Here is a 52,209-nt window from a genome sequence, read left to right as displayed (position 1 = left end):
TGGACCTAGTTGTAAAAGTCATAAAAACACAAAAATTTCAAGAAATAATCAAGAATTGAACTTACTTGAAGTAAGAATATGAAAAACCAGCTTAAGGGAACTCTTCCATGGCATTTTTGCTGATGAGAATGCAGAAAAATAAAGAGAAATCTAGATAATTCCACTTTAGTCCTAGCTTTATTAAGTAAATTTTGCAATTTTCTAATTTTGCCCTTAATTCTCCTTATTTTCTTGCTGATTTCATGCTCTTGCCGTCCAGCCCAAATAGACCTTGGGTCTATTTTCCTTTTAAACCCTCTTTCTTTTATCATTTAAGCTATGTAATCATTTCCCATAATTTTGCATTTGATACAATTTAGTCCTTTTTGTTCAATTAATTATCAGAACTTTAAAATTTCTTGACGAAACTTTAGTACTAACTTATTAACACTCCATAAATATTTATAAAAATATTTATGGCTCGATTTGAAATTCTCGAGGTCTCGATACCTCGTTTTCGATTCTAAGTATTTTAGTATTTATTTTTAGTACACTATTCACAATTTCAAAATTTTTCCTAACTTCACATTTAACTTATACTCACTAAATTAATAATATTTCCTACTCATTTGTCGGATTTATTGATCTCGAATCACTGTTCCGACACCACTGAAAATTAGGCTGTTACAAATTGAATAATGTATAATTAAGTTTCCGGTAAAATGAGAAAATGATATAAAGCAGATAAAAGAGAATATTCAGGAGTATTAAGATAATAATAACAATAATGATGATTAAGAAGTAGGTTTTAGTATATTGATTTAAAAGTAAAGGCTAAATTGTAAATATGTGGAAAGTTTTTTTCTCAAGTGTAAATATTAAAAATTTAGGGGATCAAAGTGTAAAAATGATAAATTTGAAGGACCAAAAGTGAAAATAATCCAATTTACTAATATATGGAATTGGCATGCAATGACCAAATTGAATAGGTGAAGAATTGTGAGGGATTAAATCGTAATTTTACCAAATTAAGCGATGATTTAAGGATGGAATTTTGAAATATCATGAAGGGCACAATGGTCAATTAGAAAGAGAGAAAATTCTATAATGTAATGATGATGTTGATGACATTTTGGTGATTTTTTTAATTAATTAGTTAAATATTATTTTATTAATATTTTACTTAGATATTTATTATTATTTTATTTAGAAAATAGTATTATAAAAGAAAAGAAGGATGAAAAAATTTATCATCCTTCCAACGTGAGTGAAAATATGAGAAATAAAGTTTTCTTTTTTTTACAATTTAGTCCTTTGCGAAAACCTATCTTTTTACCAAAATTTTTGAAAATTTCCTTAGTTATTAAAGAAAGAAGATGAAGTAGAGATTCTAGAGAATATGTTCATCAATTTAGAAGCAATAAAATAGTAGAAGAAAGTGGAGAAAATGAGAAGAAAAATGAAGGAAAGTGGTGAAGATGAGAAATGCATGGAAATGAAGAAGAAATGAAGAAATTCTTGACAGAGGAGGTAAGTTTCATATTAAACCTACTTGTATTTCAATAGATTGAGTTAAAGAAGTTTTGAGTGAGATGTATGAAACATATATTTAGTCTAAATACTAGAAACAAAATTATTTAATGAATAATAGATACTTAAAACACTAAATTGGTAAGAGATAATATGATTTGTATGGCGAAAAGTACTAAGATTAAGAAATGAATATGTAATCTACACATAACATAAGTGACTAAATTGTATAGTAATAAAAAGTATGACAATTATGTGTGATTGAATGAAAGATAGTGCAAAAATCCTTGGAAAATAAAATATTTTATTAAAACAATTTGGACAGCAGTAGTTATTTAACTTTGAAAATTCACCAAAAATTATAAAAACTTAGTTAGACATTGATTAAATATGTAATTAAATCTTATTTAGTCTAGTTTCATATGGAAGAAACGGTGAAAGAAACGGAACTTTATAGTTTGAAATATATTAATTTTCATGAAACAAGGTCAATGTGAATTCGGGTTCCCCTATTTTGACTTTGAAAAATCATAAAAAATTGTAAAAAAAATGACTAGGGTTTTAAATGTATATGTTTAAACTCTTAATGAGTTTATTTTTGAGAGAAACAAACGGAAACATCATCCAAATCTCGTACTAAGGGATAATTATTTTTTAGTAAAGAAAAGTCGAAGCTGTCAAACAGCAGAACATGGCCAAATTTGAACAATTTACTGTACTTATTGACTAAGTCATAAATTTTGAAATTTTTATGGTAAAAGATATTTGAGTTTAGTTTCAAAAACATCAAGTGGATCTTAATTTCAAATTCTTTAGCTCAAGATATAAATAATTTAGTGACTATGACTCAAGTGGACAGCTTTGATATGAACAAACAAGTAAATAGTGGAATTATAGATAATGTTACATATAAGCATATTATATGTTAAAATTTAAAGATTTTAACAAATATATACTTAAAGGGCATGGAATGGAGAGGAGGAGGAGGAAGAAAAATATGAATATATATATATATATATATATATATATATATAGTAGATGAATTTGAAATGTTTGAAATAGTTGTAAGTGATGGAATGATTAATACATGTGAGTATGTTTAAACAAATTGATAAAATAATGAATATTGTTAATTCATGTGATATTGAATTCTTTGTTAAAATTTTATGAAGAATTAAATTGATTGGTACAATTTAGAAATAAATATGAAATATACATAAAGTGGGTAAACTACTTTGAAAGTGCAAGTCCTCCAATGGTATTATTGGTAAAATTTTAATATTTGTGTTAATTTTATAAACATTGTTATCTTTGATTAAATATCATGTTTTTATGAGCTCATTTTAACTCATAATTAGTTCTATCGTAAATTCAATTATTACTAAAATGAGTTAATGATCTATATTAATTAAATAATATGATACATTGATCTGAAATTTTTAATAGTTGCCTCGACAACGAATGACACACTGATGCATTGACTCAATGACCAAGTCGAGTATGAGATTGTTACAAGCATATTAAAATTTTTCCACAAACAAAATTAGAATTTTTAAATATAAGTTAAGAAACATATCTTAATATTTAACCTTGATCGTAATTTTTTTATTTCCACACACAATATTCGAAATAATAGTCCATATTTACATATAAAATTTATGCATAAATACCTGGTTAAAAATAATTTAAAACAAACACACAGATGAATTTATAGATTGATAATAATTAATATAAACAACCCAATATTATTAAATATCTAGATCGACGTGTGTCATGTTCTTATTCGATTTATATCTTCCAAGAAGATTTGTGCCTGCTCGTAGAGATGCAAAGATATACATATACTCCTTTTTTTTAATCAAATAATACTCGTAACCTTACCTCATCGAGATAATGAGCATAGGATGAGTAAATCTTGCAAGATTTCAATGGATGGAACAGTTTTTAACTTTTTATTTGAGATTGAGAGAGTGGTTTTCGGACATTTTAACTGCGTGTCGGCGGTATCAACTCAACTCATTATCTTCCAAAGTTTATATTAGGTTTTGGTAAAGTAGCAACATCAGATACAGATAGCTATTACATGCATATATGAAAAATATACTCTAGTTTTCGTTTTGTTTCTAGTCTAAATTCAAAGCATGAGAGGTGACAAACATGGCCCTTCATTATATGATGTTGACACACACTTTAGTTGCTATGGTGCTGACCATTCGGGAATGCACTTCTCCTTCATCTTAAAAGCTACTGAAATTAGTTTCTTACACATATATGCATGTGTGCAAGGACGCGTCCAGTTGTGAGCTCCCCATAAACCCAATTCGACTGTCATTTTCCTTGTCCCAACTTCAGGGGTGCTTTTCATACCTGTTTAGGAAAGATATCAAAACTCAGAAATTTAATTTAGCTGTTTCATGAAATTGAAAAGTTTATGATATTTGGAAGTGATAAATCTCAAAATTATACGTGAACAATAATTTAATGTGCAATTATATATATGAACTTTTGATTCGATCAAATTCTTGTAAATTATATATTATATACATGAACAATTATATTTATTTAATATAAAAATAAATTGATATATTTAATTCTTTGAATGTACATGATTAAATTCAAATTAAAGTTTCAAGTATACATTTGAACCGCAATTAGAGTTTCACTGTTTAATTGCATTAAATTAAAGTTCATATATACAATTGCATATTAAATCAAAATTCATGTATAATTTTAAGATTTATCCCTATTTCAAAAGACTGCTTCATGGCTTGGATTTACCTATGTCGGAGGTAGGTAGTAGCGTTGCTCCCATAAAAATAAAATAAAAAATTAAAATTACAAGTTAATTTATGGTAAAATTGTACTTTGACCCCTTAAAATATGAAATTTTTTTTATGTTTAGCCATTTTCAAAATGATGAAATTATATATTAATATATAATAAAATTACATTTAATCTCTCAAAAATTTTATAATTCAATTCCGATCTTCTTAAAAAATTTTTTGCTTCGACTCTATTTACCTAGCAGTTGATTATGATTATGAAATGATATTTTTTAGAATATATATTCATCATCTTTGGTTGAATATTTTATCTCTTGAATTTGATTTGGTAGGAGCTGGTTTTGGCAACTCCCCACAGATTTAAAACTGGGGTTTACTCTAGAAATTTTTATTTGATTACTGCTTTAACTCCAAGCCAGCCATTATTGTTCTTAGCTGCAGGGTAACCCTGACAGGAGAAAAGTTGAAGGTTTATTTTTAAACTTATAATCCAAAATTTAATCAACGTAGATTAAAATTTGAATTCCAATATATTTACCATCACTTTCTCATAATCCTAATATTCCATGATCTGATAAAAGACGATTGCTTGATACTTGTCTCTCTCCCAGAGACCAGAGTCGAAGAACAGTCGTCATCAACCACTACTACTTTTTTATGTTCATTATATTTGCATTGCTATTATATGACGATATAATTAAGCAATCTAATTAATTGAAGAATCTCATGCTGTGAAATTCCTAGCACATGATCTGCAACCCCACGTCGAAGAAAAAAAGCATATTCTTCGTATTCTGTTTTTGTTATGAAGATGATGTTTCTCCTCTAGTTGAGAAAAAATAAAAAAAACATGATCTTGACAAAAATCTCATTTGTTACATATAGGAATATACCTGCTTGTTTATACTTAAACACCCATGTGGTTAATGAATCTAATTAGCCATTTACAAAGTAAATTAATGTATAGTATTTGACATTTTATTATTTGCATTGACTAATTATCAGTTAGTCCATTTGTTTGGCTTAAGATTGCCTTTAATTAAAACCTAGATTAGATTAATGATGTTCAATAACGATGAAAATCCTTCCTAAATAAGATAATATTTTTGCTTGGAATTAATGCATCATTTAAGGGGGACCATGTTTTAGATCTTTTCAGAGCTTCTGTTTTGTCTCAAATCAGAATCTTAATCTTCAGTAAAATGGGATCTTTGTCAGGTCATCATAAAAACTTAACTACTCTTAGATCTCTTGGAACATAATTATGTTGTAATAAACTTGTACATTCTTCATCTAATATAGATTTGGTTTTTAATTAATGAAACCTTCATTTATTTATTAAAAACAGGGGTTTGATTGGTCATAGGTTGGGAAGTGGGGACTTAGCCAAATGGAAAACTCAAATTAAGAGATTACTTAATTTGTTGAAGCTAAACAATCATTTGGGGGGAATTAAGAGACTAAAACTAGGCACCTACTTTCCTATATATCGACCACCATACTTGGAGTATGGGATCTCTTCGAGATTGAGATAAAGAAAGATTTGACAAGTTGACAAGCTTAACAGTTGTCATTTGTGTTAAAATATAACTATATTGTAAAAGGTGGTATTTTTGCTTACACTATAGAGTTAATCATTGATATTTTTTAATTTCTTATTTTTCTATATTCTGAAAAGAAACAAGCAAGTTGTTATTGGATTCCTATATATAAATGCAAGTCTTTGACAAAGGTTTTCATCATCATCATCATCAGTCTTCTTCAAGCCCTCTTCTATCCCTTTTTTTTCCCTTCTTTCATACAAAAAGAAAAAAAGGGTAGAAATGGCTATTGAGATTGAACAACCTCGTGTTGGATTATCAAAAGTTGCTGTTTCCAAAACTCACGGGGAAGATTCTCCATATTTTGCAGGGTGGAAAGCTTATGATGAAAACCCTTACCATGAAACAAGCAACCAGTCGGGTGTTATACAGATGGGACTGGCTGAAAATCAAGTAAGTGTCAGCACTCTGCAGAACAAAAACATGTTAAAACTAATACATGTAATAGTGTTCTTACTTTTTGCTTTGTTCCTCGTACAGGTGTCATTTGATTTGTTGGAGAAATACTTGGAAGAACATTCTGAAGCATCGAGCTGGGGAAAAGGAGCTCCTGGTTTCAGAGAGAATGCTTTGTTCCAAGACTACCATGGATTAAAATCTTTCCGACAGGCGATGGCGAATTTCATGGAGCAAATTAGAGGGGGAAGAGCAAAATTCGACCCTGATAGAATCGTCCTAACTGCTGGTGCAACCGCAGCTAATGAGCTTTTAACATTCATTTTAGCAGATCCTGGTGATGCTTTGCTCATTCCAACTCCATACTATCCAGGGTAAGAACAAGTTCAGATCATAACTTTTTAAACTATAAAGTTCCAACCTACAAGGATCATCTTTCATTTTTAAACCAGTGCTTGATTCGGAACCATTTTTTGTTTTTAATTCAGATTTGACAGAGATCTAAGGTGGAGAACCAGTGTGAACATTGTTCCAATCCATTGCGATAGCTCAAACAATTTCCAGATTACACCAGAAGCCATGGAAGCTGCATATCAAAGTGCAGAATCCATGAACTTGAAAGTGAGGGGAATACTGATAACAAACCCTTCAAACCCGTTAGGTGCAACAATCCAACGATCAGCCCTGGAACAGATTCTCGATTTCGCCGTAAACAAAAACATACACCTCGTGTCGGATGAAATTTACTCTGGTTCTACATTCTCTTCATCCGAATTCATCAGCATTGCCGAAATCCTCGAAACTCGTGGCTACAAAGACGCCGAGAGAGTCCACATCGTTTACAGCCTCTCTAAAGATCTCGGTCTCCCCGGTTTTCGAGTGGGAACCATATATTCCTACAATGACCAGGTCGTCACCACCGCCAGGAGGATGTCGAGCTTCACTTTGATTTCGTCACAAACACAACATCTCTTGGCTTGCATGTTGTCCAACAAGGAATTCAGCGAAAACTACATAAAGACAAATAGGGAAAGATTAAGCAAGCGATATGATATGATCATTAAAGGGTTGAAAAAAGCCGGAATCGAGTGTTTGAAAGGCAATGCCGGGCTGTTTTGCTGGATGAACCTCAGCCCATTGTTGGAAAAACCCACGAGAGAAAGCGAATTGGCTCTTTGGAAGGTTATACTGAACGAAGTGAAACTAAACATATCGCCTGGATCTTCCTGCCATTGCTCTGAACCAGGGTGGTTCAGGGTCTGTTTCGCAAACATGAGTGAACAAACACTTGAAATTGCACTTGAAAGAATACATAAATTCATGGAACAAAGAAAGAGGAACTAAACGTAGTTATATGTGACCATAAAATCAAGTTTTTTGGGTGGGGGGGGGGGTTTAGATTTAATACCCATTTAGATTTTATGTGATTAAAATGTAAAGCTAAGAGTAAAATCGGGTTTTTTGATATATTATTCTTTGTTTAGGTGGACGTGATTTATATCCTCCTTGTTTTCTTGCTTAAGATGAAGCAAGTTCCCTAGAAATTCTTCTAATTTATTTTATTCAAAGTACTAATGATATTTTGTATTTCTCTCTTAGTTGTAAAGTATTTTTATAAATACTCTTTTGTCCTTTGACTTGGTCGTTATTTAATTCATACAAGAAATATGTTGCTTTTTTCAATCCTCTTCTACTTAAACACAATCAGGTTTTTATTTTAAAAATATAAAACAAAAAAAAAATTACTTAAACAAATTGGATACCAAGTACCAACCAATTAAGGAAGTCAATTCAGAAACCTCCATTGTGCAATGAAATCATGATTATATATGACTTTTTGTAGAGAAGGATAGAGTTGCCCTAATCATATATGCATATATAAAGAATTTTGTAATTCAATGTGGCATAGTTCAAAAGTTGACATTTGTCAAATTAATAAGTTATGGTGTGTACACATTGTTTAAAATTGCAATTAAATGCTTAAAATTAGTTTAATCATACACTAGATTTTCGTTTAAATAAGAATATGAATAAATTTAAATACTGAAAGGAGTCAAGAAAAATACCCGTTTCAACGAGTTCAAATTACTATTTAATTGATAATTTTTTTAATGCTCAAGTAATGTAACAAAATATTCAACACAAATGTAATAAAAAGATGGAAGGTCAAAGAGTTTGCTTATAATTCACACTACGGTAGTTAAGAGTATTAATGGGTCAACTCATGATAATAAAGAAAAAGGTTTGGAGACTCCATCTCGAAATTGGAGCCATCCTAATTTACTATTGCCATATCCATATGATTTATTTCTCCAATATTTCTTTATAAATTCTAGCATTGTAAGTTGTAACAAAAACTATTTTTAAGAAAAAGAATATGATATTTAGTTATTATATACTTGAGAAAAACATTATTCTGTGGTCTAATGGATTAACATAAAATTTATTTTCTTGCCAAGCTAATGTTACATCGTTTTCTATTAGGGCAAGCAAACCATGCAAAAGTATGATGTGACAGCTTCAATTTCATAGTTACAGATAAGCGTTGATTTCTTGCGTACGTACCAAGACAAAAACCTGTAATAAGCTTAGATATAATTTTGAGCAAATTTCGTCAAAATCTCATAAAAATAGGATAAATATCGACTTTATGTTCTAGGTTTTACAGCTTTCGAGCCTTCATTATTTTATTAAGTTTTTATATACAAAACAAAGAAAAATTACATCATTAACTCAATGTTAGCATGTTACTACCCATTTCTTTTCATTATTTTTATGGATTTTTTTGCTATTAGATGTTTTTCAAAATGAATTAACATATTTATTTACAGTAATGGTATTAGTATTAAAATTACATCAACAACTTAATTAGTTAATCCATCAAATTAATTAAAAAAAATACCGAGATTTTTGGGAATGATTGTAAATTATTATAGTGATTCTAATTAAAACATCTTAATCCCTAAAAGTTACTAACTTTTGCACGGGTGATCACGAACTTTCTTCTAAGGAACGGGACCATCTGGAGCGCAGTACGAAGAAGATTTAGGCGGTTGATGGTTCTGGCAGTTCTTCAAGGATTCTCTTATTCAGTCTCCACTTTTTACAGACATGTTTCGAAGTTCAATTTCAGTGGAAAAAGATGAGTAGGACTCTAATTTTGAGATGGATGAAAGTGATTGTGGAAATGTCACGATACCTACGATACAGATTAACAAAGTGTTAAGAGTCAACTCAGGCAGCCTTGGCGAAAAGCATTGATCATTAAACTACATGAGAAAACAATTACGTTTAATGCTTTAGTTTCAAGGCTTTCGAATCTTTGGGTAGCAATGAGTGTCGAAACTTTGCAGATTGATTTTTTTACCACCCCGTTTCCATGTGGCTGGAATGTAACAGCCGGTCCATGAAGCTGTTGGGTTTCCTTTTACCATGTGGCTTGGTTTTCACAGTTATTTTATGATGTTTATGAAAACGTCGAAATAAATGAATTTTTTAAGCTGTGCTTGATTCGCTGCAGCAAGTACTTTTGATTACAAGGAAATTTACTTAGGATGTTGACCGGGCGTGGCAGACTTTTATTCTAAGGGTTCACCGTAAGCCTAAATGCGTAGCTTGGCAACGTCTCCCATCGGGTTGTTGTATCCTTAATTAATATGGACGGTGTGCTGCGGACCTGCAAGGGACATGCAATAGCTGGTTGGTTGCTTTGAAACGAGAGGGGTGAGTGGTTGCATGGATTAATGGTGAGGATAGGAGTAATAGACAGCCTACAAGCTGAACTTTGGGTATTTCAGGAAGGCTTACGTATGCCCAAGTTAATTATGAAACTTGTTGTGCTTTGGTTGATGAATCAGCTATCTCGACCTTTTGAAGCTTCTCATCCGTTGGACACTTTCGTTAAAAAGATCTTGCTCTTGATCCGGGAGCATTGGTGATGGAAGTCCGACATATTTTTCGGGAGGGAAATCGTTGTCCTAACCACCTTGCATGTTTAGCTCAGGACATGGCGGAAGGTTATATTTTTCTTATCGGCACCGCCGGACGGCTTACAAATGTTTTTGCATGCTTGTATGTAGGGCCAGGGTAAGATGCATTTCTCGTCTCATTATTTCATCATAATGTACCCCCCCAAAAAAATTAAGCATCTTAATCCCATAAATAATACCTTATACAATCATAACTTAAGATTAAGTTAACAAAGTCTTAATGAAAAATATATATATATATATATATAAATAAAAATAAAATATGCAAATTCAATGGTCTGCACTTAAGTATAAATTTTACAAGACTCAAAAATATTAGTGGTCATTAATTGTAATAATTTTTGCTAGTTAAATTTTAGTTCCATTAGAATAGTTGTTATTACAATATTTTAGAAGGTCTGGATTTAAAAAAGTTTAAATGCATAATATCTTTTATTTTATAGATTAAATTTATTTATAATTTAAATTTGGTATAAAAATTATAATAATTTTAGTGTTTACTATTTAAAGAAATATTTGACTTTAATATACTGGTAAATATTATTAATTATTTTAAAAATTATCTAATATATTACTTTTACATGAAAAAGAAAAGCATTTGTTATATTATACTTATGACTTGAACAATGTCTAATGTCGCCAAAAACGATATTGAGAATCTAATACAGTACTACTTAGAGTTGAGATTCTGTAGGTTTTATTCCCCAATTTAATAATATCAACTTGATTAGAGGAAAATAAAAGGAAAAAGAAGAAGCAATAATTGGATATTGAAAAGAGCATACGTTGCGTGTGAACACTATTGTTGTTGACAATTTGAACAACTTTCTAAGTCAGAAGTCAACTAAACACCAGCAGGCGATTGGATCAGAGGCGGCTAAGATCAGCCAACGTGGCTCACATGTCACAAGACAATTCACGATCACGAATCATGAATAGAAGATTAAATTGACGTATAAGCACCAACCTCACATATCGTTCTTTTAAGTGGAAATTATAATTACACTTGTTATTACAATCAATACCATTTCAATAGTTACAATAATTATAATTAAATATTAACCTAATAATAACTAACTTCATTTTTTTCATTGAATTAACTTCGAACTTAATATCATAAATTTATCAAAACTTTATATTTTTGGTACATTCATAGCGGAATTTGCACAGCCGCATAACCATTAAATCATTAATTCACAATTGATCATTGATTTGTTTTACCTTGAAACGAAAACAATTTGAATGAAAAATTGTTTAGTTAATAAATTGAAAATAAAGAAAAATCATGTCACAAAAGTTATCAAAATATCATCCAATTTAAATAAAATTAATTTTATACAATAAAATAAATGAAATTACATGTAATTATATAAAAAAAAAGTCAACATCATATAAGTTTAAATACTTAAGTTCTAGGTTTATCATGTAAATCTAGCATGCGGATTATCAATTCAAATTTTATTTTAGTTTAATTTTTACAATATATAAGTTTTAATTAAAATATTTTAATTTGTTCATTTGTACATGTAATAATTTAATTATAATTATAATCATATTAAAATATTGATTGAAATTATAATTCCGAAGGTAGTAGCAGTAACTCCAATTTGTAGTATCATGATTCATGAAGCGCAGCTTGATTTAAAAACAAAATGCAACAAGCATCCAACACTTAATTGCTGAATGCTTCAATTGGAAAAAAATGAAAAATAAGGAGACGATGAATTTGGTTTTTGGTATTGTTTTGGCTAATTAATTTCACAAACATTGTCGATACGTTTCCCTTTTTCAAGTTTTAATAGATTAAAATGGTAATAATTAATACAAAATTTAAAATAAATTTTAGCAATCAATCATATTTAGTGCTATGGTTGTTCAACTCATCTTTAATCATATTATTAAAATTTTGATCTCTACTCATGGAGATGAATCATATTTCATAACCAACTATTTACCCCATATAATGAGAGGTTAGTTCAAAATAAGTATGTTGACTTATTTAAACATTGTTAAATTTTGTCATTTTTAGTAGAAGTAACAAAATGTAATTAAACTACCAATATAAAAGCTTCTATAGTATTTTTACCCAAAAAGAATTTTTTAAACCATGCAGCTTACATTATTTTATATTTGAATTTTATTTTTAAATTTAATACTTTTTTTCAATGTGGCACCTATATTTAAAAAAGTTATATTTTGGTATCCAAATGTAACATTGAATTTTTAAGAGTTTAATCGAGTTTAGTGTTAATTTGATAAAATTCATAATTAACTAATAATATTAATAATTAACTTTCATCAAATCAACACGTGAAAATAATCATATACATTAAGTTATATTTAATAAATTAAACACAAAATTAAATAAATTCATAACCAACATTAAATGTATTTTAATAATAAAAACATAAAAATTAGAGATTAATATTATTAAAATTACCTATCATGAAATTAACATTAAAATCTAAATTAAATATTAAAAATTAATATAATTAATTTTGTGTAAAAATGTATAATTTTACTAAATATAAATATCACTTAAAAAATAACTATCACATAAAAAATTTATCAAAATTGGGTACTAAATAGTGTCTTTAGCTTAAATTAAAATAGAAGATCGGAGAAAATATTTGAAATTGTAGAAGGACCCTTGTAAAATACGGAAATTAAAAGTTCACCTAAAAAAACCCCACCAAAAGAGGTCAAGGTCATCCACTGATCCGCAAAACCTGCTCTGTCAGTCTCTCGCTCTTCTTTCTAAGGTAAGCGGCGGGAGAAGCCAAGGTCAGTACCCTCGCGTCTTTGTAGTCAACCGATAACACGTTCATTTCATACTTTATTTTGCTCTTATCAAAGCTAAGGTTCACATCATTTGCTTAGATCTACAGTGTATTTGATTTTTGAATCGTTCACGATTCTCTTTGTATTCTCAGATCTATTGATTTAGAGCACGATCACTATCCACACTTCTTTTATTTCCGCTACTGGTTGCTTTTAATGTTAATTTTTAGGGTTTTGATTAACTGATTTTATGTTCTTTGTATTTTTTTTATCTTAAGATTCTCCAAGGCATTTTCGATATTTAAGAAATTTATTTTATGTTTTTATATATGGTGCAGATTTTGATGGCGTCAAAACTGCTGCAGTTGCAATCTAAGGCTTCTGAAGCTTCGAAGTTTGTAGCCAAGAACGGATCTGCTTACTATAAGCAGTTGTTGGAACAGAACAAGCAATACATTCAGGAACCATCCACAGTGGAGAAGTGCAACGAGTTGTCTAAGCAGCTGTTTTACACTCGCCTTGCTAGGTATTTCTTCTTGCATTTTTTATATTGGCGCCTACATCCATGAAGGTCTTTAAGTTTAGATAATTCAGTGCAATGCGTCAATGTATTTTGCTTGCGACAGTGAGTTAACGAATTTGTCTGCATCAAATTTGGCTACCAAATGTATGTTAACATGTTGTTTATCATTTATGCATTGCGTCTACATTAATCATATAAACAGAATTCAATGTTGTCAACTCATTTGGTTGTTCGTTTATGGTATCTCTCCTATTCTCAAAAGGTTCCGAGCAAGGTAGAAAAACTGAAAGAGACGGTTAGTCATGAACTTATATCATGCATTCCGATTTCAAAATATATGATTTCATGATTCCCTGAGATTTGATTTGTTAAATTAAAAAAATTTAAAATTTCTTTTATTTAACAGATGAGTGAGTTACAAAAAACTGTTGTGAAGGACATATGTTATAACTAGTCCAAAATATCAATCAAGTTGTTTCGGCAATATTTCTTAGGCACAAACCAAGTGAATTTTTGTTTTGATAGAGGTGGCAACATATGAAGTTGTTTTATATGGAATTTCAGGTCTGAAATTTTAAATTGTCCTCTTCTATTGCCAAGCAATTGATTATGGTGGTTTTTATCTGTAAATACTTTTTCTTTTTTGGGTTTATGAAATGAAACTAGTATGCTTTTTTAAGTAGAGAATTGTATATATTTATAGTTTCATTGGCCTGTTAGATGTTACTTGGGTTATGGCCTTGCTTGTTATTTTTCTTTCCCTAGCTGCTAAATTACTCACTAGTGTTTATGTGTTCTCAACCTTTGCATATGTCCATATTTATCTGCACTATATTTTTTGTTTGAGTTACAAAATTTGTCAATGAAGCATTGTATAAGGTTTCTGCCCTTCTAGTGATAAGTTTCGTTTCGCCTAGGATTGTTTTGGATGACCTTTGTGAGAGAACATTTTGTCAATGAGACAACTTGGATTTAATGAAAGGAAGTGAAATTCTTGCTGTGTAATTGAAAGACCTTGGATGGTCGTTTGATAATTATTGTTATCAACATAGGTGTAGAATTCAACTTTACTCCATGAAGAACAGAAAAATCATTTTCTGGGGAATCACCTGGAAATGTATGTAATTTTGTTACTCCTTTCATTTTGCATGTGGCTTACGTTTGAGAATTCCCTAGTTTTTCATCTTTAGAAGGACTGTTCATTATCTTTAACATGCTTGTATTTTCTGAATGTAATAGAATAAAAGGACAAAACAATGTGGCTGGGTTGCTTATTATTGTGTTTTACAAAGAGTCGATGATAATGCTCCCTATATCTTTGTTTATTTGCAATTTCCTTGTTATATGCTGTTCCTTTAGAAACAAATATGAAATAGTTTATGCTTGGAGGCAGTACTACTCGCTAAAGTCAGAATCACAATGGCATATCAAAATAACTCCTTTTTTATGCAATTGTTTGCAGTATCCCTGGTCGTACGGAGTCATTCTGGAAGGAGCTTGATTATGTGAAGAATCTGTGGAAGAATAGGCAAGAACTGAAGGTTGAAAATGCTGGTATTGCTGCTTTGTTTGGACTGGAGTGCTTTGCATGGTTTTGTGCGGGTGAGATAGTGGGAAGGGGTTTTACTTTTACTGGCTACTATGTCTGAGGGTGATCTTCTGGCGGACGGTATTTCATGGAGTTGGAAGTGTATGCTCTTCTGGATGCATATTTTTTGTTGTTTTCATGAAAATTTTGAAGCTGAGAAATCAGTGGTTAATATGGTAGCTAAATAATTTATATAGTTAAAATGGCGTAGGTTTGTTTGTAAGCCTTGCTATGAACTATACGCAAGATTGATGATAATTGTGCAAATTACTCACAAACTTAATTCCTCCATTCTTCCCTTCTGTTTTTATCCCTATGGTTAACCGGCCAACTTTTGACCAACTTTTCTATTACCTTCACTAACTATGCAACTAGTGTTGATGATTCACATTTATGTATCTGCTAGATTAAGAGGGTTTACCGTCGTTTGGATTTAGAATTGGGTGTCATCGTGGACTTTGCTCTATCAGAATAGATTAATATTGTGGTTGTTTATGGTGTAAAATCTAGTTCTTCGATCAATTTGTGGATGAAACTGATTCAAAATCTTCTGCATCAACCTGCTTTCTACAGACTAGAGTGCATTGACAGCTCTGAGTTGGGTTAAATTAGTGGTAGAGAGCCAATTGCTATCCTTTCGGTGTTTGCACTTATGAAGAATCAAATGCTTCTGCTTTTGGCTCCAATAAAAAAAAGGTTAATGGACTTTTTCTTTTTGATTGATTTAATCTTAATATTATTAAAAAATTAAATAAAATTAAATTTGAATAGCGTTAACTTTTATTATTAACAGACTAATATTTTTGAAAGCATTTTGTAACGGATTTTTTTTAAGTTGAACAAAAAATAATGATTTTCATATCATTTTGTAATCGTAAATGTTTGTTCTATTGAGGAATTAAATCCATAAACGTGGACGTACGGGCCCAGACCACCAGAGTCCTCTCCGCCAGTGCTTGTGTTGGGAGTTAGAAACTCGGAATTGGGAGGGATGATCTGGTAATTTTATCAGTTCGCCCCGCGGTTTCACCTCGATCAATAGAATGAGCGAGAAACACTGTTGGACGACGCGGATCGAAAAAGAACTCTCCAGACAGAATAACAAAAAGGCGTATATCGGACGACGAATCGTGATAGAAATGTTGCCCGGTTCTTTTATTCCGGCTCAGACGCGTCTGGTAGCAGCATTTGCTTTCATCTTCGTTTTCCTCATCGTCTTCGCCGATTCCGTTACCAATGATTCCCAGGTCTGATATTCTCGAAACCCTAGTTTCTTTTTGTTTCCGATTAAGCATGATAATTCGAATTAATGCATCCAATTTTTTAATGCTGGTTCTCTCCGTTAATAGAATTAATTGTTGTAACAGAAAATTTAATGATTTCTCAGGTAAAATGTAGCCGAACCTGCATAGCTGAAAACTGCAACTGTGAGCACCCTATTCTTCATCTCTCGAATTAAGTATTTTCTTTAGAATTCAATTAGTTATTTTTTCTTAATCGATGAAATTAATTTCAAATCTGGAATGAAGCCGTTGGAATCCGTTACGGGAAATATTGCGGGGTGGGATGGTCTGGTTGTCCTGGAGAAAAACCGTGCGACGATCTGGACGCTTGTTGCAAGATCCACGACGAATGCGTCGAGAAAAAAGGTTAAAAGCTAATTGATTGATTCAGTCTGTTTTTCTTTTTTATGGGTTGCCCAATTGTTTGGCAGACAGAATCACAATATAATTGCTGCCATTGTTTTTACAGGTTTGATTAACGTAAAATGCCACGAGAAGTTTAAGAGTTGCATAAAGAAAGTGCAAAAATCCGGCAAGGTTGGATTTTCTCGGAATTGTCCCGTTGAGATGGCTGTGCCTACCATGATGCAAGGTATGGATATGGCCATCTTACTCAGCCGACTAGGCAGCACCAAGCTTGAACTCTAATTTCTGAACGTCAAAAATTTACTTCATTACACTTCCATTTCATTTGATGTGTTAAGCGCTATACTAGTATTCCCATTCATACACGATATCCGTGTTCGATTCTTTATTAAATTGGTGAGAAATATGAACGTTTTTAATCATCTGAGTACTTCGTGAATGTTGGCCATTATAGTTGAATCGCTTATATTTTTGTTGTTTTTTTCGTCATCATTTTTCTCTTAATTCTTTTTTTTCTCAAACTTGATGGGTTATAAATTTTTTTCTTCCCAAGGAATTTTATCTCCCGCAGCTTTTTCCCTAAGAGTGGGTATTCGATTGAGTCGAATCAAAAAAATTCGAGTTAGACGAGTTAACGACATCCTATTTTAGCAACCGAACTTAATTTGAACCTTTTTTCGAATCAAATTGAATCAAGCCAAAAAATTTTCGAGTTGAGTTAACGAATCATATTATTTATACTCAATATTGAGTTTACATGGACTGATTATTTAATTAGTAAACGAAGTCCAATATTGTTTAACTACATAAATAATATAATTATTTTATCTTTTAATTTAATGAGTAAATATTTATTAAAACGATGTAATTTTGTCTTTTAACTTAATGGTTTTGACTTTTAACATTAGAAAAGTTAAATATTTATCAAAATGACGTACTTTTGTCTTTACATAGATCGATTATTTAATTAGTAAACAAAGTATAAGATTATTTAACTATATAAATAATATAATTATTTTATTTTTAATTTAATGAGTAAATATTTATCAAAACAATATAATTTTATCTTTTAACTTAATGATTTTGACTTTTAACTTTAGAAAAGCAAAATTTATCAAAACGATGTAGTTTTCTCTTTTTTATTCGGATTTTGGATAACTCGAATTGTGTAATTCATATTCGAGTTAAACAGAAAAATTTTATTTTTTTATTCGAGTTGATACCTAACTCAAATAACTCAAATTATTTAATTCAAAATTTAAATTTTTTATCAAGTTTTTCGAATCAAATCAAATTTTGCTCACCTCCATTTCTTTGGATGCTTAAATCCATCATTTGGTACTTGGTAATATCCGTTTTTTTTACCTGTATGGATCATGACAAAAATGTAGTTTACTTGTGAATTGATATGAATCGATTGTACGAGACTAAAAAATCGATTGAAGTGATGATTGAAGTAAAATTTTTTAATTTTTATGATTTTTTAATAATTCATTTGTTTGAACTGGATGAACCAATAACCAGTAGTTTAATCAATTCAATCACCCGTTTGATTCGAATGACATTGATAATCGTATTGATTTTTTATTGTTTAATCATTGTTTTAGGGTTAGCGAATCAAAGATATTTGCTAATATTTATTAGGGTTTAAATTTTCATAATTTTGTTAATATAATAAAATTAGTTTAATGGTGAATTTGTTTAATTTTATGGTTAATTTATTGAATATAAATTGATAAATGTGATTTATTGATGAACATTAATCACTAATATTATTAATTAATTATGAATTTTATCAACATTTGTGATATATATACTATATTAAAAGGGTGTCAAATTTAAATATGAGATGATATTATATTTGTGAATGATGAATTTTAACATTTCCTCCCCTCCTTTTTGTCAAAAGCAGTTCAAACAGGCAGCTTCCATTTGAATTAATGAATTGAGTTCACTGATTGATGTTAGGATGTTAGCGCAACTACCAACCGCATAAAATTGACCAATTAGTATATGGCCCAACGAAGCATTACAAAGGCTTACAAGTTACACTCCTGATCTAACTGATTTTGATTTCAGTTCCATGTTTTTTCATATGAAATCTTTTTTCGTCCACTCGATTTGCATATTTATAATAATAATAATAAAAGGCGTAAAAGACATGAATTTCATTATTCTTTACTTATTTGTCTGGCGATATTGAAGAAAAATAAAGAAGCGTTCGAGAACTATATCAGAATTTCCATTTTCCCATGCGCGAATCTACACCTGGACCTTTATAGCCTTTTCTTTTGAATTTATAAAAGGTCAAAATATATCACACAATTTTTAAATTTAGTTCTTATATATATATTTATATATATATTTAGAAATTTAAGGGTTCATTTTTCAAATTTCAACATTTAAAATTAATTATTAACACTATTAAAATTATTTTGTTAATTTCAAATTTATTACAATGTCAATTTTTAGTCACATTGTTATTATGTGAGTATTTTTTATTTTAAAATATCATGCCAAAATTTTAATATTTAATAAAGTTAACAATTGAATATGAATTTTGAAATATAAAATAAAAATATTAAATTTTTATAAATAAAAGTACAAATATTAAATTTTAAATTTGTGAAAAGTAAATAAATTTATAACATATTTTAACCTTTAGAAAACTAAAAGTGTGCTATCTCATTACTTAACAATAAAGCCAATCTTATTTTAAAAAAACTAAAAATCCCATCAAATGTCTATGCGTATGGAAATCACGGATTTAAAATATAGATGTATTTTAAAAATAACATAAAATAAATAATGAAACTTATGGTTTGAAACTTATTAATTATGATAACACGTGAAATATATACAATATTAAAATAAAAATTAGATTAAAGTATGAATAAAACGAAATTTAAACACATAAATACATTAGATAAACAACACTAGATGCACTGTTGTTATTTATCATGGTTTTGACTTATCATCGTTTGTGAGGTAATCTTGTGTTGTGACATCAACTCAATTAACAAAATTATTAATATATACAACTAATGAAGATAATAAATTGTGGATATTACAATAAAATGTATAAAATATATTAAAATAAAATTTTGATTAAGTGTAAGTTTGAAATTTTATTAATCTAATTGGCGAGGTTCAAATTTCATTGTATGCACTTTATTTACTTTTAAATAGAAAGACTAAATTATCATTGAATAATATAATATATTTTAATTACGAAAATACATTTCAGAAGATCTCTAACTGAGTTAGTGACTCAGTTGATGGTGATATAAATTTGATAAATAGGATAAAAATATAAATCTACAATTAATAAAGACAATAAATTATACATAATACAATAAAATTGATAAAGATAATAAATTATATATATTACAATAAAAATAAAAATATATATCAAATTGAAACTTTAATTGAATGAAAATTTTAAAATTTTACTAATTCAAATTAATACTATTCAAATTTTATTTTTAAAATATTAAATTATTTTAAAATAATATAATTTATTTTAATTACATAAAGCGATCTTGGTAGTACGGCGACCCTCGCTAAAAAGATTGAAAATTTTATACCCAAAAGAAAAGAAAAGTTCTACCCTATGGAGAGGCGTTTTTGGTAAATTCCACATGAACAGAGAGTTCCACGTCGTTAATTATTAATTTCCCAATCAACCTCTGATCTCAGACTCTGTGTCCCCTCTGTTTATCAAAATCAACAATATATTTTGAATTTGACTCCACACGCTTTCCTTATACTGTTCCCAAATTTCAAGTGTTCTAATCACATTCGATTTCTGATCTGACCATCACAAGAAATTGAAAAAAGGAATAATAATAAAAAAAAAACGACATTTCAATTTCCGCGAAAACTCCAATCCATTCTTATACCTTCCTTCGCCGCTAAGATCCCAGTTTCCGTTAACAAATCAATCATCCGACCAAATCAAATTCACAATCTCACTTTCCCCTTCTGATCCAAAGCAAAAGATAAAACCCCTTTTTAGTTCTTCTGATTCCCTCTTTAACGACTTATCATACTCCATTCCGGGAAAATAAAAATGCTTCACAGGAGTTTCAAGCCAGCCAAATGGTAATTTCTTTTCTTAATTTTATTTCTATATCTGTTAAATTAATTGATTTTTGTGTGTGTTTTCTAACCGAAGAGGAAGTATGATCTTTTGACCTTTTTTTATTATAATTTTTGACTTGATACAGCAAGATGGCTTTAAAGCTAGCGATACCTCGAATAAAGCTAATGAAGAACAAGAGAGAAGCACACGTTCAGCAGTTAAAGAGGGAGTTGGCTCAATTACTGGAGTCGGGGCAAGATCAGACGGCCAGGATTCGGGTATTAACTTTTGATCAGAGTTTTCTTTATCTTGATTTTGTTTTTAATTCTAGTGGCATTATTTATTTATTTTAATTTTTCAGGTGGAGCATGTCGTTAGGGAAGAAAAGACTGTGGCAGCGTATAATCTACTTGAGATCTACTGTGAACTAATCGTCGCACGTATGCCGATCATTGAATCTCAAAAGTGTGTAAATTACTTTCTTTACTGTTTCATTAAGTGATTTTAAACGCCTTTTATAATTGAATCTCAAAAGTGTGTAAAATTACTTTCTTTTACTGTTTCATGAATTGATTTTAATCGCCCTTTATGGATTTAGGGTAACGCTACTGAGTTTGCCGATGTTTGAAAAAATAGAGGCAAATTAACCTTCATTGTTAAACCAATTAGACTTGGTTTATAAAACCCCCAAGTTCCCTTAATACCTAGGGGAACCCTTGGGGTACTTTGTTAGTCCAATGGATTTATGGACATAGGTAACCCTCTAAATACTTGGAAAGAACTTAGTAAAAGTTAAAGATGCATGTGTTGAACAGGTATCCCTATTTGACACTCACACCTGATTTCAAGTAACATAACTGGGAAAACTGATATTCAATTCAAGTACAATAAAACTACTTTGATTTGAAATTTTAGTAGATTGGCGACCTCTGCTAGAGGTTGGTGCACCTGTTAATTTCAGTGGCTTTGAGTAGCTGGATATATGTGCTTGAGTGCGTCGAGGATGAATTTATAAGTGTTTTGGTCTTTCAGCTATACTAATTTTTTTCTCTATTGCTATATTTTTAGTAACCTTAGATTGTGTTTTCATCGACTTGAATTATTCAGAAACTGCCCCCTCGATTTGAAGGAAGCAATTTCAAGTGTCACATTTGCGTCTGCAAGGTGTGAAGAGATACCAGAACTCAAGGATGTCTCAAAGCATTTTACAGCAAAATATGGAAAAGAATTTACTTCTGCCTCGCTTGAACTGCGTCCTAATTGTGGTGTTGGTCGTATGGTGAGTTTGTATGGAACATCTACTCTTGAATTAACAGTAGTTGAAATGCACCCAGATTTTAGTATTATCTGGCATAATGAGAATTATATGGCCCTAACAAAATTCTTTTGATTCCTTTTAGTTAGTTGAGAAACTATCTGCTAATGCACCTGATGGTCCAACCAAACTCAAAATATTGACTGCAATTGCTGTGGAACATAAGATCAACTGGAACCCTGAATCATTTGGAGCTAAAGAATCAAAGATTTATGATGACATGCTGGTAAGACTAGTGTAAAACAGGTTTCCCTTTTTTTCTTGTTTCTTTTTTCTTTTTGATGTGCAAACAAATAAATATTTATTTAAACATACTTGGAACCCTCCATGCAGAAATATTCAATTATGAAGTGGTTGTATGTTGTTACTCGTTTGTCCGAGGTTAACTGATTTGCTCGATGACTAATGCTCTCTCCATATGAATTTTTTTTTTCTGCAGAATGGACCAAGTACTTCTATGGATACAGGCACCCCTAATGTTCAAGATTCAAAACACACTGGAAGAAATGAAGCACCCGCAAGCTTCTATGAGCACAGCTCTAGATCATTTCTTCATCCTAATAATTTTGATCACTCAAATGCTAGTACCAATAATTCGGTGTCCTCTGGAACTTATCCTCCAAATTCGAAGCCTCATGGTATGTTAATTATTAGATTTAAACTTATTGACTGATCATCTTTTGGTTTTTTTTTTTTCATTGTATGTTACTTGGTATTTATTTCGGTGCTTTGCTTTTCAGGAACTGAAAATCAAGGGATGGAGTTTAGGAATTCATATTCTGGGAATGAGAGAGCTTCCTCTTCGCCAAGTCAACATTGGGAAATGAAATTTAAGGATGCTACTGCAGCTGCTCAGGCAGCTGCTGAATCTGCAGAGCGAGCAAGTATGGCTGCCCGAGCTGCTGCTGAACTTTCAAGCCGGGGAAATATCTCCCAGCAGTATTCAATGGAGTCATACATGTCCCCTAATGGTATGAGAGATGAGGAACTACAGAAGTATACTGGCTCATCATCAGAAAATGAACATCATGCCAGACATCAGATTAATAATTCCCTTCATGGAAGGGCTTCTGTGAATTATGAACAAGCTGACGGGAATGAACAACATAACCAGGAAGAGGGGACTGAAAATGTTTACAGTAACATTGCAAGGAGTGGTGATAAATCCACTCATGATTCCTTCAATGAAATGTCATCGGTGAATAATGAAATCAGAGATGCATATTCCCTAATAAACTCATCTGAAGACAGGCAGATGGAGCATTTTGCTGAAGTGAGCATGAAGAGAAACTCAGGTGGAAATGGGAAGCAATTTGTGAATGAACTGCATGATATTAAGAATCCTCAGAATGTTGATCATCATGACGTCAGGGATGGGGAACAATCAAGATATTCTTCGTCTGTTTCTCAATTAAACACATCTACCGGTGATCATGATGATCTCTCTGATCTATATTGGCAGGAGTCAGAAAATGATAAGAGAAAGTCTGGTGAAAGCAGGATGCAATTTGAGAATGAACTGCATGATAGAAAGAGTTCTTATGATGATCATGATGTTTTATCAAATATAAACTGTCAGAAGTCTGGAAATGGTTCTGGTGAGGATTTATTTCATCTCAATGATGAAGCAAGCCTTCCAAGAGGCACAGAAGAAACAACAGGTTCTTTTGACAATGCCTCGGCAGTTTTTGATGATTATGGATCAGATACTTATGAAGACAATTTTGGTTTGGAGGAAGAGCCTAAAGTACATGAATACAACATGAACTTTTCTTCTTCGGGTCAGATATCACCTAGTCATCCATTTACAAGTACAAATTCTTTGAGCATTGAGCAGAATATCAATTCAGCTCAAAAGTCCGTTTCAAAATCCAATATTTTCTCAGAGGAGTGGCCTGCTTCTGCCTTCTTTGAAAGTTCAACTAGCTCTGCAGTTCCTTCTCATGGGGATGACTTGCCTGCAACATTCGATGATTACGGCCGTAGTTCAGAGAGTGAAGAGGACATAGGCAAATCTAGGTTCGTTGGGAATAGCAATCCTGGTATAGGTAGTCAGAAACAAAATATGGATTCCCAGGAGGCTGGAAACAGTTGTCTCAATTCACGGTTGGTTGAAGGCATGGAAGATACTGAACATTCTAATGAGTCTAGTCTGGAAGAAAGAAAGGAACTGAACTTGGGAAATTTGACAGGTGGCCTTCGAAATAAGGGTTATAGGCGTCCACCATATTCTAAAGTTCCTGGAGGCAATGCGTTATCCTCTGAAGAAGCAGGCAATGATACATCTACTAGAATTAAGCAATCATCCTTTCCCGCGGCAGTGGAAGCTTCAGTTAGTTCTGGATCTTACATTCATAAGCCATATGGTAGGAAAGAGAATGCTGAAGTAAGTAGAATAGTCAGCACAAGAGCACCGGTTACTCAGGTTGACTCTAGTGACGATGATTCTCAGGAGGAACAGCCAAAACAGGCTTTTAGTAGCACTGATGATCAATACAACAAAACTCCAAGCTTTGAAGAAAGTAAAGGCTCATACAACAAGAGATCAAGTTCAAGGACCCCTGTCCCATATTTTGATTCTGGAAATAGTGGTTCTGATGAAGATCTTCCTAAAACAAGTTTAAAGGTGCATTCAAACACAAGAATTTCTCGAAGGACGAAAGCTCCTCTTTCATATTCACGGAGAAGTTCTAATCACAGAACTACAGTTTCCTCCGAGCCAGCAGTAGCGCTTGACAATGGTGAGGAAAAGAGTTTAACCTCAAAGAGCCCAGATGCTGACGAAGCTAAACCAAAGACTCAGCCTCAGAAGAAGAGCTCGGATCACCGAGAAAGTTTTCAGCATTCCCGGTTTTCATCTCAACCAACTTTAAGGCCGGTTTCAGAGACCAAGAGATCTTCAGTTGGTGGAACTTTGAAATCATCAGAAAAGGAACAAGTATCTTCTCCCGTCCGGAAGAGTATATCATCAGGTAGTGCCAAAAGTTCGAAGGCTCAAACATCAATTGAGGGATCATCGAAGGAGAGTGCCACTCATGTTCACCCTAAGCTTCCTGATTATGATACCTTGGCCGCACACTTAAATTCCCTCAGACAGAATCGCTAATGTATATGTAGTTTCTGAATTTCCAATGTGCTGCCTTATGTTATTATGACTATTTTCGATTTGCATGTTCATACAGATTTTTTTTTTTTTAACATTACAGGGATGTATAATATATTACCTATCCAACTAGAGTTGAAATGTTATTTCCGTTGATAAAGCTTCTTTGATGCAATAAAACAGCTTCTTTGAAATTGGAGAAATAAAAAGCAGAATAAGTTTCTCAGGCTGTGTCTCGGGATGTGAATGTGTGAAGAGAGCAACATCAGTCATTCCAAATGGCTGCTATGGGTTATCATCAAAACTCCTGCTTTAGATCGGGTTCAACCCTTATCTTTACTTGTATAGTCTAAAAAATGAATTGATGGCTTTCAACACCCAAATTCTTTATCAGACATCCAAAAATGTGTATAAATGTGTATAAACCAATTAAATGAATATGCTTATTGAAGTTCAACTCTTTGACATACATAAGTATTCACTGATACAACAATATTCAAATTCACAAAAAGAAAAACTTTTGCAGGTTTAAATAACAACTATCAAAACTAGGTCATTTCAACCAAATTAATTCTCGAGATTAATCAATACTAAATTAAATTAAAGCAAAAACCCATGCATATTGACCTAAATAATCCAAATCCATAATCACAAACAACGAATTAAAGAAAAAAAAACAGAAAAAAAAGAAGGAACTGTCTTCGATATTTCATGATATTTAGGAAGGAGGATATGACGGTGGAGATTGATTTCAGTTCCACCCTGGCCTTGCCCCTCCTCTCAGCATTCACTATTGACCTTAACGCATCGTTCAGTATCCTCCTTCCAATCTCTCTCTCGTACTAGTTCCAGAGCCGAACAGCTAAACCCTCAAAGTTACAACCAGATCCTCGATTGGACTAACGAGAATGGTTTCGTTTCAACCTTCTATTATATGGAATCTCACTGTCGGACTAGTAAATTAAAAAAATTAAGAAGATAAAAATAACTTCAAGTAAAAGCTAAATTTTAAGTAAAACTTTTTTAAGTAAAAAATGTTATATAAATAATTTTAAATTTTAGGAATAAAAGATATATATTTTTTAAATATATACTGGATTTATAAAAAAAAAACTCAAGATAAAACATTTGGGCTACTCGAATTATTAACACCATGTACCAATAAACGAACCAACAGATTACCCAAAATCAAAACAAGTAACCCAGTTAATAACTTAATCCTAACAAATCAAAACTTAATTTAACTTTTTATTTAGATAGTAAATAGGCTAGGGAGAATAGTTGTACAAATGAGGGAAGATGTTTCCTTTTTATAGATCAAATCCCTTCAAATAGATGGCTAAATCAAATCCCTTCAAATAGATGGCTAACATTTAGTACATCGGATGGTTAAAATTATGCCACATAATAGTATTAACAAATTTACACATTGTTAAAGTAATTTATTGCTTCTGAAAAATTTTACTAAGTTTTACAAGATTTTGGTCTCTGTTTTAGACTTTAAAACTCTTTGAGGCCTCCTAGATTCTTCCAATACATTCTTGTCACATAACAGAACCATTAGGCTCTTATCGAAAGTGCATCGTTTCGAACTTGTTACACTTGCGAGAGCCTCCCAGGGGTTGGGCCTCCATTTGCACTCTAGTGGCTTTTGTCCACACTAGTGTCACGGGGCTAGACCTTTCGTCTCGCAATCCGTGCGGCCTTAGGCGATTCGCTCGTCCAAACTCGCCCAAGTCAGCCTTTACTCGAATGAGGATTCGTTAAGAACTCCTCCAAGGCACCAACTCGTACAGCGGAAGCAAACTTGTGCCAAAAGAAGCTTATAAGAACAACAGAAAGGGACGCTCGCAAAGTGTTTGAGTAAATGCTCTCTATTCTCTTATTCACAAAGAATAATGAAACAATGAATGGAGTGAGTACAAATGAGGGGGAGGCTCTCTATTTATACTTGAGCTCCCCCAAAACCGACGGTCAAGATACAATTACATCGACGGACGAGATTAAAGGGTACCTACCATCAAATCTCTAAGAATATAATATCATATCTTCTAAGATTACATATCTTAGATAAGATATGTAATCTTATAAAATAATATCTTATAAGATTCCATATCATATCTAAGATCTCTAAGATTATAATATCATATCTTTTAAGATCATGTTTCCATATTTGTAGATGGACCTTCAATCTCTTCAAGCAACGGGCCAGTCCGATTGGGCCAACCAGACTTTAATCGACAAGCTTCTCCAGCAGTTCCTTGAATCGGGCCACTCACGTGGGCCAAATGATCCCCATCTAAGTAATAGACCTCCATCGGATGCATTTGGTTCGATGGTCACGGGCTTTGAACTCGCCCGTGACATTCTCCCCACCTATTCTCGCAAGCGTCCTCGTTGCGACTCTTGAATGGCAATCGACTTGATTCGCCTTGGATCCCACTTGTTGTCTTAGCTCTATCCTTTCTTTGGGACTTTTGCCTCGGCTTCGTCGCTTCTTAACTCGAGCCGTCCTACTGCGTTTGTACATCTCGACGACCGTGAGTTATGTCACTCCCTTGCCCACATTCTAACTTCCTCGAACGAATCCTTATGATTCACGACACTTGGCTTCGCTTTGCCCACGCCTCGGCCTCCTTGCTCAAGAACTTCGAAAGGGCCCCTACGTTCTCGCCAAGTACACAAGTTAGAATGCAAAACACTATCAGAGTGTTTCGAATATACCTTTGCATTTATTCGGGTCAACTGTCCCACATGCATCACTTCTTTTTCCTTGAAGTCCGATGCACCACCCACATCTCCCATAGGTGGAAGCCTTGTCGATGACTCGGCCAACTCTGACGCTTCACTTGATTCGAGCCTCATTGTTCCTAGCTTCACTGTTTTCATCGCAACTTCTTCCTCTAAGTTCGATGACAAACTCACCTCTCCCTTGGGTGGAAGCCCCTCCGACGACTCTCTATGCTCGAACGTTGCCTTTCCTTTGACTACGGCTTGCTTTGGACAGTTCCGCAACTCATGCGGACCACGGCACAAGAAGCACTTTACTCGCTTCTTTTTGCTCCTCTTAGCCCTCTTGGCTTCGGCTTTACCCTTGCTCGAACCAAGCTTTTTGGGCTCCTTGTCTGCTCCATTGTTCCCTTCGATGACAGACTTGCTCTTCTTTGCCCTCTTGGCTTCGGCTTTACCCTTGCTCGAACCAAGCTTCTTGGGCTCCTTGTCTGCTCCATCGTTCCCTTCGATGACAGACTTGTTCCTTTTTGCCCTCTTGGCTTCGGCTTTTCCCTTGCTCGAACCAAGCTTCTTGGGCTCCGATCCGCCGATCATTCCCATCGATAATGACTTCCTCGGACACTTCCGCAACCTATGCGGACCATGACATAAGAAGCACTCGACTGGCTTCTTCTCGCTTTCGGCCTCCTTGGCTTCAACACCCGTTGCGCTCAAACCAAGTCCCAAGGCCTTACCCACCGGCTTCTTCCTAAGCGTGGATTTCATCGGACATTTCTTTAGCATGTGTGGACCGTCGCAGAGAAAGCATTTCAGCTTGTCCCTTCTCTTCTTGGGTTTCTTCTTCCTAACTCGTGGTTTCCCATTACCACAATTGTCGCCGTTGCCATTGCCATACTCATCCGTATCTTCCTTGTGATTCCCTTCACATACGCCTCTTTCCTCGGACTTGGAAGATCCAAGCTTGTCTTTCCCTAGACCAAGCTTAACCACGGATACCGCTACCTTCATGGCTTCCGACAGCTTTTGGACACCTCTTTGTTCCACCTCCTGTCTGACCCACGGCTTCAATCCCTCTTGAAAAGCAAGCATTGCTTCTCTCTCGGTCACATTCGAAACTTGGAGTATGAGTTCCTTGAACTCACGAACATACTCCCCCACTGTGCCCCGTTGCGTTATTCCTTGCAACTTTGCCCGAGCTTCTTCCTCAGCAAACTCCGGGTAAAATTGTCTCTTCAACTCGCATTGGAACTTCTCCCATGTTCCAATCTCACATTGCCTTTTATCTGTGGTCCTACCTCGCCACCATAAAAGCGCAATATCAATAAGAAATAATGAAGCAGTTTGTACCTTATCCGCATCATCCACGATGCCTTTGGCACGGAAGTAGTTTTCCATCATCTACAAGAAATTGTCCACATCACCTGCAGACCTTGTCCCCACAAACTCTTTCGGTTCCGGGACACACTCGCTACTGAGTGCTGCACTCGACACTCCTTCTTCCACTGCTGCTCGACACAGGACCAGCTCTCTCTCGAGCTCCTCTATTCTTGTGCTTAAAGTCAGCGTCGTGGCCATTGTTTCATCCTTCAAAGCCTTCACCATGGCTTCGAGAGCATTGTTCCTCTCTGTCAGCTTCTTCGTTTGGGAATCTAGCAACTCTTGCACGTTATCCCTTTGGGAAGTTAGACACGTGGTCACAAAGTCTCTAAACTGCTCCTTCATGTCTTCAATGCTTTCTCCATGAGCATTGTCAGACTCTTTAACATCTTCCATGGACTCTTCAAGTTTACCCACGCGTACCTCTACTGCCGACAGCATCTCCCTCAAAGACTTTCTCGCCCATATTTGTTCGAACTCTTCTTTCGACATCCCAACAGTGCCTTTGAACCAACAGCTCGAATACTTCTTGGTTCGAACTCTAGCTCTGGTACCACTTGTCATGGGGCTAGACCTTTCGTCTCGCAATCCGTGCGGCCTTAGGCGATTCGCTCGTCCAAACTCGCCCAAGTCAGCCTTTACTCGAATGAGGATTCGTTAAGAACTCCTCCAAGGCACCAACTCGACAATGAAGCAAACTTGTGCCAAAAGAAGCTTATAAGAACAATGAAAGGGACGCCGCAAAGTGTTTGAGTAAATGCTCTCTATTCTCTTATTCACAAAGAATAATGAAACAATGAATGGAGTGAGTACAAATGAGGGGAGGCTCTCTATTTATACTTGAGCTCCCCAAACCGACGGTCAAGATACAATTACATCGACAGACGAGATTAAAGGGTACCTACCATCAAATCTCTAAGAATATAATATCATATCTTCTAAGATTACATATCTTAGATAAGATATGTAATCTTATAAAATAATATCTTATAAGATTCCATATCATATCTAAGATCTCTAAGATTATAATATCATATCTTTTAAGATCATGTTTCCATATTTGTAGATGGACCTTCAATCTCTTCAAGCAACGGGCCAGTCCGATTGGGCCAACCAGACTTTAATCTGACAAGCTTCTCCAACAGTTCCTTGAATCGGGCCAGCTCACGTGGGCCAAATGATCCCCATCTAAGTAATAGACCTCCATCGGATGCATTTGGTTCGATGGTTACGGGTTTTGAACTCTGGCCCGTGACACTAGGAGGGGCCTACTTTGCACATTTAGGTAGCCAGTCGTAATAATAGCAAGGGTAATAATAACAATTGTAATGACCCAAACTTCACGGGCATAAAAAAAGTGTAATATCGGACCTCCGTCTTAGTAAACCAAGTTCGTAAATAATTATTAGAAATATTTATGAGTCTAGTAGTGAGCTTAATTAAGTTTTAATTAGGTGAATTTAGCTTAATTAAGAGTAATTGCAAAAAAGAATTAAATTGAAAAAAGGGTAAAAGTTTAATTATAGATTAAAGAAAACTTTAAGGGCCTAAATAAGCAATTGGACTAATTGCTTAGAATGAGGTGGTTAATGAATATAAAAATCTTGAGATTTTGTTATTAATTATAATTATTAATATGGTTTTTAAGTATTATTATTAATATTATTATATTATGAAATAAAATAAATTAAGACAGTGTATGGTGATAAGATGATACAAGTGTAATAATGTATATATTTACACTTGTATTATAATCATTTATTTACTTTATTAATTAAATAATTATATTATAAGATTTTGTATGATAAATAAATAAAAGAAAGACAAATAGATGATCATGATAATATACAAATGTAAAAATATTTATATGTACAATTGTGATATATGTATTTGTTATTAAATAGATATTTATTATAATTATTATTATAGTTTTATATTAAATTATTAAATTATAATTATTATTATTATTATTATTATTAAAATAAATTAAAATGAAGACAATTGTATAATGATTCTTGGTATATGTGTAAAATATATAAATACACTTGTAAAAATAAAATAAAATAAAATATTTTCTTATAATTTAAATTTAACTAAAAGATGTTTATGAATTAAATATTATTATTATTATTATTATTATTATTATTATTATTATTATTATATATATAAAGTAAATGAAATAAAAGAAACAAAAGAAGAATAGAAACAGAACAGGAGGGACGAAACAGGGGAAGGAAAGAAGGAAAAAGAAAGAAAAAAAAAAGGAAAAGGAAGAAATAAGGATTTTAAAGCTTAGAACTTAAATAGGTAAGTCAATTAAGTCTTTTTTTTTTAATTTTGATATTTTAGAAGCTTTAGAATAAAGTTTTGTTGAAATTAAGTTGAAGTTTTGGAAGTTCTTAGGTTTTTGAACATAATTCATGTTGAACAAAATGATGAATTAGGGTTTGATTGATAGAATTTTTAGAATTGATTAAAGGATTAAATTGTAAAAGAAGCTATTAGTTTTACATAGTAGGGACTGAATTGTAAGAATTTCGAAATTAGAGTTTTATGAAGAAATTTAGATAGTTATGTCTAAGTTTAGTTGAAAATTGAGTAGAAATAAAGTATGAATTGAGATAGAAAAGTAATCGAATTTAGTTAAGACTAAATTGAAATTAAAGTAGAAAATTGAATAGAAATTCAATTTATTAGATAAAATTAATATTGTATTAATGATTATGAAATTTATCTTAATTTTCCGTAGCTAATATCGCACCTGAGGCATTCGCGAAGAAAGGAAGTGAAAAAGTAGACAAGGAGTAAAACGAGAAATCACGGTTTGTATTACTATAATTCAAACCTATTTATTACTAATTGTTATATTTTAATTAAAATGAATGGTAGATAAATTTAGGAAAGTAATTGAAATAATGGTATTGATTTGAATAAAATTGATTTAAAAGTGTTTATGGCTATTGAAATTAAATGTGAACAAATTGGAAATTAAAAGTGATTTGAATTGAATCAAAATGAATTGAATGAAGAAAATATGTGATTATTTAAAATGTATATTAATTGAAAGGTGATTAGTGATTTGAAATTGGTTGAAAAATGAATTGAAAATATGAATTGAATGAAAATAAATTAAATTATGAATATGGTGAATATGTGAATTGTGTATTGATTGAAAAGTGGATTGAATTGAATCAAAGTATGATTATATGTGCTTATCTGAAATATGTATTGGTATTGAATTGTATATTGATTAGAAAGTGAAAAAGTGAATTTGAATTGAATTGTGAATTGAATGTTGGTTGAAAGGTGGAAGATAATTGAATTGTTTCGTAAATGAATTGAAAGTGATATTGAATTGAGAAAGTGGATCGAATACCCTATTAACTAGTCGGGCTGAGTCGGATATAGTTGGCATGCCATAGGATTGGAAGAGTTCAGGGATTCTTCGATCTCGAGTCAATGAGACATTGGGTGTCACTATTGTACTTCGGATAGATTCGATGAGGTACTGGGTACCACTTTACTTCGATTAGGCCAATGAGACACTGGGTGTCAACTTTGCTTCGAACTATCCGATGAGGCACTGGGTGCCATTCTGGTGTATTTGGTTGGATCCATGTATCCGCCAAAGTCCGGGTTTGTTAATAGGGTAAATAACTGGAATGAGAAAATTCAAAATAAATTTGATTAATTGTATTATTAAAAATCATGAGAAAGAAATTATGAGTCGAATTGTGAATTGAATTGAGATGTGAGATTTGAAGCATGAACATAAAATTCATGAATTTGCTAAAACATCAAATTATTGATATTGAAATCAGTTGAATAAATGAAATAAGAAAATTGAATGAATTTGATTGATTGAACTATTGAAAGTATGAGAAAGTGAAATTATGAATTGAAATGTGAATTGAAATTGAGATATCGAAATAAGAAGTGAAAATAAAATGAATTGGAAATAATGAAATAGTGTATGAGTTAATTGAATATAATTATATGAATTAATTATAATTAATTTTATTAAAAAATGTTGGTTTAAATAATTATTGAAAGTCTAATATAGTAAAGTTTTAGATATGAAATAGAATAAATTGTTGAATTGAGATATAGAAATGAAATATATGAAATAATGATTTTATGAAATGGTTAAGAATTAAATGCATGAATGATTTATTATAAGTAAAATGGTAGTAAGATTAAAATGTGCATGTTTATTATTTTTACCTTAAGTATTTGAATTATAGTAATACTACTAGATGTATACTCAGCGTACGGTTTGTTTCCATGTGCAGATTAGGTACAGAAATTTTGAAGAGTTGTATTTGAGATTACGAGCTTTCATCTCATCACATCTTCAAGCAACAAGATGATACGTTTTAAAATTTTGGATAGAATGTCATATACTTAGGAAAAAAGTAAAAAAATCAAGTATGTTCTAAGTCGTAATAAGGATTAAATTATAAATTATGCGTATTTATTATTTGTCCGTTTTTATATTCTAAGATATTAGTGATTTGCCATGAATTACTTTGACACCGAATGTAATATTCTTATATCAGGTTCCTTGAGCCGAACATGGTATAGGAGTGTTACAACAATTTTAACCCTTTAATATTTATAAATTTTATCAATTTGATGTTAAATATAAAAAATCAACAAATTTAACCTTTAATGTTTATAAAATTAATCTTTTTTATTTAAAATTTAAAAATTCAAAATTCAGCCCGCAAATCTTGATGTACCAACAAAATAATGACGACAATTTAATCAAGTTACATTGACAAACACCTTAATTTATTATGAACTCAACACCCATTTTGAAGTGGTTGTATGTTGTTACTCGTTTGTCAGAGGTTAATTGATTTGCTCGATGACTAATGCTCTCTCCATATGAATTTTTTTTTCTGCAGAATGGACCAAGTACTTCTATGGAGGCCACCAAAATTTTGGCTGATCCTCCAGTTGTTCAAGCTTCACCCAGTCATGAGCAGAGACCTCCAGGCGTTCAATTTCCTAATTATGATTAAGGCACCCCTAATGTTCAAGGTTCTAAACACACTGGAAGAAGTGAAGCACCCGCAAGCTTCTATGAGCACAGCTCTAGATCATCTCTTCATCCTAATAATTTTGATCAATCAAATGCTAGTACCAATAATTCGGTGTCCTCTGGAACTTATCCTCCAAATTTGAAGCCTCATGGTATGTTAATTATTAGATTTAAACTTACTGATTGATCATCTTTTGGTTAATTTTTTCAATTGTATGTTACTTGTTGGTATTTATTTCGGTGCTCTGCTTTTCAGGAACTGAAAATCAAGGGATGAAATTTAGGAATTCATATTCTGGGAATGAGAGAGCTTCCTCTTCGCCAAGTCAACACTGGGAAATGAAATTTAAGGATGCTACTGCAGCTGCCTGAGCAGCTGCTGAATCTGCAGAGCGAGCAAGTATGGCTTCCCGAGCTGCTGCTGAACTTTCAAGCCGGGGAAATATCTCCCAGCAGTATTCAATGGAGCCATACTTGTCCCCTAATGGTATGAATTATGAGGAACTACGGAAATATACTGGCTCGTCATCAGGAAATGAACATCATGCCAGACATCAGATTAATAATTCCTTTCATGGAAGGGATTCTGGGAATTATGAACAAGCTGACAGGAATGAACAACATAACCAGGAAGGGGGGACTGAAAATGTTTACAGTAACATTGCAAGGAATGGTGATAAATCCACTCATGGTTCCTTCAAGTCAACTACAGCTTCCTTCAATGAAAAATCATCGGTGAATAATGAAATCAGAGATGCATATTCCCTAACAAACTAATCTTAAGACAGGCAGATGGAGCATTTTGCTGAAGTGAGCATGAAGAGAAACTCAGGTGGAAATGGGAAGCAATTTGTGAATGAACTGCATGATATTAAGAATCCTCAGAATGTTGATCATCATGACATCAGGGATGGGGAACAATCAAGATATTCTTCGTCTGTTTCTCAATTAAACACATCTACCGGTGATCATGATGATCTCTCTAATCTAAATTGGCAGGAGTCAAAAATGATAAGAGAATGAACTGCATAATAGAAAGACTTCTTATGATGATCATGATGTTTTATCAAATATAAACTGTCAGAAGTCTGGAATGGATTCTGGTGAGGATTTATTTCATCTCAATGATGAAGCAAGCCTTCCAAGAGGCACAGAAGAAACAACAGGTTCTTTTGTCAACGCCTCGGCAGTTTTTGATGATTATGGATCAGATACTTATGAAGACAACTTTGGTTTGGAGGAAGATCCTAAAGTACATGAATAGAACATGGACTTTTCTTTCCGGGTCAGATACTACCTAGTCATCCATTTACAAGTACAAATTCTTTGAGCATTGAGCAGAATATCAATTCAGCTCAAAAGTCCGTTTCAAAATCCAATATTTTCTCAGAGGAGTGGCCTGCATCTGCCTTCTTTGAAAGTTCGACTAGCTCTGCAGTTCCTTCTCATGGGGATGACTTGCCTGCAACATTTGATGATTATGGCTGTAGTTCAGAGAGTGAAGAGGACATAGGCAAATCTAGGTTCGTTGGGAATAGCATTCCTGGTATAGGTAGTCATAAACAAAATATGGATTCCCAGGAGGCTGGAAACAGTAGTCTCAATCCACAGTTGGTTGAAGGCATGGAAGATACTGAACGTTCTAATGAGTCTAGTCTGGAAGAAAGTAAGGAACTGAACTTGGGAAATTTGACAGGTCGCTTTCGAAATAAGGGTTATAGGCGTCCAACATATTCTAAAGTTCCTGTAGGCAATGCATTATCCTCTGAAGAAGCAGCCAATGATACATCTACTAGAATTAAGCAATCATCCTTTCCCACGGCAGTGAAAGCTTCAGTTAGTTCTGGATCTTACATTCATAAGCCATACGGTAGGAAAGAGAATGCTGAAGTAAGTAGAATACTCAGCACCAGAGCACTGGTTACTCAGGTTCACTCTAGTGACGATGATTCTCAGGAGGAACTGCCAAAACAGGCTTTTAGTAGCACTGATGATCAATACAACAAAACTCCAAGCTTTGAAGAAAGTAAAGGCTCATACAACAAAAGATCAAGCTTAAGGACCCCTGTCCCATATTTTCATTCTGGAAATAGTGGTTCTGATGAAGATCTTCCTAAAACATGTTTAAAGGTGCATTCAAACACAAGAATTTCTCGAAGGACGAAAGCTCCTCTTTCATATTTATGGAGAAGTTCCGATCACAGAACTACAGTTTCCTCCGAGCCAGCAGTAGCACTTGACAATGGTGAGGAAAAGAGTTTAATCTCAAAGAGCCCAGATGCTGACGAAGCTAAACCAAAGACAGCCTCAGAAGAAGAACTCAGATCACCGAGTAAGTTTTCAGCATTCCCGGTTTTCATCTCAACCAACTTCAAGGCTGGTTTCAGAGACCAAGAGATCTTCAGTCGGTGGAACTTTGAAATCATAAGAAAAGGAACACGTATCTTCTCCCGTCCGGAAGAGTATATCATCAGGTAGTGCCAAAAGTTCGAAGGCTCAAACATCAATTGAGGGATCATCGAAGGAGAGTGCCACTCATGTTCACCCTAAGCTTCCTGATTATGATACCTTGACCACATACTTAAATTACCTCAGACAGAATCGCTAATGTATATGTAGTTTCTGAATTTCCAATGTGCTGTCTTATGTTATTACGACTATTTTCAATTTGCATGTTCATACAGAAAATTTTTTTTTTAACATTACAGGGATGTATAATATATTACCTATCCAACTAGAGTTGAAATATTATTTGCTTTGATAAGCTTCTTTGATGCAATAAAACAGCTCTTTTGAAATTGGAGAAACAAAAAGCAGAATAAGTTTCTCAGGCTGTGTCTCGGGATGTGAATGTGTGAAGAGAGTAATATCAGTCATTCCAAATGGCACCAGACATCAATTTGCTACTATGGGTTATCAGCAAAACTACTGCTTTAGATCGGGTTCAACCCTTATCTTTACTTGGAGGCTAAAAAGCTGATGGCCCTGTGGGTTCCTACTTCCTAGTTGGGGCATTTTTTGTGAACACTGAAGCATATTATGCAAAGCATAAAAATCCATGTTTTAGATCAAAGATAAAAGGAGCACTTTGAAGGCAAAAACTATGGAGATGCAAACGTCTTAAAATTGGATTGGCAGCTTAAGCCTGAATATACGTGAATGAGCTTATGACATTTCAAGTGAAAAACCTTAGATAGCAGGCTACCAATGGAGCAAACACTGTAAAATTCTAATCCTCAAATACAAATACAGGCATCAAACCAAAAGTTATATATTCTAATATTCCGTTTTAAACGATACCAAATTCAGATAGATATTTGATTGAAAGTTCACAGATAAAGCAGAGCTCAAACAACTATCAGAAAGATAAACAAGTCTAATGAAAATAACCCAGAACCTGCCCACCTACATTCCTTCGAATGGCTTCTTCATGATCCAAAACACCATCCGGAGTTGAAATCACAACATAACCCCACTGCACGTAATAAGAAAATAAACAAGGTGAGTATCAAACTAGAAGATCTCACCCTTGTATGACATGCAGATTCTACAAACATAGCTGCTGCATCTGCATTCTGTATCGAGCACTTTCTACATTAAATTGGCAATGAATAATTGAAACACCAGAGACACATGGATTCTTAACAAACCTGATGAGTTGGAAGTTTAAGTGTTTTGTATTTTTCGATTTCCTTTGCTTTGATGTCCTGCCTGTAAGTGAGTGCCCGGCAATCGTTTACCCTTCCTTGCAGGTCAACTGTTATCCTGCCCACTCTATGTGGATCGTGAACTTCGAAGTTCTTTATGTATCCTTTCAAAATGCAATTTACAAAGAAGTCAAAAACACAGCAAGAAGCAATAGATTCAAAAGTAGCAGTAGCCACAACTCTAGATATCATGACAACTAGATTCGCAGCCACTTAGTTCATGAGATTACAACAGCACTAATTCATCGAAAAGAGCATGATGCCTAATGGTTTTCAAAGCTTCAAATAAACAAAAACTACGGTTGACAAAACAAGGAAGAAATTTTGCATAATTCCTTCCACATCATATTGATAAAATAACCAGGCAACTGAAGATAGAAGCATGGATTCTAGAAATCAATCTAAACAATTAAGTATCAAGAAAAAGTGAAAATAAACCAGAATAAGAAAGGAAGAAGCACTATTATCATATCACCACTGCATCTTATTAATAAATACCCATTGCCCTCCAATTTCATACAAGATAAGCTTACTGAGGTGAAGAAAAGGATTAATCTTCAGTTATTATGATAACTTGTTTAGTCTAAAAAATGAATCGATGTCTTTCAACACTCAAATTCTTTATCAGACATCCAAATAATGTGTATAAACCAATTAAATGAATATGCTTATTGAAGTTCAACTCTTTGCCATACATAAGCATAAGCATTCACTGATACAACAATATTCGAATTCACAAAAAGAGTTTGCAGTTTTAAATAACAACTATCAAAATTAGGTCATTTCAACCAAACCAATTCTCGAGATTAATCAATACCAAATTAAATTAAAGAAAAAACCCATGCATATTGAACTAAATAATACAAATCCATAATCACAGACAATGAATTAAACAAAAGAAAATAGAAAAAAAGGGAAGGAACTGACCTCGATATTTCATGATATTGAGAAAGGAGGATATGACGTTGGAGATTGGTTTCAGTTCCACCGTGGCCTTGCCCCTCCTCTCAGCATTCACTATTGATCTTAACGCATCGTTCAGTATCCTCCTTCCCATCTCTCTCTCTAGCCACGGCTAAACCCTAACGAAATGTTCTCGTTTCAGTGGCTTATATTTTATGGCATTAGTAAGGATTAGTAAATAAAAAAATTAAAGAAAATAAAAAAAGTTAACTCTTAAGTAAAAAGTGAAACCCTAACGAAATGTTCTCGTTTCAATAGCTTATATTTTATGGCATTAGTAAGGATTAGTAAATAAAAAAATTAAAGAAAATAAAAAAAGTTAACTCTTAAGTAAAAAGTGGGGCGTTCCGAGAATCGAACTCGGGACCTCTCGCACCCAAAGCGAGAATCATACCACTAGACCAAACGCCCTGTTATTTTATTAATATATTTCTGAATTTTATTACATTTAATAGATTAACCCTATTCTTTGAAATCTTTTTTGAATGGAAAAGTGCTCACTGGATGATGGCAAATTCCCACAACTATTTATGAATTTTAAAGTGGCAATTTCTAACACGAACATTGAAAATGGATGTGAAAAGTTGCCATCATACATACAATGGGAATTTCCCCATTCAGAAAATAAATGCATGCTTTGACAAAATAATTTGAAACATAAGTATTGTATATTCTTTCGAAATGAAATAAAAAAGTCTATTTTCTCGTCCAAATTTTCTGCCTACAGCTTTACAAACATTTACTACTTCAATGCAAATTTGCAGATATTTTTAAATTTTGCTTTTAGGGCTTAGCTTTCCTTTAGCTATCAGAAAAGGAAAAGTTACCGAAAATAGATGGGGGGAGGGGGATGCCATCATACTACATATTTTGATAATAAAAAAATTGAAATCTGTTCTTTTTTTAGAGTCTCGTAAGTAGGATAGGTACAAGACAGAGAATAATAAAATAAGAGAAAATGAACTAAGAAATAGACGAGTAAACATGGCAGGAACTCACGTATAACCAATAACCAAAGTGACTTGTCAAGAATAAAAGAAATTAGGCTCTAAACCAGATATAATTTCATAACCCTTGAGAAATTAGCCAAGCGCGAGAGGACAAAGGGTTTATTATACAACAAGAAGGGAAAATGCCATCCATGCTCACAAAATAATGAAAAACTCCATTCATCCTTTTCTTGGGCCTTTGGACTGCTTTTGTTCCTTTTCCTTTCTTAAACGACGTCCAAACAGGGCTTATACCAGAGTCAAAATGTCTCGAGAAAGAGACAAGACAAGCACCAAAGCAAAATCCACAAATGTTTACTATATTTATCAAGGGCAAAGCTAGATGCCAAGATGGGTCCTTAGCCCTTTGGTTAAGTGGTCCAATTCACTTTTAGCCGCTTTTTAAGATTAAATAATTCCGGTTTTAAATATTCAAATTTAATTAAAAAATAGATGGGGGATATGGGCTAAAGTACGAAACATACTAATGTTCCCGAAAAGAAAAGTGTTTACAAACAAAAAAATTAGAAAAATCTCCTCAGATTTCACGTGGGTTCCACGCAATTGACGAGAAAAAAAGAAAAAGTACGATCCAGTTCCAGTTGCAGGCCCAATCCCATCTTCAAAATGAACATTTTTTCCTTCTCAGATCAGGATTACAAATTTTTGCAACTACTAAAACTGATTGCCGTTAACAATTTTTTTTAAATAAATAAAGCAATTTGAAGAAAACGGAACATCGAACCATTCATTTATTCTCCAATTTCCTTCGAGAGACATGGATTTGCTTCCAATCGACAACTCGCAGATCGCGAAGAAGCACGGCTTCAGGTCCTTGAAGCTGGTAAACGTGGACTTAGATCAAGAGTTCCAACACCAACCCTTCGGAGTGGACTACGGCAGACTCGACAATGGACTTACTTACTATGTTCGTTCTAATCCTAAGCCTCGACTGAGAGCCGCTCTCGCTCTCGCTGTTAAAGTTGGGTTAGTCTCTCCTCCGTTTCATGCTTTTCGTTCAAGAATTTATTGACTTAATCAAACACCTAGCAAGACCTAGCCCTTTTTAGGGATTTTTTTAGAGTTTTTTCTTGCTTAAGCCCGAACCGTGTAGGAAATATTTTATACAGAATACTTAATTTTAACGGCGTTTATGCAGCTCAGTTTTGGAAGAGGAAGGTGAGCGTGGAGTTGCTCACATAGTTGAGCACCTTGCTTTTAGCGCCACTAAGAAGTACACAAATCATGATATTGTCAAGTTTCTTGAAAGTATTGGAGCTGAATTTGGTGCTTGTCAAAATGCGGTCACATCTGCCGATGATACTGTATACGAGTTGTTTGTTCCTATTGATAGGCCTGAGCTGTTGTCTCAGGCCATCTCGGTATTGGCAGAATTCAGTTCGGAGGTATATTACTACCCCGTTTCCTGCTATTTGGATGCTTTTTTTTATTCTTCTTTTGTGTGTTTCTTTACCACTGATTGGTTGTGCAGATTCGAGTCTCGAAAGATGATCTGGAAAAAGAAAGAGGGGCTGTTATGGAGGAGTATAGAGGAAACAGAAATGCCAGTGGAAGGATGCAGGATGCACATTGGGCTCTGATGATGGAAGGTTCTAAGGTACTACTACTCACTCATTTATATACAGATCATTTGTTGAATTAATTGATTTATAAGGCCTTTAGAGTGGAGATCTTTAGCCTACTCATAGCTATGATGGGATCTATTTATTTGTCTGATCATTAGCACTACTTTTGTATTCACTTTTATAATGGAGCTCAGCAAATATCATATCAGCAGGCAATGGGGATAAGAATAGTGTTCCATTCATAGTCTTTAGTGAACTCCTTTCATCTTCCTTGCTGTTGAGACTTGAGATTAAGCTTGCAGTTCAAAGTTTCAAAGTAACATCATCAATGTATTTTGGTTGGGAGTCTAACTAGCTATCCAATCCTAACCTTATGTTGTAGTACATTTTATATTACATCTAAAGCTGGGTTGTTTGCAGTATGCTGAGCGCCTACCAATTGGATTGGAAAAAGTAATTCGAACTGTGTCTTCTGAAACAGTGAAGCAGTTTTATAAAAAATGGTACCATCTGCACAATATGGCAGTGATAGCTGTTGGAGATTTTCCTGATACAGAGGTTAGTTTATGTTTGCATGAAAACTCTACTCCGAGTTATAACCTTAGTCTGCTTACAAGTCTAGAGTGCTTAACAACTTCTCTCTTTGTTTCTCTCTCTCCTCTAGAGTGTTGTGGAGTTGATAAGGACTCATTTTGAGGGGAAAAACTCTGGGCCTGACCCTCCAATCATACCGTCATTTCCTGTTCCTTCTCATGAGGATCCACGCTTTTCGTGTTTTGTGGAGTCTGAAGCTGCTGGGGTAAGTACACTTCAAGTCTTGAACATATTTGAGCATATGGCTTTGTTGGATATCTACAATTCATAATTCCATTTTCTTGTCATTGCCTTGTAAAAGTCTGCAGTGATGATTAGCTATAAGATGCCAGCTGATGAGCTGAACACAGTAAAAGACTATAGGGACATGCTTGTAGAGTCCATGTTTCTACATGCTCTGAATCAAAGGTTCTTTAAAATCTCTCGTAGAAAGGATCCACCCTACTTCTCATGCTCTGCTGCTTCAGATGCTCTTGTTAGCCCCTTAAAGGCTTACATTATGAGCTCCACTTGTAAGGAAAAAGGGACATTGCAGGCCCTAGAATCGATGCTAATTGAGGTTTGCTATCTTTTTTTGATCTCTCGAATCATTTGTATTCCTTTCTGCTTCCTTAATTTTCATTCATATCGTCTCGCTGATGTATTGTGCTTCAGGTTGCAAGGGTGCGACTTCATGGGTTCTCTGAGCGTGAAGTGTCTGTTGTCCGAGCCTTGTTGATGTCAGAGATTGAATCTGCCTATTTGGAGCGTGATCAAATGCAATCAACTAGCTTAAGAGATGAATATATTCAGGTATATTATTAGAGTGGCTAGAATCCTTTCCATTTATCTACCTTGAGGTTTTGTGAATCTAGAAAGATCCTTTATATTCATCATTTTCATTTTGCAGCACTTTATCCACAATGAACCTGTTATTGGTATTGAGTATGAAGCTCAACTCCAAAAATCTATTCTGCCTTGTGAGTGAACATTTCTTTTTCTAGACATACAGAGATGAACCAGGTTCGATGTTATGTTTTGCACTAATCATCATTACCTTTACATAGATATATCTGCATCAGAAGTGTCCAAGTACGCAGAGAAGTTACAAACATCATGCAGCTGTGTCCTAAAGACAATTGAACCTCAAGCTTCTGCTACAGTTGATGACCTTAAAAAAGTTGTGTTGAAGATCAATAATCTTGAGAAGGAAGGTAGCATTGCCCCATGGGATGATGAGTACATTCCAGAAGAAATTGTTAATATAAAACCGGATCCAGGGTAAAGTTTGGCCTTTCTACTTTATAATGTCCTTGTATTGTATATTTGCAACTATTTTTACCTTGCTACCTATTTGTGTCCCCCTTTTAAATTTATTTTGTCAATCATAAATGTAATGCACCTTACTAGGAATTAGGAATAACATAACTTCATATCATAGAATGTGATGGATTGCTTTGGTTTCTATCAGCACCTCAATTTTCCCTCTTCAGATTATTACTCTTAACTGTTTCAAATGCTCTCATTCATGAAAAGATTGACTATCTTCTTTGGTTATTTATTCCTAAGTCAATTAAATTATTCACTTCAGGTACATTGTAGAGCAGATAGAGTACTCAAATATTGGAGCTACTGAATTAACTCTATCAAATGGAATGCGGGTTTGCTACAAGTGTACAGACTTTTTTGATGACCAGGTATAATTGCTTTGACCATTGCAGCATCTCTATGGATGTTCAGTTACTTGCCTGAGGCAATATTTGAATAATTCTAGTAAAATTAGCCTTAAGACAGCTTTATGTGTCCTTTATTTGGTTTCAAGGTACAATATGCTTTCTAGAGTTGATAAATGTTAAAAACATGCTTCTTATGCACCATTCAACAGGTTCTTTTTACAGGGTTCTCATATGGGGGGTTATCTGAACTTCCTGAAAGTGAGTATTTTTCGTGTTCAATGGGATCAACCATTGCTGGAGAAATTGGTGTATTTGGTCATAAACCATCAGTGCTAATGGAGATGCTTGCTGGCAAGAGAGTAGAAGTTGGTACAAAGCTTGGGGCCTATATGAGGACCTTCTCCGGTGATTGTTCACCTTCAGACTTGGAAACTGCCTTGCAGGTTTGGTTCACTGGAATTTTAAATGTAAACTTGTTGAGTATTGTTAGTGTTTTGTTCATCTTTTTATAACTTTCTTGTGACTATAATCCCAAATGAGATTGTAGAACTTAGAAGCACTCAACTTGATTTAACTAATCATAATTTCTATGTTGTTTTCTCGACATCTAGCCATAGCTTTAAAACTAGGCTTCGAAATGTTTTTTTTTTTTTTAATTTTCCTTTTTGTACATTGTGTACTGCTTAGAACAAAGGATCGGAAGAGGTTGCTAAAGATGTCTATCCTAACCCTGCTTTACCAAATGAAATGTGCTGAATATTGTATTTTTGCTTTTCATTTCTAACTTAACTGTAAAGGTAAATTATTTAACTGTTCTGGCAGCTTGTCTATCAACTATTTACAACAAATGTAATTCCCGGGGAAGAAGAAGTCAAAATAGTGATGCAAATGGCAGAAGAAGCAGTTCGTGCTCAAGAGAGGGATCCTTACACTGCATTTGCAAATCGGGTGAAAGAGATCAACTATGGAAACTCTTATTTTTTCCGGGTATGTATGATCTCATGCCTTAAATATCTCTTAGGTTTTCTGGCAGTTGTGCCTGCTTTTAACTTTATTTGGTTTCATATTTTGCAGCCTATTAGACTAAGTGACCTCAGAAAAGTTGACCCAGTAAAAGCTTGTGAATACTTCAATCGCTGTTTTAAGGACCCATCAACTTTTACAGTTGTCATAACTGGGAATATTGATCCCACAATTGCACTTCCTCTAATATTGCAGTATTTGGTAGGATGAGGTTCTTTTAAGGTATCTATGTTTGCTTTCATCTTTCATTTATGCTAACAAAGGTTGCAATTATCTTTTCAGGGTGGAATACCTAAGTCTCCTGAAGCTATATTCCATTACAACCGTGATGATCTCAAAGGATTACCATTTAAATTTCCTAAAACCATAATTCGGTAGGTACCTCTGTATCTGGTGGTGGTGGTAGACAATGTCAAGGTGTTTTGACAAGAATATTTAGGTGGAGTCAGTTCCGCTGTTAATGGATTATCCTTGAGTTAAAATTTTAGCACTCTTTGTAACATGTAGTTGTACGCATACAATTTTGCATTCATGTATGGCATATTGGCTGGCTTTTGATGTAGGCTAGTATATAATTTCTATTTGGCATTCAATAATTTTTCTGATGCATTTGTTGTGATTGCAGTGATGTGGTACGCAGCCCCATGGTAGAAGCTCAATGTTCAGTCCAGCTATGCTTTCCTGTGGTGTTGAAGAATGGAACAATGGTGTGTGCTTTTCTTTTTTTGTTATAGGCCCTTGTAAATCTGGAAAAGGAATAATTGAGAATCTTGACTGACGTTTTCTTTCTTTTTAATGCACCTTGCTATTGGAAACCAAAATGCCAGGTAGAAGAGATTCACTGTGTCGGTTTCCTGAGCAAACTTATTGAAACAAAAATAGTGCAGGTTCTTCGTTTCAAGCATGGGCAGGTATGCACTTCTCCTAAAATTTACGCTTTAACTGTTTAATTAATCTTTGACTACTGTTCTGTAATTGCTCTTTATGTTCCAGATCTATTCTGCTTGTGTTTCTGTGTTCCTTGGTGGCAATAAACCTTCTAGAACTGGTGATGTTCGTGGAGATGTGAGTATAAACTTTTCTTGTGATCCAGAAATCTCCTCAAAGTTGGTATGTATTTCCTTTTATATCTTTCCTGATTGTAGTGGCTAAGTGGCATCATCTCACTGTTTCAGTTGTGGAACAGGTTGATCTTGCTTTGGATGAAGTGGTACATCTTCAAGAAGAAGGGCCTACAGATCAGGATGTTTCAACTGTGCTTGAAATCGAGCAGAGAGCCCATGAAAATGGACTGCAGGTTAAATTTTTTGTGCTAGTCAGTTTCAAGGATTTTAACTTGTATCACCTTTTCCATTTAAGTGAATTCTGACTTCTAATTTTCAATCACTCACTGTCTCAGGAAAATTATTACTGGCTGGAGAGAATTTTAAGAAGCTACCAATCAAGGATCTACTCCGGTGATGTTGGCACTTCTTTCAAGGTGGTTTGCCTGTCTGTTACCTGAGTTTTATGTCTTTAAATTTTTATTTTCCATGTCTCTTAAGTCATCAAATCTGAAGGATGTTGTCTGAAGTCTTAAGGGATAAAAAAGTAGATATCCACAAGTAACTACGTACATTCAATTAATGGTTTTCGCCATAAAGTTCAAAAGTACTTTGGATTTAAAATTATTTTTAAAGAAAATGGAGAAGATGATTTGTTCGAATATCATGCGCGTGACCATCAGTGTTGCCTTTGCAATACTGAAACTAAAGCATGTCATTGTCAGTCATATTTTCTTTCTCTTTATTAGAGTAGAGCAAGTATTTATTTGTTTTGAACCTTTATCTGGTGCAGATTCAAGATGAAGGACGATCTAGGGTTAGAGAAACTCTGACACCTTCAACAGCGCAGTCAGCATTACGAAGGATTCTGCCTTACCCTTGCAAAAAACAGTACACTGTAGTGATTCTTATGCCACAAGCATCTCGGTTTAAGTTGTTAAGATCACTATTCAAGCAAAATGCTCCTAGTAGAGATGCAAAGGTCAGTTATCTTCTCATTTTACTGAACTTTGTGTATGTGGAATATATTAAAATACAATATCATTACTTGGATATCTTGATTCCTGATTTCTGTTATTAAAAGATGTTTCTGGGAGAGGTTTAAAATGTATGATGATTATACACCACATGCGCATGTCGTTTCACACGCTACATTTTTCATCAACTAGTGAAATTTTCCCTTGAAATATGTGGAGCACAGATTTTAGCAGCCATTGCTGGTGGAACAGTCTTGGCAGCCTGCTTGTGGAGATATTCACGGAAGTCATAGCACACCTGTACGTATAAAAGCCTTCAATTGCTCCCCGACCTCAAAACTTGAAGCAAGAATTAGGATCGGATTTTTGTTCATTGATGTTCAACCGTACAACCATACGGGTTGCTCTATGGAGCATTCATATTACAGGTAGTCAAGGAGAAGTAACCACCAAATCTACTACTGGGTTTTCAATAGGGGTGCTTGCATACTCATTTTTTTTACCTTACCAGTTAACTTGCTTCATTGATTTTTTTTTATTTTTTTTATTTTTTGCCCTTTTTCATTTTTAACTTTCCATTTTTTTCATGGTTTTACGTGTGTTAGTAGTATTGTTACTCATATTGCATAGGGCTATGGGCCCAACACTAAACAAAGTACGAAGCTTGTGTGTAAGATTACGAGGTTGGCCTTTTAGAGAGAATGACACCTTTTCATAACATATTTGATAGACATATATACGAACATATAGTCACTTTTTTTTAAGTGACCTTTCATCATCGTTTTCTTTGCTATCATAGTTAGAAAATTCATTTTAAACTTTGACACTGGTTTGATCTTCTCTCTGCCAAAGAATTATGAACACAGCTCAAAACAATATCAGCTAGAATTTTATTTTTTTATATAATGTTTAAATAGAAAAAAATATGTCTAAATGTGCTTAAACCTACGTCATTTTGGTTATTGTAATAGTAATTATACCAATTGAGTTCAGAGATGTTAGGACATCAAATTACATAGAAATCAAATATCTGCTTACAATTTGTAGTTACTTTTAATAATAGCTACCATCCCATTGCAAGTCTTTCTGCAGGAAAAGGCCAGTTTTACACTTTTTTGCAGACATTGTAGACGATGCCTTGTGAGCTTTGTGTTGGACTAATTTTCTTTGCCTAGCCCACTAATCAAACCCATTAACCACTAGCCCAATCCTATAACCCAAAACAGCCCAAAACCAAAACAAAATCCACTCCAAATACCCTCATCCCCACGTGCCTCCACCATCCACTGCACCTCCGAGACGTGCGCTACCAGCAGTCCCTCTTTGTCACGCCTTGTGCTTACGAGATATCCGCAACAACACCTGTAACAGGAAGCAAACAGATAGCAACCAATAGAAGAGTTTATTTATTTTTCTAGGCTATAAAAGCCATTTTAAACATTGTAAACGGGGCTTTTTTTTTTTTTTGCTCATTATATAAGTACACTAGCAGAAATTATAGAGAAAAGATCGGAAGTAAATCAAAAATCTAGTCTCAGGATTGAAAGGTGATTTTTCATTCTTTTTCCTGTAACTTTTTTGATTCGTATTTTTTTTCCCTTTTTTTATTTTGTTTATAGAGTGATTTTAAGTAAAAAGAAAGAAAAGAGGGCTTATCCGGTCGTGATCCGTGAACTGGCGATGGGGTGGAGATGCGTGGCACCGATGATCCTCCAGGGTGGCGCAAGCTAGGTTGAACTCCTAGCAAAAATGGAGAGGGAGCAAGGAAGAAAAAGCATTATGCTTCTTTTTTGAAAAACGCTAGAAATAAAAAATAAAATTGGTTCTTAAAAATGGCAGATGCCATTCAATAGCTTTTAAAGTGGTGGGGCCCACGCGTTTTGCCCTTAAAAGGTCAATTTGCGCACTAAGTCCCCGTGCATTTTCTTGCTGCCTAAATCTACTTCACTTTTGTTTTTGAATTTCACCCAGCAATTTTGTGCAGCTTTTAATTTGGTCCATATTAAATGCTAGGTTCAACAATTTGGGTAAATTACATTTTTAAACCCCCTTGTTCCATGCGCGCTCCAATGAGATCCTCCCTTCCCCTTTTATTTATTTTTTACCCCAGAACTTCCGTTGTGATTCCAATTAAGCCCTATTTTGTTTATTTTAGACACTTTTATCACAAATTTTTTTTTTGGTATTATTATTAATCTATTATTACTTTTTTTTACTATCATTTTTTAAATTATTTTCCTATTATTTATTGTATTATTTTTTTACACTATTATTTATTATGCTTATTATATTATTTTCATTATTTTTATTTATTTTCATTTAATTTAATCAATTTGAGTTATGTTTTACATTATTATATCATTTTATATTACATGCTTATTATAGTTTTTTTAGCAAAGTTAATTTTTTATGTATAAATCTTCATCATATTTATTATATTATTTGTTATATTATTATTTTTACTAATAAGCATTTTATACTATTCAGTTTTTTTAGGCTCATAATTTTAAATATAGTTTATTATACTTCTTATTTTCTTCATTATTTTTACTATTTACTACCATTTTTTTTTACTTATAACTTATATATATATACATTTTTTCCCTTAAAAGTTTTTTCCTTCAAATATATTCTTTAATGGACTTATCATATTGTTTTTATATACACCATTTTTTATCAATTATTTTATACTAAATTATTATTATTTATTACTCCTCACTATATATTATTATTGATTTCATATTGCTTGCTGTCCATATTCTTTTATATATATATATATATGTATTATATTTTATTCATACATTTGTTTCTTTTAAATCCCATTTCAAAGTATACCTCGGTCTTCAAAATATTTTCTTATGTTATTTTTCATATATATTCAATTTAAATTATGCCTTTTACTTTATATGCATATCTTCTGATCCTGTTATGATTTAGTCGTATTATATTGTTGCATTAGATTATTGTTATATATTTCACAATGGCATACCTGTTTCCTTATATGGTATAACGACTCAAATTTAAACTCACTTAAGCCAGTTCTTAGTTTTTTCCTTTTTTTCAAAAAATAAATTAAATAAATACATTTTTTAATTGACTTTAGATCGTTTTCGAAAGTCTTATAAAACAAGGCAATGTTTCGCGTTTGGAAGTCCGAAAGAGTCATGCCCTAACGTGCTGGGTTGTGGTTTTTTTCGGTCGTCTAAATGTTTAAATATCCTTCAAGTCTCAGGTTTCGGAAAATTAAGGGACTATTTGGGTCTTGAGGGTTAAAACGTTGCATCCTAACGTGCTGGGTGTGACATTTTGTCCTTTTGGAACAAATAAGCCTTAATATCCCAAAATGAACCGTTCAAATATTTTCTAAAAGAATTATATTTTAAAATCTCTTAAAATTTTCAACAATAAGGACATTATTAATAAATTTGGTACCGATTTGATTCTCAAACATGTTTTCTTAACATTCGTAGACCAAAATGCTTTATAAGGTGACCCAATTACACCTCAAAAAGAATTGGTGGCGACTCCATCCATGTTTTTAAAGTCGATCCACGTTTTAAAATTAAAAATGGTTTCGACAGCTTGGTGACTCCGCTAGGGACCTTAACAGAGAGTCAAGCCGTAAAATTGATTAATTTCTGTCCTTTTGTCGAAAATGGAAATTGTGCTTTAAAATTATTTTTTCTTCCGTCACATTTGTTAGTATCATTTTTATCTTCTCTTATGTTATTCCTGCATCATACTGCATGTCCGTTGTGGTCGCACCCTTAAGTGGGAGTGAGAAGCTATGCCTTCGTGAGGTTTTCACCTCCGCATGGGCTAGTGGATCGCCTCCGGGATACATCCGTACCTATGGTTTCGTGAGGTTTTCACCTCCGTATGGCCATAGGGAAATGTATCCCCCTGAACTGAACTCGATCCATATGAGCCTATAATGGGTGAGGATCAAGGAATCTGCTGGTTTAGGTACCCTTTCCTTAGAACTGAACCGCATATAGTAACCTTTAGGGACCTACCCTAAGTAGAGCCATGCCAAATTCTAGTGATTACCCAAATAGGTTTTTGATTATTTCTTGCTTGCTTTGATTTTTATTATTTGATACTAACTTATTGTGTTTTATTTTTGCCATGATTGCATGTTATTTCATATCTAGGAAGGTGTCAATACCTGTTCGATTACTAAGTTAGAGAGCTTGTCATGGAGAGCGGACTTCTTGATAAAGTGGAGGATAACGCGGGTGTTCGTGCATGGTCAGAGAATGCTCAGCTCGAGAAAGAGGATAGCCTAGTCGAGGGGTATGCATCGGAGTTATGGGACTTCACTCGTATTAGTGTGACATAGAATGAGCTCCAAGAATTGAGGGATATATGGGCCCGCTGGAATGACGAGACCAAGAAATTATTCTACTACAACTACGGTGATCTGCCTTACCTGCTCGATATTAAGGTAGACAAGTACTTGTTTCGAGCTATGACTCAGTTCTGGAACCCCGCATATAGTTGTTTCACCTTCGGGAAAGTGGACTTGGTGCCAACCGTGGAGGAGTATTCAGCCCTGTTACGTTGTCCAAGGTTTTAAACAGACAGAGTGTATGTTAAGGTCCCCAATGTACCAAGTTTTGTAAAGAAGCTAATGAACGTCACTGGGATGAGTGAGCAGTGGGTTACAGCCCGGATTCAACAAAAAGGTGAGGGGAAATGCATTCCTTAGGTGAACTTGAGAGACTTGATCCTGGCATATCTAGATGCAAAAAAAAAGGTTGACGTTTTCGCCTTGAGTATTTATGGGTTAGTGATCTTTCCCAAAGCGTTACGACATATCGACGAAGCAGTCACTGATTTATTTGATCGGCTTGCCAAGTGGGCTACACCGGTACCAGCAATTCTAGCAGAGACATTCAGATCTTTAAATGTGCGTCGAATGGCAGGTGAAGGAAGATTCATGGGATGTGCGCAATTATTATTGGTTTGGTTCCATGGCCACTTCTGGAAAGTTCACAAAAGGCTGAATCGAGTTTTTTTTTAAAATTATTCCCCTTTGAAAGAGATAGCAGCTACGCCCATGAGGGACGACATATCAGAAGAAAGGTGGATGACAATTCTCCAAAATCTCCAAGAAAAAGATGTGGAATGGAAGGCCCCTTGGATGGTTCCCGATGAAGTCCTCTACCGGTGCGGAAATTTTGATTGGGTA

At 33.6% G+C, this 52,209-nt stretch overlaps 6 protein-coding genes and 1 non-coding gene across 9 annotated transcripts; 5 read left to right on the top strand and 2 right to left on the bottom strand.

Annotated features, from left to right (window-relative positions):
- Positions 1–6,036: 6,036 nt before the first annotated feature.
- LOC108485771 (1-aminocyclopropane-1-carboxylate synthase 7) lies at positions 6,037–7,633 on the top strand. The gene is made up of 3 exons (XM_017789616.2): positions 6,037–6,286; positions 6,374–6,663; positions 6,778–7,633. Exons 1-3 carry the CDS (start codon positions 6,116–6,118, stop codon positions 7,631–7,633), a joined length of 1,317 nt encoding a protein of 438 aa, XP_017645105.1. The 5' UTR covers positions 6,037–6,115.
- Positions 7,634–12,892: 5,259 nt separating this feature from the next.
- Positions 12,893–15,448, top strand: LOC108486769 (uncharacterized). Of its 3 annotated transcripts, none has more exons than XM_017790984.2 (3): positions 12,893–13,040; positions 13,398–13,585; positions 15,045–15,448. In XM_017790984.2, the coding sequence occupies exons 2-3, from the start codon at positions 13,404–13,406 to the stop codon at positions 15,229–15,231; spliced, it is 369 nt and encodes a 122-aa protein (XP_017646473.1). In that variant the 5' UTR covers positions 12,893–13,040; positions 13,398–13,403; the 3' UTR covers positions 15,232–15,448. The 3 variants fall into 3 exon arrangements, with proteins under 3 accessions (XP_017646473.1, XP_017646474.1, XP_017646472.1); XM_017790985.2 differs by having other exon boundaries at positions 12,904–13,139; XM_017790983.2 differs by having other exon boundaries at positions 12,910–13,062.
- Positions 15,449–15,983: 535 nt separating this feature from the next.
- On the top strand, positions 15,984–17,241 carry LOC108486768 (probable phospholipase A2 homolog 1). Its single transcript, XM_017790982.2, has 4 exons — positions 15,984–16,417; positions 16,558–16,597; positions 16,700–16,819; positions 16,923–17,241. Exons 1-4 carry the CDS (start codon positions 16,214–16,216, stop codon positions 17,099–17,101), a joined length of 543 nt encoding a protein of 180 aa, XP_017646471.1. The 5' UTR covers positions 15,984–16,213; the 3' UTR covers positions 17,102–17,241.
- A 3,155-nt stretch (positions 17,242–20,396) lies between these two features.
- LOC108483931 (uncharacterized) lies at positions 20,397–25,515 on the top strand. Its single transcript, XM_017787479.2, has 7 exons — positions 20,397–20,923; positions 21,049–21,181; positions 21,265–21,368; positions 22,011–22,182; positions 22,304–22,444; positions 22,658–22,856; positions 22,959–25,515. Exons 1-7 carry the CDS (start codon positions 20,892–20,894, stop codon positions 25,322–25,324), a joined length of 3,147 nt encoding a protein of 1,048 aa, XP_017642968.1. The 5' UTR covers positions 20,397–20,891; the 3' UTR covers positions 25,325–25,515.
- Positions 25,516–37,651: 12,136 nt separating this feature from the next.
- Positions 37,652–39,532, bottom strand: LOC108484358 (40S ribosomal protein S15a-5). Its single transcript, XM_017788117.2, has 3 exons — positions 39,113–39,532; positions 38,129–38,289; positions 37,652–37,953 (listed from the first exon to the last, which is right to left on the bottom strand). The coding sequence occupies exons 1-3, from the start codon at positions 39,240–39,242 to the stop codon at positions 37,855–37,857; spliced, it is 390 nt and encodes a 129-aa protein (XP_017643606.1). The 5' UTR covers positions 39,243–39,532; the 3' UTR covers positions 37,652–37,854.
- On the bottom strand, positions 39,488–39,559 carry TRNAP-UGG (transfer RNA proline (anticodon UGG)). The gene has a single exon. It is a non-coding gene; the product is annotated as a tRNA-Pro (tRNA).
- A 1,041-nt stretch (positions 39,560–40,600) lies between these two features.
- LOC108483929 (zinc protease PQQL-like) lies at positions 40,601–47,793 on the top strand. Its single transcript, XM_017787477.2, has 21 exons — positions 40,601–41,124; positions 41,297–41,543; positions 41,630–41,755; positions 42,144–42,281; positions 42,388–42,522; positions 42,619–42,876; positions 42,972–43,109; positions 43,207–43,276; positions 43,364–43,577; positions 43,888–43,993; positions 44,182–44,415; positions 44,795–44,959; positions 45,047–45,196; positions 45,278–45,369; positions 45,621–45,702; positions 45,823–45,906; positions 45,989–46,105; positions 46,182–46,292; positions 46,395–46,475; positions 46,832–47,020; positions 47,240–47,793. Exons 1-21 carry the CDS (start codon positions 40,916–40,918, stop codon positions 47,306–47,308), a joined length of 3,015 nt encoding a protein of 1,004 aa, XP_017642966.1. The 5' UTR covers positions 40,601–40,915; the 3' UTR covers positions 47,309–47,793.
- The last annotated feature ends 4,416 nt before the right edge of the window (positions 47,794–52,209 follow it).

Source organism: Gossypium arboreum, chromosome 5 (genome assembly GCF_025698485.1).
Source record: "Gossypium arboreum isolate Shixiya-1 chromosome 5, ASM2569848v2, whole genome shotgun sequence".
Classification (NCBI taxonomy): Eukaryota; Viridiplantae; Streptophyta; class Magnoliopsida; order Malvales; family Malvaceae; genus Gossypium; species Gossypium arboreum.
This window is presented reverse-complemented; position numbering and strand designations above follow the sequence as displayed.

Bases quoted from the DNA above. Each gene is read 5' to 3' on its own strand.
- LOC108485771 (XM_017789616.2), top strand. From the start codon at position 6,116: ATGGCTATTGAGATTGAACAACCTCGTGTTGGATTATCAAAAGTTGCT. The intron at 6,287-6,373 runs GTAAGTGTCAGC...TTCCTCGTACAG, and splicing joins TGGGACTGGCTGAAAATCAA to GTGTCATTTGATTTGTTGGA. The intron at 6,664-6,777 runs GTAAGAACAAGT...TTTTTAATTCAG, and splicing joins CCAACTCCATACTATCCAGG to ATTTGACAGAGATCTAAGGT.
- LOC108486769 (XM_017790984.2), top strand. From the start codon at position 13,404: ATGGCGTCAAAACTGCTGCAGTTGCAATCTAAGGCTTCTGAAGCTTCG. The intron at 13,586-15,044 runs GTATTTCTTCTT...AATTGTTTGCAG, and splicing joins TTTTACACTCGCCTTGCTAG to TATCCCTGGTCGTACGGAGT.
- LOC108486768 (XM_017790982.2), top strand. From the start codon at position 16,214: ATGAGCGAGAAACACTGTTGGACGACGCGGATCGAAAAAGAACTCTCC. The intron at 16,418-16,557 runs GTCTGATATTCT...ATGATTTCTCAG, and splicing joins CCGTTACCAATGATTCCCAG to GTAAAATGTAGCCGAACCTG. The intron at 16,820-16,922 runs GTTAAAAGCTAA...TTGTTTTTACAG, and splicing joins CGAATGCGTCGAGAAAAAAG to GTTTGATTAACGTAAAATGC.
- LOC108483931 (XM_017787479.2), top strand. From the start codon at position 20,892: ATGCTTCACAGGAGTTTCAAGCCAGCCAAATG. The intron at 21,182-21,264 runs GTATTAACTTTT...TTAATTTTTCAG, and splicing joins ATCAGACGGCCAGGATTCGG to GTGGAGCATGTCGTTAGGGA. The intron at 21,369-22,010 runs GTGTGTAAATTA...TGAATTATTCAG, and splicing joins CCGATCATTGAATCTCAAAA to AAACTGCCCCCTCGATTTGA.
- LOC108484358 (XM_017788117.2), bottom strand. From the start codon at position 39,242: ATGGGAAGGAGGATACTGAACGATGCGTTAAGATCAATAGTGAATGCT. The intron at 38,290-39,112 runs GTCAGTTCCTTC...GCATTTTGAAAG, and splicing joins CAATATCATGAAATATCGAG to GATACATAAAGAACTTCGAA. The intron at 37,954-38,128 runs GTTTGTTAAGAA...TATTACGTGCAG, and splicing joins TTAAACTTCCAACTCATCAG to TGGGGTTATGTTGTGATTTC.
- LOC108483929 (XM_017787477.2), top strand. From the start codon at position 40,916: ATGGATTTGCTTCCAATCGACAACTCGCAGATCGCGAAGAAGCACGGC. The intron at 41,756-42,143 runs GTACTACTACTC...GGTTGTTTGCAG, and splicing joins TGATGATGGAAGGTTCTAAG to TATGCTGAGCGCCTACCAAT. The intron at 46,293-46,394 runs GTTAAATTTTTT...TCACTGTCTCAG, and splicing joins CCCATGAAAATGGACTGCAG to GAAAATTATTACTGGCTGGA.